Below are 72,089 nucleotides of genomic sequence, written 5' to 3'. Positions count from 1 at the left end.
CTTGTCCCGGCTACCTGGAGCCGCGTTCAAAATGAACATACTTTCCTCCGCGTGCGGGAAAGTCCGTTCATTTCAAAAGTCCGGCGGACTAGCACACACACGGCCAGATTGTCCGCCAAACTCGCAGTCCGGCAGACAATTTTTGAGCCAAAACTACTTTTGGGGAAAAAAAGCCAGCCGGGGCCCACACACGGGCGGATTGTCCGGCAGACTCTGGTCCGCCGGACCAATTCCGCCGGATAGTCTGATCGTGTGTACGTAGCAGTGGCCTCAGTCTTTTAAAGCATGCAGTCCTTTGAATATTTAAAGAAGTATGGTCAAAGTCTTTTAAATAATTAAAGGAGAAGCTGTTTGGTAGACTTGTGCACAATGGAAAATTTCGTTTAGTTTCGGTTCGTTGTCATTAGTAAAATACATCATTTCGTTCTGTTATATTCGTTATGTTATGTTAATGCATTTTCGGATAATTTGTAATTATTCATAGAGTGTCGAATTCATTTGTTCGTATTCATTGAAATTCGCTATTTATGTATGTATAGACATTCGTGATAATGATTCGTAGTTTGGAAAGTCGTTTGTTTATTGAATCTTTTAACACACACAATGACATCTCTTCTCCTTGGCTCAAATACAATACAACACCCTTCTAACTCAGTTCTCAGGAATGCACTTTGCCAGTAATCCATCCTCCAGCACAAAATTAATTAGCTGGTTGGACTATAAGATTTACTTTGAGCTGACCTTTTGTTTCATTGGATCTTTAAAGAATTACCGAATCATGTCGAAATTCATTCGAATTCATTCATTATATTTCTTTCGTATTCGTTGTAGTTCGTTATTTTTTTATTCAGACATCCGGATACAAAAGATGCAAAATTCGGCCGAATTTCGATTTGTTACTAAACGAATTGCACAAGCCTACTCTTTGGCCATACTTCTCCAGTGGGCAAGGAGTGCACTTAGTTCTTTACACTTGTGATCCAGATTTAGGCAACAGCGGGCTAAAGTCCACCGTCGACTGACATCGCAGAGCCCCTCCAGGCTCTGCTAGGATCCAAACAATAATGTTGGGATTCACCTACATGCCTGACCAGCAGCTGGCTCAGCCTCTCAGTATGCTGCTGAGAGGCTGAGCCAGCTGCTCGTGCCCCCTCCACAGTCTGGCACTCCAGTGAGTGCTAGAGGGGCAGAGCAGATATTGGTGATTGACAGTGCTCATAGCAAACCCAGAAACTTTAGGTGAGTATACATGTTTTGTTTTTGTTTTTTTTAATCCTGCACTTCTCTTTTAATCCTGCTTCAAATTTATAAAGAAAATCATGGCTGCATCCCAAAATCAAAATTCATGACATCACCATCACTTTTTCTAATAGGGTGCAGAATGAGATGATGCAAAAACATGGCTTATACTTATAGATGGTTAACAATCTCATTCTAAAGAAAAGCACTTTGAAGTTAAATTATTATCTGACTTTATGTGAGAAATGTGCTTGCGTTTTCCTGAAGAAGTGATAATGCGCCGCCACTTCACACCTTCAGAACTATTTGTTACTCTGTGTCCTTGTACTATGTTCTTAATAGATCTGAATTAGCTGTGCCATCCAAAGAGAGGATAGGGTAGTGAATTCAACATCTCACACAAAGAATTTCTTATGCAAGATAAGGCACAGCTTAAATCATCAATAGGATTAGCCACTTTCTTCAGGAAAATTACAGACAGTGTGGAAATAGGATTGAGGCAAAAGCAGAAATCTCTTTGGCATTACAGGATGTTTGAAACCAATATTTATCCTGCTACTGCATCTCTGTCTGCAATACAGTGTATTCTAGCATACTAATAGACCAGGAAAAGCACAGATTGAGTTCTTCTGCTGTGGTGTGTATGTACAGGCAATGTTTTCAGATGTATGTTACAGAATGCTAATGCAAAATGGCACTAATTAAGGAAGATAGTAAAATGATGTATATTATACTTGTTCATTTTATTGAAATATCACCTGAGATATTCTAAGAGGAGGTTGAGTCAAACTTATCAACATTTAAAGAAGCCATTCATATATATTTCAGATGCTGTGTTCTTTTACAAAGCATTGCCAACAATATAGAGCAGTGATATTCAGCTGGCAGCCTGGGGCACCAGCAAGACTCAATAAATATTTAGTTGGGATTTTTCCGCAGCCAGTTTCTGTATGGGAGATAAGGAACGTTAGCTAAGCATTAATTCAGTTATTATAACTGCACTTATTATTGTTATAATAATGTTCTTATCAAACTTTTAGTTAACAAACATTACTATTAGATAACTGTGGAATTCTTTCTTTTTTTTATATGAAAGAGTTATTTAAAAAGTCCATCTCCAGTCGAAAGTTTTTATTTAATTTTGGATAGAGTGGGGGGAAAAAAAATGTTTTTTAAATTAAGGCTTGTACCTTGTATAGTATAGGATTTCATGCCATCTGTGCCATCTGTGCCCAGTCTTCCCATGAAGAGTTAATCCAGCTCTGAGCAGTCCTCTTATCTTTTTTCAGTGAGATACAAATGGTCAGACAGAGAAATAGGAGTCAGTTTCTCCTCCTTGCTGTGAGTGACAGGTGATTTATATATCTCATGCAGGAGCCTGAGAGAGAGATTCTGTGTACTTCAGATCCCCTCCTCCTTTCTTCTCCAGCTCTCCCAGGATTGGCTCCTGGGTTTTGAATGGATGTTAGTGATCATGGGGCATAATCCACAAGACCAGCAGAAGTTCAGTGTAAGAAATATTGATGTCTGGCCAAGGGGAGTGTAGAGGTGGGTGGGGGATCTACTGACATCATGACTCCACCCACTGAGCTCCAGACAACAGACCCACCCACAGAATATGCAGTTTTTCGGGTCTCATAACAGACAGAGGGGAGACATTTGACAGGTAAGGATACATGCAGGATGTATGTATATCCTTATAAATAACCATTATGGCAGTAGTTTAGAAAGGATAAGAGTGAGTTTACAGCCAATTTAAAAACAGAGATAAAAACCTGACATGCCCCATCCAGACCCATTGCTGGCAGCCTGTAACATTTTATGAGAAGCTGACAACTTATGCGGCTGAACAGACCTGGATGTTTTAGGGCACCTGTGCCCTCTGCCCTCAGCTACATGCCAGATCCCATGTGCAGGTGCTAAAAGCTTAATGTGCATGGGTCCTCTCATGCAAAATACAACAAAAATCTATACTATAAGCATGTAGCATTTACTGTAAAGTTAGTCAATAATTTGGGCTGTATAAATCATAATCCGCTTGTGGGCCAGGGTCTAGGCAGTGCAACATTTACAAACTAGCAAAAGCTTTTCCATATTTTACTCTCCTCTTCTTTCCATCTTAAATTATGTTTGTCTAAGAGCACTGTAGGGGAAGGGGATGCAGAGGATGTTAGAAGTCAAATCAGATAAGACATATTCTACATATAAAGGAGACAGCAAGCTGTCTCTAGTAGTGCACTCTATAGCAATATTAATCCAAAGTAAAGATTTAAACAAAAAAAAAACATATTTCCTACATATGCAATGCATACACATTTCCCTTTGTTTTTTTTCCTTTAAATATACAGGAAAATTACTTTTGATGTGCCAGAAATATATTGTGCATTGATGACACTATCCCAGCACAGACATGCCCCACCCTAATGCCATGTACACACGATCGCACATTCCGACAACAAAATCCATGGAATTTTTTCCTACGGATGTTGGCTCAAACTTATCTTGCACACGGTCACACAATGTTGTCGGAAATTCTGAACGTCAAGAACAAGGTGACGTACGAAGAGCTGATAAAATTGTTCAATAGCCAGTGTGGCTCTTCTGCTTGATTCTGAGCATGTGTGGAACTTTGTGCATCGGAATTGTGTACACGCGATCATAATTTCCGACAGCAGATTTTGTTGACGGAAAATTTGAGATCCAGTTCTCAAATTTTGTTTGTCGGAAATTCTGACGAAAAATGTCCAATGGAGCCTACACAAGGTCATATTTTCCGACAATAAGCTCCCATCAAACTTTTTCCATCGGAAAATCCAAACCGTGTGTACGTGGCATAAGTACTGATAAGTACTGATGAACATCAGTTAAGAGCTTGTCTTAACTGCCTCCAGTTTCCTAACCTGAAAACTGATGGTAATTATTTTGGTATCTGTCACAGTCATAGAGACTGGCTCTTAATGTGGCAATAGTAAGAAATATCTGAACTTGTCACATGTGTTAATATTATTATTGAAACTGGTGGAAATACTTGCTTGAACTAGACACAGTAGTTGTTAAGAAAACTACCACCAGAAACATTTTGTAAATGGTTTACTGAATACTCCATAATGTAATTTTGAATATTGCTAAAAAGATGTATTCATTTCTTCTAGGTTTTTGGGAGTCCACTTTAGGATCTCTATCCATTCTATCCAATATTTTCAAACTGCCTGTGTTTACATGATGCCTGTGTAATCCCTCCTTTCAAACCTATTGGTGATCAGACTGATATGCCTGCCCACATCCCCTTGCTTTATTGGCTGGGGCCGCGGGACATGATTTATGTCACACAAGGATTCTGGGCATTGTAGGCCTCCTTTGTGGCTATTGTGCATGTGCAGTGGCCATGTTTTTCCACTCCCGGCTCGGCTACGTCATCATGCCGATGACATAGGGTGGCTTAAAAGCCAGCCGGAGCCAGCATTCATCCGCTGGTTCCAGGGGCGCTGCTACGGTCATTTTGCTATTCTAAGGACAGTACACAGGTTAGGGAGGTTTTGCTCCACACTTCCCTTCCTTATTGTACCTTCTATTGTAACCCAGTGAGTTTTTCTTTTACTGCAGGACATTTGTGGTTGGACTTTCCATGATGGTATTGCCTTCAGTTTAGGCACTCTTATCTCTGGCTGCCTTGTCTGTATTCACCTGCGCTATTAGTGTTCTACTGACACACACTTTACCTCTGTTTATCATCCTCCCTATTGCAGTATTTTGTTACTATTTGATACTTTATTTGTCAGTGTTATCATTGTCACTATATTTCCTGTTTTATTTTTTCAGTCATTATATCTTTATTTGTCGAATATTCTAGTCACTTTTTACTTCATTGAATCAATATTCATTTATTCAGTGCTCCTGCTTTAAATGAGTTTTTCTCATTGTTTGGGTAGGTACGGAGGACATGTTGGCCTATTCCTCCAGGGACATTGAGTGGCTTTTGAGCCAAATGTCTCTATGTTAATACAATTTTTAGTTTTTTTAGTTTTATTGGTCGCTTTTCGTCCCCATGCAGCCACACTACGGTGGTGTTGGGGTGCCACCCCTAAGGCGGATACCATGCTCTTCTTACCGCTGGATATACATCGGGGTAGGTATCGTGTCTTATGGGACCATGGGGTGTTTTTCATCTATGGATACTGTGGGAACTCAAGAGCAGATCTGTTTGATTCATGTCATTTCGCAATGCCTTGCAGCATGGCAATATTATTTTGTTTGACTAAAGTGGAAATGTCTATAATATGTTATGTTTCTTATTGTTTAACCTTTTTCTGTTTTCTAGAGCTCTTTACCAATCTATCAGTCATGTCCTATTCCCCTGAGGAAGCCAATGACTTGGCAAAATATGTAGGGATGAAGCTGGCCCTTTATGGAATGTGATTTGCTCCCTATTTTGTTTATATTATTTGTTCTATAATGTTCTTTATGTCAGAAAACATGAACCAGACCAAGACAGAAGTACAATTAAATCACACTTGTTTATTAATAAAAAATAAAAGGTAAATAGAGTAAGCGTAGTCAAAGCATAGCAAGAGTCCAGTAACCAGATTGAGTAGTCAGACAGTCCTGAGTTCAATAACCAGATCGGATAATCAGCAAGGCCAGAAGTCAGGGATCCAAGTGGAGCAACAGCAAGCAGGGTAGGGAGCCAGAAGGGATGTCAGCAAGCCAGTCTTTAAACAGAACCACAGGAGATGGTTTCTTGTGATGTGACCAAGGTGTACGCAGAGATGAGGTGAGCTGGACAGCTTTAAGTAGGCAGGTCAGACGAGCCAGCCCTGACAGTACCCCCTCCTCAATGACCCCTCTCCCTTGGGGGGGCCACCGGGCTTGAGGGAAAAATGTCTATGGAACTCGCGGAGGAGGACAGGGGCATGTACATCCGAGGATGAAACCCAGGAGCGTTCCTATGGACGATACCCCTTCCAATGCACCAGGTACTGTATGCACCCACAGAGTCAACAATGGACTGTACCTCATACTCCTCATGGTTCTCAACCTGAATGGGGTGAGGACATGGCACTGAAGTGGTAAGTTTCAAGACCAACGGTTTCAATAAGGAGACATGAAACACATTAGAGAAGCACATACTAGGAGGAAGGTCCAACGCATAAGCCACTGGGTTAATCCTGCGAAGGCTACAGAAAGGCCCAATAAACCGAGGTGCAAACTTCAGTGAGGGAACACGAAGTTGGAGTTTGCGAGATGACAGCCAGACCCTGTCCTCAACCTGGTAGGAATGCGCAGGCAGGCGTCTGCGGTCAGCATGGAGTCTGTACTTATCATTAGCATGACGCAAAGCCTCATGGACTTGTACCCAAGTGGAACACAGACTACGGAGCTGCTCCTCTAATGCAGGAATAGTCTGTGGAACAAACGAGTCAGGCAACATGGAAGGTTGGAAGCCATAATTCGCCAAAAATGGAGACAATCGGGAGGCAGAATTCAAGGCACTGTTGTGAGCAAACTCTTCCCATGGTAATAGGTCTGACCAGTTGTTATGGTGGTCAGAAATATAATAATGTAGGAATTGCTCCAAGGACTGATTGGCTCGCTCTGTGGCCCCTTTAGACTGCAGGTGATATGCAGAAGAGAAAGCAAGCTGGATTCCCAACTGTGCACAAAAGGCTCGCCAGAACCGGGAGACAAACTGACAGCCCCTGTCCCAAACAATCACCTTGGGTAGCCCATGTAAGCGTTAGATCTCCTGCGCAAAAATGGAAGCCAGTTCCTTAGAAGTAGGCAACTTCTTAAGTGGAATACAATGACACATCTTTGAGAATCGGTCAACCACCATAAGGATAACAGTGTTGCCATGGGAGTTGGGCAACTCCACAATGAAATCCATTGACAGGTGGGTCTAGGGCCTCTCTCCATTGGGTATGGGTTGTAGTAGACCCACTGAAAGGTGTCATGGAGTCTTACTCTGAGAACACACAGAACAGGCAGCTACGAAGGCAGTAACATCAGCCCGTAGACTAGGCCACCAGAACTGTTGGGAAATGGCCCAAATGAGTTGATTCTTCCCAGGATGGCCAGCTGCCTTGGGAGAATGATAAGTCTGGAGCACGGCAGTACGGAGACTCTCTGGGACAAAGCTGCGGTTACAAGGTTTCTCAGGAGGAGCATTGACCTGAGCAGCAAGAATTTTTTCACCCAAAGGAGAAGTAAGACTGGTGTGAACCGTAGCCAAGATACGATCAGGAGGAATCACAGGAACCTTTACAGACTCCGACTTGGAAGTGGAGGAAAATTGTCGTGACAAGGCATCAGCCCTTACATTCTTGGTACCGGAAAAGAATGAGACAATGTAATTAAAACTCGACAAGAAAAGAACCCATCGCACCCTTCTGGGAGAGAGGCGCTTAGCCTCAGACAAGAATGTAAGATTCTTATGGTCAGTAAGACTAAGAATCGGCACAGTGGTACCTACAAGGAGATGTCTCCATTCTCAGAGTTAGGCATGTTGAGACAGAAGGGCGCCAACTCCAGTCTCAGAAGCATCAACTTCGAGGATAAAAGGCAGCGTAGGATCAGGATGTGCCAACACAGGAGCAGAAACAAAGGCAGTCTTGAGAGTCTCAAAGGCCTTAATGGACTCCGGAGACCAACTCTGTGGATTACCGTCCTTTTCTGGTCATATCAGTCAGGGGCTTGACCAGAGACGAAAAGTTACGAATAAACATCCTATAGTAGTTGGCAAAGCCCAGAAAACGCTGCAGAGGACATAAACCTACAGGTCGAGGCCCATTGAAAAACCAGCAGTGGAAATGACATGGCCCAGGAATGTAACCTGTTCACGATGGAACTCACACTTCTCCAGTTTACAATAGAGATTGCTCTCTCTTAGTTTCTGAAGCACACGACAGACATCTGTGTGGTGGCTCGCCAGGGATTTTGAAAATATGAGGATATCATCGAGATAAACCACCACACATAACTGCAATAAATCTCGGAGGACATTGTTAATAAATTCCTGGAAAACTGCTGGGGTGTTACAAAGGTCAAAAGACATTACCAGGTACTCATAATGACCTGTTCTGGTATTAAACACAGTTTTCCATTCGTCACCCTCCTTAATGTGCACAAGATTGTATGCCCCTCTCAAGTCAAGCTTTGTGAAAACCGTTGCTCCCTTGAGGCGGTGAAATAACTCTGTAATCAATGTAATCGGGTATGCATTCTTAATCGTGACATGATTGAGACCCCTATAATCTATACAAGGTCTCAGTTCACTGCTCTTCTTCTTCACAAAGAAGAAACCAGCACCAGCAGGGGACGAGGATTTGCGGATGAAACCTCGAGAAAGTGCGTCTGCAACATACTCCTCCATGGCCTTATCCTCCAAGACTGACAAAGGGTAAACCCGGCCACAAGGAGGCATGGCACCAGGCTGAAGGTCCATTGCACAATCATAAGACTGGTGTGGAGGAAAACTACCGGCTTGACCTTTGTCAAAGACATCGCTGAAATTGCGGTACTCCTCCGGCAAGGAGGAGAGTGAAGAGGTGCACAGGACCTTGGATACCTTCAGGAACCATGTCTCACTGCATTGTGGTGACCAGGAGAGAACCTCAGCACAGAGCCAATCAAAAGAGGGGTTGTGCCTTAACCAAGGATAACCAATAACCAGCGGAAACCTGGTTGAAATAACCTGAAATTGGATTATCTCATGGTGAAGAGCCCCTACAGCCATGGACAACGGAACCGTCTCATTAGTCATGTGGGCAGGCTGTAAAGGTCTCCCATCAAGAGCCTCAATGGCAAGTGGAGTGTCCTGCAGCTGCAACAGAATCGAGTGCTGTGAAACAAATGCAGCATCAATGAACAGGCCTGCAGCCCCAGAGTAGATTAGAGCCAGTATCTCGATGGACGACTCAGCCCAAGAAAGGGTGACCGAAAACAGGGGCTTATCCTTCTGAATAACTGGGGATGAAACAACGGCACCTAAGGTCTGTCCATGACAGGACCTCAAGATTCGGGCGTTCCCTGGACGGATAGGACAAGACTTCAAAAAGTGACATGCCTGGCCACAATAAAGGAACAATCTCTCCCTCCTCCTAAAGACTCATCAGCAGAGAGACACGTGAAGCCCAGGTGCATGGGTTCATCTTCACTGACTGACTCGGTACCAGGGGGCATGGGAGGTGAGGGAGGCACGGGTGGGACTGCAAAGCTCGGAGGCAAACGTATAGGAGGCTTCCGCAAGTGCTCTTTCAAAGAAGATCTTTCTCTGTGTCTGAAGTCAATGAGTATAGCAAAAGAGATCCAACTCTCCAGGTCAGTGGGTATATCCCGGGCTGCTATCTCATCCTTGATGGAATCCGAGAGACCATGAGAAAAAGCAGCCACGTGTGCCTCATTGTTCCAAGCAACCTCTGCTGTCAGAGTACAGAATTCAATGGCCTAGTTGGCAACAGTTCTTGTACTCTGTTTGATGGACATGAGGCACCTGGCAGCAGAAGTGGAGCATGCGGGAACATCAAATACCCTTTTAAAGGAGGCCACAAAGTCAGGGTAACTCAAGACAACAGGTTTTTGCATCTCCCATAGAGGGTTTGCCCAGGCCAAGGCTCTCTCAGAAAGCAAAGATATCACGAGGGCAGCACAGTGGTGTAGTGGTTAGCACTCTCACCTAGCAGTAAGAATTGGTCGCTGGTTCGAATCCCAACCACGACACTACCTGCCTGGAGTTTGCATGTTTTCCCTGTGCCTGCGTGGGTTTCCTGCGGGTACTCCGGTTTCCTCCCACAAACCAAAGACATGCAGGTAGGTTAATTGGCTTCTGTCCAAAATTGGCCCCAGTATATGAATGGGGACCTTGGATTGTGGGCTCCTTGAGGGTAGGGGCTGATGTGAGCGTGCAATGTACAGGGATAGGGACAATTGTAGACACTCACTCAGGTTGAACTGGATGGACTGGTGTCTTTATTCAACCTTACAAACTATGAAACTATGAAATGAAACATACTTTGCTTATGTCTGTGGGAAACGCCTGGGGCAGCATCTCAAAGTATATTTCAACCTGGTTGAGAAACCCACTGCATTAAACTGGATCACCCCCAAATTGCTGGGGAAGCGGAGCGCAACCAAACATACCTCTGCTGCACAGAGAGTGGCGCAGCAGCAAGGACTGCCTATGACTCAGGAACCGGAGCAGCCACAGTGGGGATTCTAGGTGAGCCGTGTGACTCAGGAGCATTTGTAATGCCATGCCAAACTGATCCATGCGGTGATCTTGCTCATCCAATCTGGAAAAAATATTACCAACAAGTGGATTGACTGTATCTTCTGAATTCATGGCCTTCACCTACTGTCAGAAACCATGAACCAGACCGAGACAGAAGTACAATTAAATCACACTTGTTTATTAATAAAAATAAAAGGTAAATAGAGTAAGCATAGTCAAAGCATAGCCAGAGTCCAGTAACCCTATCGAGTAATCAGTCAGTCCAGAGTTCAATAACCCGACCGGGTAATCAGCCAGGCCAGAAGTCAGGATCCAAGTGGAGCAAAAGCAAGCAGGATAACGAGCCAGAAGGGATGTCAGCAAGCCAGTCTTTAAACAGGACCGCAAGAGATGTTTTTTTGTGATGTGACCAAGGCGAAGGCAGAGATGAAGTGAGCTAGACAGCTTTAAATAGGCAGGTCAGACGAGCAAGATCAGGAACAGCTGGGTGACTGTGGAGAGAGATGAGAGCTGGGAATTAGCTGACAGCTGAGCAGCCAGCCCAGAGAAGGAAGGACTAAGCCAGCCCTGACAGTTCTATAATGTATATTTTTGATTTGATGTAATAAAATTTATATTTTTTCTTAAAAAGTGCTCTCTATCTGAGTCGTTTGGCACCGCAATATTCCCTATGTCCTCCATTCCATATTCTTTGAACAAATCTATTGGGATGAGGTGCTTTATCTAAAATGGACCCCACTGTCACTTTTTTCAATTCACTTTAGGAATAGAAGAGCATTTCAAAAACTTGGTGAATTTGTGCATCATTTCTAAATATTTTAGGTTAAGAATAACACCAGATTGAACATCATTGCTCACAAAACAACTTCATCATAAATCTCATATTTATCTTATGATTTTAATATAAAACTGCATGCAGGTCACTGGACAGACCACTAGGGACAAAGGGGATGTGTATTTTTTTATACAGTACTGTAATCTGTAAGATTACAGTACTGTATGTGTTTTGTGTATTTTTACTTTTTTGAATTTGGCACCGATCTCTGCTCCCGTGCGTCATAACGTCTGGAATGGAGCTCGGCGGCACTCGGCACTGTGTGAATCGAGCGGAGGAGCTCGCACACACAGCAGGGGGACATCGCTGGATCCAGGGGACAAGGTAAGTAACCTCTCCCTGTATCCTCCCTGTATCCAGCGATGCGATCCCGAGTCTGGCTCGGGGTTACTACTCGTGGTACTGAAATTGCAGCCAGACTCGGCATTACCGCTAGGGAGGTTAAAGTGTCTATCACTTTAACATGCATTTTTTAAGTGTTTTTGATGCTTTTGTGATTTTTTTTAAGCTTTAACCTCCCTGGCGGTATGATTATATGGGATTTTAGGTGCTGAAAGTGGTACAATTATTTTGCATGGAAATTATATTGTAGGCTTGCAATTCTTAGGAATAACTCACTTAAATCTGTCTAGTAGACATCCCAGGTATGATAAAGTTTGAAAAACAAAATCATAAATGAATATATAAATAAATATATTAATTTACCAAATAATAATATAATAATAATAAAAATTATTCAATAATGTAATCAAATCAAAAACACTGGAATTTGCTCAATTGCATAATTGTCACTGTCATTACTTTTCAGTATTTGATGATGCATCTCCCCACAAATCACTATCGCTCAATTCTGCTGTGATTCTAATATATTATCTCTGTTTTCTAGCTAGTCTAAAACCACTTTTGATGTAAAGGGACGGCTTTGGTTGCTATGGACAATCTCCAGTTTCCAGGCAGAAAGAACAGTTTTTATAATATAAAATTGCATGCAGGACACTGCAGAAGTCACTAGGGACAAAATGGATGTGAAATAATTACATACAGCAATGTAATCTGTAAGATTACATTATACTGTATGTAATGTGTGTGTTTCACTTTTTGAATTTGGCGCCGTTCTCCTTCCCCATGCATCGCAACGCTTTCAGGGAATTTATCTTGGCTCCATGATAGATTGAGCGGAGGACGAGCCGCTCACACTGCAGGGAGACATCGCTGGATCCAGGGGACAAGGTAAGCATACTCATCCTGGATTCAGAGATGCAATCCTGAGTCTGGCTCGGGAATACTGCCAGGGGGGGGGGGGGGGATGCCCTTCTATTGTGCTTTCTGTTTTTTTTCCAATACATGAAATACAAAGCATTTCTAATTCTGGAGTACTCCTCTACCCCTGCCTGCAAATCTATGGAGGCTTTGGAGATGCAGTTAAGCATCAAGAAAACAACATGGGGTTTAATTTCTGAAGGAAAGCAAAGCAGTGCAGTCTCTACAATGTTTACAGGACTGCAAGGCACCCATTTTATTTAGTGATATCTGCTTTTATTGGCAGTTAGAGTGCTTCAAAAACTTAGGTCAAATGCTACATTTTGAAACAAGTGTAAACAAGGTCTAAGCCCCCCACTTATAGACATCTGTGGCTTTGTATAGAATTGCTTTTCTGTCTGAAGCACAATATACTTTCAGATCACTTTTCAGAAATAGATAGGCAGTGAGGAGGTGTTGTATCACCTCCTCACCACCTGTTTTAACACCCTAATTACTTAAAAACCAGGGTAGTTGCAGTGCAGTGGCAGGGGTAGACCCAGGGCGTGGGGAAGTGTTACTAACTAGTGTGGAGGGTCATACATACTACTGAGAGGGAGACTAAGCGGGGAGGATGGAATGATGGAATGTACTACTGAGAATGCAGTAATTACTTAGTGTGGGGAGGGTATGGGGAATGTACTACTGATACTACTGAGCAGGCGGGCTGCGGGTATTTGGGAATGTTCTACTGAATGAGGGTACTACTGAGTGGGGGTGAGGAATGTACTACTGAGTGGAAGGGGGGTTGAGCAGTATGGGGAATGCACTATTAAAGTGGGGATTGGGAGATGAAGGGTGGGAATGCACTATTGAGTGAGGAGCTGGGGAGTGAAAATGTATTACTGTGCGGGGGGTACTACTGGGTGGGGGTGGGGGGGAATGTTCTACTGAGCAGGAGCAGTGGGGAACTACTGAGCAAGGAAGATACATTACTGACAGGTGGGGGGGGGGGGGTAATGTGCCACTGAGCAGACTGGAACTTCTAAGGGAGAATGTACTACTACCATCAAAATAAATCTCTATCTTTCTCAAAAAATGATAAACATTTCATTTGGGTACAGTGTTGCATGACCGTGCAATTGTCATTCAAAGTGCAACAGCACTGAAGGCTGAAAATTGGCCTGGTTAGGAAGCCGTTGAAAGTGCCCAATAGATAAGTGGTTAAAGAGATTTAGCATTTTTAGTTTTTTACATTAAGCCTTATATAAAGACCGACTCCCCACACAATAGTTTTTTTAATGGGATTAGTATGTGCCCCCTGGCAGTGCCCAACTCCTTGTGGCATTTGCTTGACAATTCGGGACATAGACACCCATAAAAATCTGAAAGGGGTTCTACCCTTAGGCAAAACAAAAGTAAATATTTTGACTGGATTTTGGCTTTATGTCTTTCTCATTCAAACATTCAATAATATTAATAAAAGTAATAATTATCTTTATAATACAATGTTTTAACCCTCACCAAGTATCTGCATCATATCAGAGGCTGTTAAAAAGAAAAAAAAAAAAAAACATAGGCAGTAGCACAGCATTAAAAGGCTTTAGATAAGAATATAGGTCCTTTGCCAAATAAAAGAAAGTAAAGTAATGCAGATTTTAATTTTATTTTAACTGCGTTGGTAATATGTTGTGTTTTAAAAGAAGAATAAAATGCATTTTGGTTCAAGTTTTTATTTGTCCTTCATTTAATGTTTGGTATTATACGGACCTATGGAAGAGTGCTGCATTTTATTTTCTGGTGGCTTGTTTGGCTTTAATCTTTTATTTCTACAAAGAAGCAGTACTGTTAGCTTGATTGCACCGTTCTAACCTTATATAATACAGAAGTGACCCTTGACGTATAAACACAATCTGAGGGTGCCCTCCAATTCCACAATTCTTGCAAAAAAGCTTGGATGTCACCAAAGGGTTATACAGTATATAAGCAGTTACTTTGGGGATAATCAGAATTTCAGTTGTAGTCATTAACACAGAGCCATTCCTGATTTCTAATGTTATTTATATCTTGAACAAAGTGCAAGGAAAATGCTGCCTGGGCATTCGCTTCCAAGGATTATTTACCTGTCTTGAAGCACAAATATAAGGTTTTCTATATGGGGACCTATCATACAGAATGCAGAGGAAGCTGCAAATATAAATGTTTAATATACACAGATCATAGTCTTGGTCATCAAGTAATTTATTTGTGGAGTATTTTAAAGGAATTCTGATACAAATGTGCCTAAAGGTGCCTACAAACAGGGCATTTAGGAATGGGTAAATACTGAACCGTGAAAACCACAAATTACTGCTCTTGTGTAAATCTTGAATAAAAAATCTGCAAACACACCAGTGAGATATTTATCACCAAAGTACACATGTTAACACAAAGTCTTGTGCTAAATAAAATTATGTATAGTCAGTGTATATTAATCAAATATAAATCCAATGTGAAAAACAATCCACAAAGACAATAGTCAAGATCGAAGATGGATGTTATCTCCTTCCCTTCACCAATTACCAACACCCTAAAAAGATGTCCTCTTACCAGAGTTCATGGACCCCCTAAATACAGGTGGGTCAAACAGGCTTTTGGGAACTTGAACCAGAAAGCACAAGCTCAGGGAAGGGGACTGGGAGTGCTAAAACAAGGGAGGTATCCAAAATGGAGAAAAATAGATCTTTCTCCTTAACCACTTTCAGACCGGACCAATTTGCTGGTCAAAGACCAGACCACTTTTTGCGATTCGGCACTGCGTCGCTTTAACTGACAATTGCGCGGTCGTGCGACGTGGCTCCCAAACAAAATTAACGTCCTTTTTTTCCCACAAATAGAGCTTTCTTTTGGTGGTATTTGATCACCCCTGCGGTTTTTATTTTTTGCGCTATAAACAAAAATAGAGCGACAATTTTGAAAAAAACGCATTATTTTTTACTTTTTGTTATAATAAATATCCCCCAAAAATATATAAAAAAACATTTTTTGACCGGACTCACGGGGGTCCCGACCAGCGCGGGAGCGCGCCGCCGGCGCCGCGCTCCCGATGGCAGGGCGGCATCGAATATTGGACGTACCTGTACGCCAATATGCCTGCCCGTGCCATTCTGTCGACGTACATCGTCGTGCGCTGGTCGGGAAGTGGTTAAAAGTTATACTCATTGGAGTTTAAATATTGATTGAGATGTTAATGTATTTTTAGATCATTCCTAATTTTTTGCTTTTTAATATTTTTATATTTGTTATATTTACATTGTATTATTTAGATTTGTATCATGGTGATGTACATCTAGCCTCATTTCAATTTTGGTGCATACGCCAGTTTTTTACATATATAGTTAATTTTATTTTATCACCAGAACTGTGATCATTTGCTTCGTGGGGTCCAGACCTGTGCCATTCCCTGAATGGGAATGAGGATGGGATATGTGGAAAGTATCTTTGATTCCAGGTTCAAGTTTAATTGAATACTTCATTGGAAAAGAGGCTTGGCTGTTTATTACAGATGATATTATGAAGGATTGTGAAATAGAGGCTTGGATGAGCCGTTAGACATTGAGATTGAAAACAAAGCTTGGCTTCAGAATGGTGTATATATAAAAGATGATGTGACATTGCCCCCATGCACCAGTAGAAGTCTTATGATGATGAAATGTGTAGGGAGGGGTGGCTTTGTTACATTGCCGCATTACCCAGAAGTGGAGGTGGACACCATTGATTGATCTGGAGTTGTTTATTGAGACATGCACTTTTTTTTTTACTTGTGTGAGAAATACTCACTTTTAAATAAAAGTTGTGCTTTCTGGTTTAAGTACTGCTAGAGGGACCTGGTTCCCAAAAGTCCAGTTGACCCACCTGTATTTAGGGGGTCCACAAACTCAAAATCTTATTAGGGTGTTGGTGAGTGGCCTCTTTGGTGAAGGGAAGGAGATAACATTCATCTTCAATCTTTTGGCTGTTGGAACCATACATCTTTCACTATTTTCTTTGTGAACTATTTTTTGCATTGGATTTATATGTGATTATTATTTTACACTGACTATACAGGATTTTATTTAGTGCAACACTGTATTTAAATACTGTACTGTGCTACCATTTAAAATAAACAGATAAATACACATACATATACTGTGTTTTATTTGCCAAAGGCAGTTACATCAGCACATACTAATCAGATACTAGTCAGATTTAAACTTTTGCATGGAGTCAAAACCAACAGTTATTTTTCTGCACATGGAACATTTTTAACCACTTGCCGCCCGCCCTATTACAAATTGACGGCGGCAAAGTGGTTTCATAATCCTAACCGGACGTCATATGACGTGATTAGGATTATGACCCGGGGGCGCGCATCGCGGCGATCGTTGTTGCGGGGTGTCAGTCTGACACCCGGCAACTACGATCTCGGTAAAGAGTCTCCGACGGAGACTCTTTACCATGTGATCAGCCGTGTCCAATCACGGCTGATCACAGTGTAAATGGGAAGAGCCGGTGATCGGCTTTCCCTCACTCGCGTCTGTCAGACGCGAGTAGAGGAGAGCCGATCGGCTGCTCCTCTGACAGGGGGGGTCTGTGCTGATCGATTATCAGCACAGCCCCCCCGAGGATGCCCACACTGGACCACCAGGGACACCACTAGACCACCAGGGAAAAGGTAATAAAAATCCATAATCCTCCCTAGACCACCAGGGTGCCAGTCAGCACAATGGGTGCCAATCAGTGCCCATAATGGATGCCAATCAGTGGCCACAATGGGCATCACTGATTGGCATGCATTATTGTTTGGCACTGATTGGCATCCATTACTATAACACCGATGCCGCCTATGAGTGCCCACCTGTGCCGCCTATGAGTGCCCACCTGTGCCGCCTGAGTGCCCACCTGTGCCGCCTGAGTGCCCACCTGTGCCGCCTATGAGTGCCCACCTGTGCCGCCTATGAGTGCCCACCTGTGCCGCCTATCTATGCCCACCTGTGCCGCCTATCTATGCCCACCTGTGCCGCCTATCCATGCCCATCCATGCCGCCCATCCGCGCCGCCCATCCGTGCCAGCTATCAGTGCCAATTTGTGCCACCTATCAGTGTCCGTCCGTGTCGCCCATCCGTGTCGCCCATCCGTGTCGCCCATCAGTGCCGCCTATCAGTGCCACTTCATTGGTGCCACATTGGTGCCCATCAGTGCCACCTTATCAGTGCCCATCAGTGTAGCCCCATCAGTGCCCATCAGTGAAGGAGAAAACGTACTTATTTACAAAGTTTTGAAACTGAAACAAAAAAAAACATTTTTTTTTTCAAAATTTTCGGTATTTTTTTATTTGTAGCGCAAAAAATAAAAACCGTAGAGGTGATCAAATACCACCAAAAGAAAGCTCTATTTGTGGGAAAAAAATTATAAAAATTTCATTTGGGTACAGTGTAGCATGACCGTGCAATTGTCATTCAAAGTGCGACAGCGCTGAAAGCTCAAAATTGGTCTGGGCAGGAAGGTGTTTAAGTGCCCTGTATTGAAGTGGTTAAAAAGACAAAGCAGAGGTATACAGAAGCTTATTTTTAAACGGATAAGTGCAGAGTTCCATGAATAAATTACAAGTACCATCTTCAAGTACCATCTATCTAGACTCATAAGTGAAGCACTCTGTAATAAAATCCTCTCCCTAATTTATATAATCTAAACAAAACAATATGTATCTAAAAATTCAATCTGTGCAAAAAATGTGCAATATAATAAAAACATTAGAAAGTGAAAAACACCTGATTTGATGGACCCCACTAACAACAGTAGGTCAAACTCACTTTTTAGTATAAAGATGTATCAGAGCTCTTCATACTGGCCACTGTTCATACGTGTCATTTATCTTTTCAATATAGATGTCATAGAAAAGAAAAGGCCAGACAGGGCAGACTGAAAACCACTACTGTATTTTATTAAAAAAGGTACACTCACATGACAGAAAGGGTAAAAAGGCTTTTTTCATTATATGAAAAAAACCTCACCAAGATGGCATCCTAGCTCCACCCTACATAATAACATCATGCCTACCTGACACGCATTGCCCAATCGGCTTCTTAAAAGCCTTGACCCCTAATTTTGCCCAGACATATAGTTTAACCACTTCAGCCCTGGAAGATTTGGCTGCTCAATGACCAGGCGATTTTTTGCGATACGGCACTGCGTTGCTTTAACTGACAATTGTGCGGTCATATGAGACTGTACCCAAACAAAATTGACATCCTTTTTTTTCCCATAAATAGTGCTTTCTTTTGGAGGTATTTGATCTCCTCTGCAGTTTTTATTTTTTGCGCTATAAGCAAAAGAATAGCGACAATTTAGAAAAAAACACATTGGGAGTTATTTACTAAAGGCAAATCCACTTTGCACTACAAATGCAAACTACAAGTGCAAAGTGAAGTTGCACTGAAAGTGCACTTGGAAGTGCAGTTGCTCTAGATCTGAGGGGGGCATGCAATGGATGATAAATCAGCAGAGCTTCCCCTCATTTCAGACCTATCGTTCAGATTTACACCGACTGCACTTCCAAGTGCACTTTGCACTTGTAGTTTTCACTTGTAGTCAAAACGATTAAGATAGTTAAAAAATTCTTGAAACTTGCACTTGGTCACAAAAGGGTGACTGCTGCACAAAAAAAGTAGCTGAATACTAGACCCTACAAATTCTGTAAAAATATTAAAAGTCTCCAACAAAACTAATGTGAATATAAAAATCACATAATAATCCTCAATATCTTATCATATCAGATATCCACTACTGTATACACATACAGATATTCAAAATTATTGTAAAAAAACACATGTAATAAAGTGCAAATATAGTGCAGAAATCATATAATATGCATTTCATACAGAGCGCAAAATGCAAAAATCAACAAGATTATATATTATACTAAATTTTATACAGAAAAAATAAACTAAAACCAAAAATGAAAAATGAAAGTCCAAACAAATTTCATCTAGGTGCAAGAAAGAGGTTCACTTGTGCTAAAGGCAGCTGTAAGTGAATTACTTCAGTGTCACATTAGTATCACCACCAAGCGTGTAAAGACAGACAGGCTGCCTAACAGACCGTAAGATCCCAGAAGGGGGATCAAAAACGCTTAGGAATATTCTCCTTATAGAGAGCCACAGCTTGCTCCTGAACAGTTCCTAGATATGCTAGTGTATTCCACCTTCCGACTCCCACAAATATGTGCATATCAAGAATAAGGAGGAGAGCTCATAGTTCTATAGTGCTTTACAATTTCTTGAATAAAGAGTATTGCATCTACAGAGTGAGTTTGATATAAAGGCAAACATAATTTCAAATAGACACGACTGATGTGACTGTGGATTGGTCTGTGCATGCTGACATTACACTGCTAGCTGCGGCCAATGCGTTTCCCCTTAGAAGGCATCATCTGGGATTGGAGGCTCTATACACTTTAAAGCGGAGCTCCACCCTAAAGTGGAACTTCCACTCATTGGAACCCTCTCCTCCTCCGGTGCCATAATTGGCCCCTTTTAGGGGGGAGGGGGTGCAGATACGTGTATAATACAGGTATCTGCACCCACTTCTGGGCATAGATAGCCACAGATTCTGCTGGGAAACACATGGATCCCAGAGACAGCAGGGACCATCTTTATTGAGCAGCGCAACTCGCGCATTCGCAGTAGGGAACCGGGAAGTGAAGCCGCAAGGCTTCACTTCCTGATTCCCATACCGAAGATGGCAGCGGCAGCACCCGAGAGCCGATCGAGAGATCGGCTGTGGGTGCCGACATCGCGGGCACGCTGGGCGGGTAAGTGTCCATATTTTAAAAGTAAACAGCTGCAGTATTTGTAGCTGCTGACTTTTAAAAACAAAAAAATGCCGGAACTCCCGCTTTAAGATACATTTTTCTATCCGGCTCCCGTGATCGCTTGTGACAGAGTGAGAACCAGGATTTGTGTGTGTAAACAGACAGATCCTCTCAGGGGAGAGGAGACAGATCATGTGGTCATACTATGTATGAACACCGATCTCTCTCTGCTCCTAGACAGTCCCATCCCCCCTACAGTTAATTTCCATTAAATTCCACTTTTGTAAGGATGAACAGCAAGATTGCTTTTTCTAAATAACAAGTGACATTTATGACTGTATCTTGGGGGTTTTTATATTTGTATGTAATTCAATCTGTTATGACTAGGGACTCCCAGGTCACTGATTTTTGATGATATAGAAAAAGGGAGACTTAGAGGCTATTTTGTGTTGTGCTTCATTGTGTCTTGGGTTGTCAAGTAATCTATCACTCATGGAAAAATATTTAGGCAGAGAATTAGCATTTAAAAATAATTTTATGTTTAAGGCCTCATTCACACCATATAGGCATAAAAACAGATGGAAAAATGTGCAGATTTGACTTGCATTGCATATTCTGGACTTGTTATCACCATGTGCAGAGATGTGTGTTTTTCTAACATAGGTCTCTGCAAGGACACAAAGATAACAGTTGTTTTCTATGTGCCCTATTCACACACTGCTGTTAAATGAGTTTTTTTTTTTCTGAGCAGAAATATGCAACATTAATGATCTGCAATGGCACAAAGGAAACAATTGTGATATTGGTTTTGTGTGAATATTTTTTTCTGTGTAGAAAACTGAAAACATGTTGCAGATTTCAGCAGAGAATAAATACACACATAATGCCAGCATTTTGGTGTGAACAGGGCACATAGAGAACATTTGTTTTAATTGTGCAATTGCATAGACAGGTGCAGAAGCAGGGGCAGACTGAAAACTCATGGGGCCCCCGGGCAATAGGCAATAGGAGATTATGGGGCCACACAGTACACACACACATACAGTATACACACACAGACACAGTATACACACAGAATACACATACACACACTAAAAAGGTACTGGAGAGGTGGGGCAGCTATACATTTTTGAAAAACACAGATTTTTACATATTGTCCCAGGTTTTATTGAGGCTGGCAACCCTGATGGGGCCCCCCAGTGGCATGGGGCCCTAGAGCAGTGCTCGAGTGCCCCAATGGTCAGTCCGCCCCTGTGCAGAAGCACTCACATCTTAGCACATGGTGTGTATTATGGGTAAACCTTATTGGACCCAACTCTTTTAAAAAGAAATATGTCAGTTATAAAAAAGTACAACAGACCTGGCTGCAGTGAGGATATAAGAATGTAAACTCCTCTAGGTCAAAAATTGATGTGAATTGTTCATTGTTATATGTACAACAATATGAAATATATCAATATGAAATTGTGTATAACAGTGTGTGCATTTGATGAGACTTTAGAGTGTAAAATCCTCTGATGCAGAGCAATGTCAATGGCATAATGTTCTATGGACAATACTACAAAATTTGTCAGAGCTATATGCATTGTCATAACTATGGGTGATGGGGCAAAACTGTAATAGGCCTTCTTGTTTCTCTAATTTCCATCTCACAGGCAATACCTTTAGGGCTTATTCACACCATTGTGTTGGACAAGACAAATTGCCCTAATTTCAGTTCCGCCAGTTCTCACCAATGCAGCACATTGGTTTTCACTTGTCTAAAGCGGAACATGCTGCATTTAAATGTATCAAGTAAAAATGAAAAAATGTGGATTGTACTATGAAAAAAAAAATTCACAGTGTAGAAATTTTTTTAAATAATGCATGCACCCTTAGCACACACTAAACTCTATGCAAGTGGTGATATTTCAGCTTTATTGATACAGAATAATAATTTTCATAATAATTATAAAGAGGTTGCCAAACCTGAAAAGAAACAAAGCTGCTACGGATATCCAGTCCAGGGAACTAGAGGTGTCTATTCATACTCACAACAGCCCCCAAAGCTTTTTTCATGGCCAAATACAAAGCCAATCTGACATGACATCTGATTAATGGATCTTTATTGTACAGTAATTTAACTCTCATGTGCTGCAAATAGTAGATCCCTATACAGATAAAAAGACACACAGTGTTCTTTACAGAATTACTACACGTGTTAATATTTTTTTGAGTACCCTTATTTTGTAAAGGTTTCCAAAGCTGATTTTTATGAATTGTCTAGCAGTTACAGGAAAATCGGATGGCTTTGTTATTGTATTTGAATATATTTGCAGACTATGACATAGTTCACATCACATTGCAAGTTGTTTCAATGTTGTAATGTCTACATATTGTTCACAGAATATAGTTAAACACAACTTTGTTAATATATCTTTCACCACACTGTGAAAAATGTTAAAAGATATGGTCAATTTAGCATGTTTGCTGACTGTGTGAATTTAATTAGCAAGGATGAGCAAGTGGAATGTATATTTTCAAAGCATTATTGATAAAATTGTAGGAGGTTCAAGTTAAAAAAAAAAAAAAAACTGCAACAGAAAACTGTCAATTACTGTTAGCCCTCGGCATAAGGAAGGTAGAGATAAAAAAATATACATGTATTGGTTTTGTCTAAAAAAATGTAAGTACTAATTTCCTAAACAACTTAAGACATGAGATGATGTTATATGGATGCTAATGGTAAGATAGATATTTATTGCTCCCATAGTGCACTCTCCTGCTCTAGCTATTCATTGCTTTTATCAGTGTATTTTATTAGTTAGCTCCATTACTAGGAAGAAAACCTTGCTAATTAGATAGGTACATTTCTTTAACAGTAATCAATATATGAAGGCAAGTTATTAAATGTGACATTTCCCAGAGCATTCAGTTTCCCTGATTAATATATCCTTGGGCATCCCTTTACTTCCAAGTAATATGTCTGAAAGAGACAAGCAGCCTTTTTAAACATGAAAAGAATGTTAGGATGAGACATTTAAAAACCATAATGAGATTAATTGTACAGTATATAGAAGCTTACATTTTCTCTCATATATAGTGTGTAATACACATTTTCATTTAGCGTAGTAAAGCATATAAAGAGTACACATACACACGACCGGACTTTCCAGCAGACTAGGTCCGAAAGGATTAGTCCGTCAGACAATCAGATCGTGTGTGGGTTAGTCCGATCGTTTTTAACCACCTCAATACAGTGCACTTACACCCCCTTCCTGTCCAGACCAATTTTCAGCTTTCAGCGCTCTCACAGTTTGAATGACAATTACTCAGTCATGCAACACTGTACCCATATAAAACTTGTGTCCTTTTTTCCACACAAATAGAGCTTTATTTTAGTGGTATTTAATCACTAGTGGGTTTTTTCTTTTTTGTGCTATAAATAAAAAAAATACGTAAATTTTGTGAAAAAAATGCCTTTTTCTTTGTTTCTGTCATAAAATTTTGCTAATTAGCAATTTTTCTTCATACATTTTGGCCAAAATTTATACTGCTACATATCTTTGGTAAAAATAACCCAGATTAGTGTATATTATTTGGTCTTCGTGAATGTTATAGAGTCTACAATCTATGGTGCCAATCACTGAAAATGTATCACATCTGATCAGGCCTTCAGTACATCAGGTGTATCTCATTTCTTGAGACACTAACAAGTCAGGAAAGTACAAATACCTCCAAATGACCCCTTTTTAGAAAGTAAACATTCCAAGGTACTAAATAAGTAGCATGGTGAGTTTTTTTAAGTTGTCATTTTTTCCCACAATTATTTGCAAAATGAAGATTTTTTTTTCTTTTTTTTTACAAAATTGTCATATTATCAGGTTATTTCTCACACACGGCATATGCATACAACAAATTACACCCCAAAATACATTCTGCTACTCTCCCGAGTCACATGTGTGAGACTTTTACACAGCCTGGCAACATACAGAGCACCAACATTGAAGTAGCACCTTCGGGCGTTCTACGATCAAAAATGACACATCTCATTTCACAACCACCTATTACACTTTTGAAGGCCCTGAAGTACAAGGACAATGGAATTGCCCATACAATTACCCCATTTTGGAAAGCAAACTCTTCAACGTATAATCTATGAGGCATAATGAGTCTTTTGAAAGGTTCTTTTTTTTCCAGAAGTTTTTGGAAAATGTGGAAAAAATTAAAACGCTTTTTTTTACACAAATTTGTCAATTTATAAGATATTTCTAACACATAGCATGTATATAGCAAAAATTACACCTTAAAACACATTCTGTTACTCTTCCTGAGTATGGCGATACCACATTTGTAGGACTTTTACACAGCCTGGTCACATAGAGAGGCCGAACATTGAAGTAGAACCTTCAGGCGTTCTACAAGCAGAAATTACACATCTCATTTCATTCCTACCCATCACACTTTTGAAGGTCCTTGAGCACCAGGACTGTGAAATTACCCACAAAATTACCCCATTTTGGAAAGCAAACACCCCAACGTATATTCTATGAGGCATGGGCTGCAAATAGGTACTCGGGTACTCTGATGGGCTGCAGATAGGTACTCTGATGGCCTGGTAACAGGTACTCGGGTACTCTGATGGCCTGGTGACAGGTACTCTGATGGCCTGGTGATTGGTATTCGGGTACTCTGAAGGGCGGTGATAGGTACTCAGGTACTCATATGGACTGTGACAGGTACTCAGGTACTCAAATGGACTGACAGGTACTCAGATGAAATGTGACAGGTATTCAGGTACTCATATGGACTTTGACAGGTACTCAGATGAACTGTGACAGGTACTCGGGTACTCAGATGGACTGTGACAGGTACTCGAGTACTCTGATGGGCTGTGACAGGTACTTAGGTACTCTGATGGGCTGTGACAGGTACTCGGGTACTCTGATGGACTGTGACAGGTACTCTGATGGACTGTGACAGATACTCTGATGGACTGTTGTGATTAAAATGGTATTTCTATATACCTGACAAAGACCAGCTAGGTATAACTACCAATTACCACACTTACGAAATCCGCTCAGCACTGCAGCACTAAGGAGACAGCATTTTTCTGAACACAAGAAGAAATTAGTCAAAGTTGGTGTTCAGAGCTTATATGGTTTAATTATGGGCGGATCTACTACTTTTATGCGCTATTATTAGCCAAACATTGCATAAAACATGGGTGTGGTTAATACAGAGGTGTACATTACATATCATTACATATCATTAATTATGTCATTTGCTTTCATGAGTCACAGTCATGAGTCCTGTGGCCCAGATATATTGAGACACAATTTCTTTATTTAGACAATACAGAATAAAACTGCTTATGCAACCTATATTTTCTTATATGTATGCTTTATAGGAAAACCGCTACAGTCTGTAAATAGAGAGTTTAAACTAACTAACAGGTTAACCCAATCTTATATGAACTTATAAAGATGGAGTCACTCCGGTTCAGCCATATCACAACAACAGGTCCTCTTTATTGGGGGGGCAATCAGTGTGTGTTGGTTTACACTGTAAGCGGTAACGAGATGTTACCGCAATCTCCTCCTCACACATGATCGGTGTGTGAGGAGGACAACCCGGTAACATCTCGTTACCGCGGTTTGTTTACATTTAGTGATCAGCTTAGGAACGATCACAGCCGATGACATGGGTAAACAGCTGGCCAATGGCTATTTACCAGCGTTGGTGACGAGCAGTGTTCCCGGGAACACGTCGCCACCGAAGTGCATGCGCAGGGCGCTCACGCGCCGTGCACAGTGGGGGTGTAACATCTGTGATCGCCCGTGACTTCATCACGGCCGATCATGTGGTAAGTAGCCATAGCCAATGGCTGTTCACCCCCCTCAGTGGCGAGCGGTGTCTCCGTGATACGCCGCCACCGAAGGAACAGGGATGCGCGTGCACGATCGTGCGCATTCCCTGTTTAAATGGTAGGACGTCATATGATGGCCTCCCGCCACAAGAGCCGCGCTGCCTGGGCGTCATTTGACAGCCGGTGGTCGGCAAGCAGTTAAAAAAAAAATAAGACGGACCTAGAAATAGAACATGTTTCAAATCTATCCAACTGACTCAATTCCGACGGACTAAAATTGGGAAAAACATTCGTCTGTGTGCTGATTAAACGGACCAAATACGACACAAGGGAAGCTATTGGCTACTGGCTATTGAACTTCCTTGTATAGTCCCATTTACGTCATCACATTCAAAACGAATGGACTTTCAAACGAACTTAGTCCGTTCATGTGTGGCCAAGTCCCATTGTTCGGAAAGTCTGTCGGAACTCTGCCGAAAGTCCGTCGGGAAGACCATCAGACCTAGTCTGCTGGAAAGTCCAGTCGTGTGTACGCGGCATAAAAGGAGTTGATTTAATAAAACCGGAGTGTGAAAAATCTGGTGCAGCTCTGCTTTAGAAACCAATTAGCTTACAGGTTTTATTGTCAAAGCTTAACTGGTTCCCGTCCGACTCCCGTATTTTTACGGGGGCAGAATGGCAACACTGCGTGAAACCCCACCAATTCACGTGCACAAGACCCTGTTCTGTCATGGGGAGAGGAGACATGGTGTTTTTTCCTACTAAGTAGGGAAAGTAGGAAATGTCTCCTCCCCTAGTCAGTCCTATTCCCTCACAGTTAGAGAAAACTGAGGGAACACACATTTAACACCTTGATTGCCCCCTAGTGTTAACCCCTTCCTTGCTAGTGACATGTATACATTAATCAGAGCATATTTATAGCACTGATCGCTGTATAAATGTCAGTGGTCCCAAAAATGTGTCAAAAATGTCACAGTACTGCTAAAAATCATAGATCACCACTGTTACTACTACTAATAATAATAATGCCATAAAAATGTCATAAATCTTTCCTATAGTTTGTAGATGCTATAACTTTTGCGCAAACCAATCAATATATGCTTATTGCGATTTTTTACCAAAAATATGTAGAAGAATACATATCGGTCTAAAACAAAGAAAATTTGATTTTTTCTTTAAAAAAATAGGATTTTTTTGTACTCACCGTAAAATCCTTTTCTCTGTAATTCACTGACCGACACAGCTCCACCCTTAGCCATTGGGTTGTTATGCCCTATTACTAGAAGATACTAGGCATTAGTTCCTTGGGCAACAACCCTCCAGCCTGCCATGCAGCCATCAGTACGTCAACAAGCAGTATAACGTAAAGATAAAAAGGAGGGTGTGGTGTCGGTTGGCTAATTACAGAGAAAAGGATTTTATGGAGAGTACAAAATATCCTATTTTCTCTTACATTCACCAACCGACACAGCTCCTCTCTTAGCCATTGGGACGTCCCCAAGCAGTGCCAAACGAGGGGTGGGAAAACAGCATAGAAAACTTCATCCACCATGGCAAGTGGGAACTAGTGAAATTTTACCCACAAAAAACAACAGTGCGTGGAGATATCAACCACAAAACCAGGGTACCCTCAACAGGAGTGACTACCCACAACCGCACCAAAAACTGCGGAATGTAATGCAACAGCGCATTAACTTAACGGTACTGCGTTTTTGTAAAGGGGGACACCTGCCCCTTCAAAGTGTAGGCTTGTACTATAATCTGTCTGATCTACCTGGAAATGGTGGCCGACAAGACCACCATGCCTTTCTTGGGACCAGCCACCAAAACAAACAGCGAGTCTGACCTCCGAAAGGGAGCAGTGGTAGACAAATACACCTTCAGAACCCAAACCATGTCCAGAGCATGAAGGGCCACCTCCGTAGGGTGTTTTGGCTTAGGACAGAGAGATAGTAATACAATGTCCTCATTAATATGAAAAGCTGAGACCACTTTTGGTAGAAAAGACAGTTGCGGCCGCAACACCACTTTCTGGGAAAGAGTCAACAAGGGAATCTCCCCGATATTTTCAAACAACAGTTTTTGAAGCTCCAATAACACTAGGTTTAAATTCCATGGGGGTAACGGTGCATGCACCGGAGGGACTACATGTCGTACCCCCTGAACGAAGGTACTCCCTAATGAGAGAGATGCCAGGGGTCCCTGAAAAAAGACAGCCAAGGCTGAAATTTGCCCCTCAATGGTGCTTAACGCCAATTTCTGGTCTACTCCTTGCTGAAGAAACAGCAGGATCCTGGATATAGAAAAGGAGCGCAGATGCCATACTTTCTCCTCACACATGGAGATGTAGGCCTTCCAGGTATGATGGTATATCTTCTGGGAAGAAGATTTGCGTGCCCTTAACATAGTTGGGATCACCGAGTCCGACAGATCCCGGTTCTTCAACACCTGGCTCTCAATAGCCATGCCGTTAAAGCCAGCGATAGTAAAGCTGGATGGAGACAGAAGGTCCTCTCGCAATGGCAGTCGCCAGGGAGTCACCAGGTCTGCATACCAAGGACGCTGAGGCCAATCTGGGGAAACCAATATTACTGGGATCCCCTCGGCTTTCACTCTGCGAGTTTCAGTGGAGGAAAGGCGTAGATCAGCTGGTACTGATCCCACGGAGCCACCAGCACGTCTGATGCGTCTGCCCATGGATCTCTTGTCCTGGACACGAATCTTGGCACCTTCCGATTGATACGGGAGGCCAGAAGATCTATGTCTGGTGTGCCCCACTTCAGGCACAGTAGCCTGAATATCTCCGGATGCAACGCCCATTCTCCTGGGTCCAGCATCTGGAGACTCATATAGTCCACCTGCCAGTTCTCCAATCCCGGAATGTAAATGGGCGACAGGGTTGGTACGTGTAGCTCTGTCCACCGAACTATGTGAGTGACCTCCCATGCAGCGGCTGAGCTTCTTGTTCCCCCTTGGTGATTGACGTATGCTACAGGCATTGTCTGACTGGATCCTAATCGGACGCCCCTGAATTCTCATCGACCATCGCCTGATCGCTCTCAACTCGAGCAGATTGATCGGCAACTTGGGTTCTTCCATCGACCAGAGGCCCTGAGCCGACTGAACCCCCATCACTCCACCCCAGCTGGATAGGCTGGCGTCCGTTGTGATCACTGTCCACTTCAGAGGCAGGAACGATTTTCCGGACTGAATCACCGGGAACCTCAGCCACCAGATCAGTGAGTCTCTGACTGACTGGCTCACCTGGATCTGACGATCCAGGGACAATGAGATTTGTCGCATTTTGACAAAATCTCCTTCTGCAGGACTCTGGTGTGGAACTGGGCATAAGGTACTGCCTCGAAGGAGGCTACTATGAGACCCAGGACTCCCATGCAAAAGCGGAGAGACGGCCACTTGCGGTTCATAAGCAGTTTTACCGTGGATCTTAGAGCGTGCAATTTGTCTGAAGGGAGAAAATTTCTCGCTTCCATGGAGTCCAGCAGCAAGCCTATGTAATCCAGATGCTGGATCAGTACAATTACCGACTTCTTTAGGTTCAACAGCCATCCAAATTCTTGCAGGGTGTGCATGGTGATTGCCACATCCTCCTCTAACTCTGAGGCGGAAGGTGCCCTCAGGAGGAGATTGTCTAGGTATCTCACGATCACGATCCCACTTTGCCACAACAATGCCAAAATTGGAGCCAATACCTTGGTAAAGACTCGGGGGGGCTGATGCCAGACCAAAAGGAAGAGCCATAAACTGGTAGTGGGCTTCCCCGACTGCAAACAGCAGAAACTTTTGATGACGAAGGCATATCGGTATGTGCAGGTACACATCCTGGATGTCCAAGGGTGCCAGGGAGTCCCCTTGAGGGAGTGCAGCAACTACTGAGCGAACTGATTCCATTCTGAACCTCTGCACTTTTACAAAGTGATTGAGGGCTTTTAGTCCAAGATTGGACGTACCCCTTCCTTCTTGGGAACTACAAACAGATTTGAGTAAAATCCCTGGAAAAGTTTTGATTCCAGAATCGGTACAACCACCCCGCGATTCAGCAGGGCCCTTACTGCACCCATGAGGGGTACGGGTATGCTGGCGGGGAAGAATCTGTTTGGAGGCCAAGAGAGAAACTCTATCTTGTAGCCTGTGGAAATCAGATCACAGACGCATTGGTCGGATAACCGAGAGGACCCCCCCCACCCATGCCATACGGTAGCACTTTTATTCACAGGCTTGGTAGGCTTGTGGTTCCAGGGACGTTTTTGTCCGTCCGTGGACGTCTGTTGGGCTGGGGATGTTTCACCGAAGTGGCTTGTGAGCGGAAAAAGAAGGCCCTTGCCTACGGCATGACTCCTTAGCCTTCCTGGCCTGTGAGAGTAGGGTACTCTTACCACCAGTGCCATTTTTAAGGTCGAATATATTTTTATTGTATGCCAGACAGTGTAAAATAACATACTTGTAAACAGGCAACTGCATTATTATTTATGTCGCCATTAACATCAAATAAGGCACATCGATATAAACAAGAAAATGGGGGGGGGGGGGGGTGGTAGGAGGCAGTGGATACAGCAAGGGGAAAAAAAGGGGGGGGAGGGAGAGGAAGAAAGAACGAAGATAGAAAGAGAGAAAGGGTGGAGGAGAAAAGGGGAAAGCACAGCAATTGCATTTATCGGAAAGATTATGTGCAGGATATGCACCATTGTTGTTGGCATGTGTTACCTCAGAAATGCCAAACTCAGAGGCAGAAGCAATCAAGTTTCACCTTCCAGTGTCACTAGTGGTCCATGTAACGTCACCGCCCCCTGCTCAATCTTGGCGGGAAGTTTGCTTAGGAGATCTTAAGATTATTAAGAAACAATTCCGTCTGAGAATGGTGTCGCCAGATGGACCACAACATGGTGAACCTATCATAAGTATCGTCCGCCTTCGCCTGCAATTCCTCCATGAGCATTGTATCATTAAGGATATCCACCCACGTAGAAATAGGGGGGGTGGAGTCCTTCTTCCATCATAAGGAGATGGTATGACGAGCTGCTGAGAGAAAGAATCTCAGAAGACTACTCTTCTGTGACCGGATCGTCCCAGGGAGAATGGATAAAAGTGCAGACAGAGGCGAAGGAGGCAACGAAGTCTGATACACATCATTATAAATCTCGAAGATCTTATCCCAAAAAGGACGAATCCTATCACATTCCCACCAAATATGGATGTATGATCCCTGTGCTCCGTGACATCGCCAACATACGTCAGTGGTTGATGGGAACGTCCTGTGTACCGAGACCGGAACCCTGTACCACCTCGATAGCAGTTTGTAGTTCTTCTCTTGGGAAAACCCTGACCTGGAGGATTGATGCGTGTGGGTAAAGGAGGTAGACCACTGTGTCGGGGAGATCTCTAGATGCAGGTCTCTAGACCATTTACTCGTGTATGCAGGAAGAGCATCATATAATTGGGTTTGGATATCTTTATAGATTAACGATAGAGTGTGTCTCGGGGTTTGAGCTAGGTTGCAGAGGTCCTCAAATAACGTGAGTGGTCTGTGTGTTTTACCTGAGAGGTGAAGGTCTCTGCAAAGCTGGTTTAGCGAAATTGTAGTTACCAGTGCCATTTTTAATAATGTCATCCAAAGAGGCTCCAAAGAGCCAGTCGCCAAGGAAGGGAAGATCCGTCAGGGCTTTTTTGGATGCCTGGTCCACGACCAGCATTTTAGCCAAATCAGGCGCCTCAACACCACAACTGACACTGAAGCCCGGGATAACAGAGGGAGAGTATCCAGATGTACTTAAGGCCTTGCACTAGTTGGTCTGCTAGTTTCGCACAGACAGGAGAAGCCTGTTGCTATCCCAATTTGCGGTGCAAACGTTTTTCCAACTCAGTTAGTGTCTGCGACACAAGTGCGGATGCCAGTACTGGTTGCTGACCCCACAACCGTAATCAAAGAACTAGCCACTGCCTCGGCCTTCCTGTCCATGGGATCCTTGAATGCAGGAGTCCCCTCAACCGGGATCGGTTTATTTAACCTGGATACTGGGGGGTCCCCAACCGTTTTTTGAGAAGGCTCTCCTCAAAAGGGTAACGCACCACCATGTATTTGGGGACCAAAAAGGTCCGTTGTGGGCGACCCCATTCCTTGTAAATAAACTTGTCAAAATAAGTCAGATACAGGAACACCTTAGGTGAACGTGCTGGCTTGCGGGACCCAAAAGGGACCGGTACATCAGGATTTGCTGGCTCCTGAATCTTCAGGGTATCACGCACAGCTGTGATAAGTGCTCCAACAAAAGCTTTGTCACGCACAGACCCGGATGGTGACTAATCCTCACTGTCCGAACGGTCCTGGTCAGCGTCGTCTGACAAGACAGAGCAGGGATCACCAACCTCAGAAGGACCCAAGTCTGCATCAGAGCTCTCCCCAGAGGATGGGGGGCAGGGGCCGCTTTAGTGCACCTTTATTCCCACACACCACCTCCATCTTGGCAATGAACGATTTGAGGGCCGCCGTCAGGTTGTCCATGGGCACTGCGCAATCTGCAGGTGATCCGGTTGCAATTGCCTGGATTTTGGGGGAAGAAACACCAGTTTCTGAAGCCATGCGGACCCTACCCTGTCTGTCACCTGAAGGGGACTTAGGACAGTGATAGTTCCACCCTCCTTAGTGCCGCTGGCTGAGGGGCTCTTTCCTGCTGGACTCACCACCCTGAGGAGTTCTGCGCTATCCAACAAGTAGTGCCTGTAGTCCCTGTGGGCTCTCAGGTGCAGAGTAAATGATGCTGTGTCGGTGACAGCAGCTGCAAATAGCGCCAAAACCGCTCTGAAGTGTGCTCAGGCTTCAATAAAATAGCCGCCCAGCGTCCAGTACAAAGACATAAAACACAGGGAAAAGGGCTGTGAGAGCTCAGGAGCACATGCTGCCACTAGAGAACACTGAAAAAACATGTTCAGGCTTTAAGAAAATGGCAGCCAGTGTCCTGCATAGGAGATGCTGCCCTTGCCCACACCTAAAATGGCCTCCGAAGCAGCTCCATGAGGTGCAGGGAGAAAACGATGGCAGTGAACACAGCGCTGTACAGGACATCACAGACACTTTCCAGGGGCATGAAGAATGGAACCCAGGATACCACTAGCCAGCGCAGCCACATAACCCAGGTGAGAGCCCCCCAGAGAGCCCCTGCATAGACACACACACCGCTCAGCAGCCACATGCAGCATCCCCCCAGAGAGGGGGAGGGAAGATAGGGACAGGGTAGAGAAGAGAGGGAGGTGAGGGACCCCCGAATTGACCTCCCAGGGAATGCCCAGCTGCTCAGCCCCTCCTAGGCAGGGGGCGCTGTACTTGCCAGTCCTGAAGAGCTGGGAGACAATTCATCACAGACCGACTCACTGATCAGTACAGGGTGGCTGCTGGCCCAGCATACTGTGATGCAGACATCAGGAGCCCGGTCATATGTATGCCCCGGAGCATAAAAGCTCACCGGCCACCTCTGGAGCTGAGGTTTCGTCGTGGCCTGCCGAGAGTGTAGCTGTGGCCTGCACGCGCTCGATGACCAGACTGGGGAGACTACAAGGATAAGGGTATCCAGCCTGTCACCCAGCCGGCTGTTGATGGTAGATCATAGGATCATTCATCCTGCACAAAAAGTCACGCTTCTGCATAAAAAAGCACGGACCGGGTTCCTAGGTCCTTCTCCTTCACAAGGCAAAATAAAACTGATGGCTGCATGGCAAGCTGGAGGGTTGTTGCCCAAGGAACCGCCCCCCTGGGTGGAACTAAGAGTTCTGAGTGATGTATTACAACTAATGCCTAGTATCTCCTAGTAATAGTGCATAACAACCCAATGGCTAAGAGAGGAGCTGTGTCGGTTGGTGAATATAAGAGAAAATGGGGATATTTATTATAGCAAAAGGCAAAAATATTGTTTTTTTTGTTTTTTTTTAAATTGTCGCTCTTTTTTTGTTTTTAGCGCAAAAAATAAAAACCACAGAGGTGACCAAATACCACCAAAAGAAAGTTCTATTTGTGGACAAATTTTGTTTGGGTATGCATGACCGTGCAATTGTCAGTTAAAGCAACACAGTGCCAAATTGTAAAAAGTGTTCTGGTCAGGAAGGGGGTAAAATCTTCCGGGGCTGAAGTGGTTAATTGAACAAACTGAAGTTAGAAGCTGATTAGCTACCATGCGCAGCTGCACTAGATTTTGCACTCTCTTAGTAAATCAATTCAAAAGTGAAACTATTTCTAAAAACCCGGTATATGTAGGGGCTCCTGCGCTGTATATAGAAATGGAATGATGATTATTCTAACTAGCTGGATGCTGCGAACACTTTATGAGTTTCACTCTTATATAAAATAAAATAGCTAAAAAAATGAGTGCTGCGCCCCCACAAATAAAGTGAAACAAGGGGGAAACAAGAAATATCCCGAAAAAATGTAAAGTAATGTAAGTCTGTCTAACTGTTTTAATTCTTCATAAAATCGCCAACTTTCAAGTACACTATGGCTGGTTTTATATCTACAATTTGAGCACCTGTGCTGATCTCATCTATGGAGTAGTTACATGCAGGGCTGGACTTACCATTGGGCTTGACTGGACTCAAGCCCATGGGCCCCGCCCAATAGGGGGCCCCGCAGGCCCCCCGAGATACACAGCTGAGTGTACTTGGCTTGACTCCGCTCACAGTCACACCCAGTCCAACCCTATGATGGGCATAACACAGGGCTTGAGCATGACTGTGAGTGGAGTCGAGTAGACTTAGCTACTCTCGGCTCCGCTCGGGACTGTGAGAGGACCCAAGAGCCGCCAAGAGGACCTGAGAGCCGCCGAGATACACAGAACTCTGTATCTCAGCGGGGCCATTTTTACACTTCAAGACTACAATAACAAGGCTGCAAATGACACTGGACAAGGCTGCAGATGGACACTGATAAGGCTGCATTGATGGGCATTTAAATGTAAGTTTTTTCCTTAAACTTCTCTCTAAACTTGGGGTGCGTGTTATACGCCAATAAATACGGTAATGTATAGAAGGTAGGGCCCGAAAGTGACTCAAGCCCAGGGGCCCCCACCACCCTAAGTCCTGCCCTGGTTACATGGACGGTGGTGACGCTATAGGGGTTTGAAGTCCTCTTCCTGATTTCCAGTGTTTTCCCTAAAGGGCTACATATATGCTGTATACCTTACAGCAGTGAGGTAATTGCCTGGGGTGCCTAGTGAACACGTGGACATCACTGAAGTGGAGAGAGAGTTTTGCACTGTGAATGCATCACTTCACTTTATTGTTGTATTGTTTGTGATATTTTCACTGCAATACCCACTATTGGATTATTTTGATTTTTTTTGATTAATTCCGTTTGCTATATGCACTTCAGCACTTTAATTTGTTTGATCACTGGCTCTAGATCACACCACGAGTGATATTTTGTTGTTTGTATATCAATTTTTTTTTCTAGTGATTTATTTATATTTATATTATATTTATTTGATTTTAGATACAGGCACTTGAACACCTTATTCTGGGATTAGTCCCCTTTTTTTGGTTACACCATTACAATAAGGTAAATTTTTTTGGGACATTTCTTGTTTCCCCATTGTTTCACTTTATTTGTGGGAGCGCAGCACTAATTTTATTACCTATTTCTAAAAACCCATCAACAATTTTAACACATTTAAAACGGGTGAACAAGTATTGGTCAGGTACTAGATGCAGACACATCCATTATCTGCCCACCCTCTACCCCTAATTCTCAGAAGAATACCTATTTGACATATCCCCAAATACAAATTAATATAACCAAAAGCCACATCTGACTGGACTTAAGTATAGCTAGCCTGACAGATTTGGCCATACACTGTCCATATAACCCTGTGTAGGAAATTGCAAACTTGGGTACACGAATCAAACCAAATTAATCTCTATAGTGACTTTAATCTGGCTATTGCACAACAGAATATTTACACTGCCTATTCAGTTCTGATTTGACTGGGAGGCTTCACTGTATTTTAGACTTATCATATGTGATCACCTTGAAGCTAATCACTGGGTTAACCCCACCCCATCTAACTAATAAGTAGATGAAAGTGATATTAAAGGAAAGTTTTTTTTTTTTTAAAGTAACAAACATGTCATAATTTACCCACTCTGTGCAATGGTTTTACACAGAGCAGCCCCGATCATCACCTTCTTGGGTCCCCTACCAGTGCTCCTGACCCCTCTCTTCTGCCAAATGCCCCCAGAGAAAACTGTTTAATATGGGGGCACCCAAGTAGGCTTGATCCCAAGCCGCTGCTCTTTGTGTCCATTTACACATGGAGCCATGGCTTGACCCATCCCCTCTCTCTCCTTATTGGTTCACTGTTTGTGATTAACAGCAGAGGAAGCCAATAGCTCCTGCTGCTGTCTCAGCAAATGAGGAGGGAGGGTCCCTGAAGAGCTGAGACTCTTGTGCACTTTGCAGTATGGTCTTTTATACAGCTTTAGTAGGCACCAGCTGCATGGCGGGAGACATGGTGCAGGTTGCCGGTGGCTGTGATGTCCACTGGCCACGTGCGATCGCAAGTACGAGAGCCAAAATCGGGGTGTGTGTGTGTAAACACACACACATCCCTGTTCTATTAGGAGAGGAGAGACAGATTGTGTGTTCCTACTAAGTAGGAACAGCGATCTGGCTCCTCTTCTTGTAAGTCCCATCCCCTCACAGTTAGAAACGCCTAGCAGGGAACACATTTAACCCCTTGATCTCCCCCTGGTGTGAACCCTTTCCCTGCCAGTGACATTTACACAGTAATCAGTGCATTTTTATAGCAGTGATCACTGATCACTGTATGAATGTCAATGGTCCCAAAAATCTGTCAAAAGTGTTCGATCTGTCCACCACAATGTGGCAGTCCCACTAAAAATCACAGATCACCGCCATTACTAGTAAAAAAAATGCCATAAATCTATTCCCTATTTTGTAGAAGCTATAACTTTTGTGCAAGCCAATCAATATACGCTTATTGTGATTTTTACCAAAAATATGTACAAGAATATATATTGGCCTAAACTGAGGAAGAGTTTTTTTTATTATATTTTTGGGAGGGTATTTACTATAGCAAAAAGTAAAAAAAAAGATTTTTTTTCAAAATTGATGCTCTTTTTCGGTTTATAGCGCAAAAAATAAAAATTGCAGAGGTGATCAAATACCACCAAAAGCTCTTTGTTGGGAGGGTATTTGTTGGGAGGAAAAAATGTAAATTTTGTTTCGGTACACAGTCGCATGACCGCGCAATTGTCAGTTAAAGCGACACAGTGCCATATCACAAAAAATGACCTAGTCATTAAGGGGGAAATTCTTTCAGTGATTAAGTGGTTAAGTTGAAAGAAAAAAACAAAATGACTCAATTGTTCTTACCTAAATTTGCAGTCATAAAAAGTGTGGGAGGGAGCAAAACCCCTTGGCAGGTATAGATACATGTGTGTTTTGGGGGATTTATCTAGAGATGGGCTTTAACCAAGAAAGGCATTTTTTGTTTTTGAAGTTGTCCATATAAATTATTGGACTATTATTGGACTATCACATAGGAGAGGTCTGTTACCAACTTTAAAGTGAACCTGTGGCAGATTATGCACACTACATTTTTACACATTTTACACATTCTGAATAAACAGTAGAGCTTTAAAACAAACACAATTCATTAATCTCTGGCAAAATCCAAGTGTAAATGCAAAGGTGATGAAAAGAAACATTTGGCACCATTAACTTAAATGAAGGTTATGATGTACAGAGTATGCATCTGAGTTTGAATTTAAACTGAATGATGATTGCATCATATGTGGCCCCATGTCACAGAGATATGGAGAGAGATATGCTGCCAGCTTAACAGATGCCAGACAGGGACATAAACAACCCTCTCCTCTAAGAATTTGAATGGAGTGTGAGGGATATTATGTAGAGTGATAATGTTAATAAGGGGACAGGAGTAAGCAGAAAGATAAAAGAAAAAGACAATACAAGGAAAAGAATGGTCAGAGTCAGAGAAAGGGATAGGGGAAGAATGGAGGCAGATAGGTGGGGACTGAATGTGGTTGTCCTCTTTGAAAACCAAGGGTTTGGCTATTGGAAATTATAACTTCAATGTGTCAAGCTAGGTTGAGTCAGTAGAAAGTAGTTAAGAGGTGAAATTAAAGGAATTTTTCAAAATGTCCAACCATATTTATTGCCCTAGAGGCAGGAAAATCCAATCTCTGTTTAACATTAGAGTCAATCATGGGAGAAGAGAGGGCATTATGGCGAACAGATTATCCAAGCAAATGTGTTCAAATTGAGAAAGAAGGTTTATGGTGGAGGGTTGAGGGATAAGAGACCTAAACCAATGCTTTTTTTGCATGTAGCAAAATATCTTTTTAGAGTGGATTTGGTGTTGGTCTATCAAAGTCTCCCAAGATATAAGATGAAAGGAGTGAACCAGATAATGTATAGCAGTGAAAGTATTGTCAGACCACAAATGGAAGGATATGGGATTACTCAAAGAGGGTAGCGGGCAGAGCTTTGATCAGTAGAAAGTTGCAAAGAATCACATGCTCCTAAAGTGGAAGAAAATTCTAACTGTACTATATCTATTCCTAAAAATGTTTCCTTCCCCTCCCCCTATCTATTCTGCCTAACCTGTGTAAAATGTCTGTATACTTACCAATTTTCTATCTGCTCTAAACCAGTCACATAATCCTGCAGCTCTAAATTTGGAGTCTATGACATTACTCATAGGCTCTCATGGCCCAGTCAGTCATTATTGGTGTTCCCTCCTCTCCCCTGAAGCAGCTGCCCACTGACACAGGGAAGTTGAAGGATTATGTGACTTATGGCATTTTTTTTTACTAGTAATAGCTGTGATCAGTGATTTTTATCGGGACTGTGACATTGCAGTGGACAGATCGTACAGCAATCAGAGCTAAAAATAGCCACTGATTACTGTATAAATGTCATTGGCAGGGAACACTAGGGGGCAATCAAGGGGTTAAATGTGTGTTCCCTAGGTGTGTTCTAATTGTGAGAGGATTGACCTGACTGGGGGAGGAGACACATCATTGTTCCTACTTAGTAGGAACACACAATATGTTTCTCCTCCCCTGACAGGACACAGATTTCTGTGTTTACAATCATGGGTGTCTGGCGCGATCGTGCCAGCTGACTACACGCATTGGGTCCCCCACCATGCAGCAAGAATGTGCGCCCTTGCTATGGCTTGTAAAGGAACCGCAGTATATGTGGCGATTTGCGCAGCAGAGCCATTCTGCCACCGTATATATACAAGAGACATTCCGGAAGCGGTTAAAAATAGGTATACACATCCTTTTATACAGGACAGGCAGGACAGGTAAGAGGGCATGGGAACATTTTTAGGAATAAGTATAGTTAAGCTGGATACACACTATGTAACTTTTGTTATTCGATTTCCTTTAGATTTACCTTCAACTATGTAATAGACATATCCATTCATTATCGTTTAAATGCATTTGAATTTCAGGGATTTTCGTGTTCTGTGTTTTAATAAAATGATAATGAACACACAGAATCCGAAATCTGAAAGATCCAAAATAAAAAACATGCTTTATTTTTGTATCCATTATATTTTCATATTGTTGTGACAACAGTTTGATATAGATTATAGATAGAAGATTCGCCATGAAGGTGACAATAGCGATATGTGTCTATCAAACCTGCAGTTGAATGTGCCTAACCTACTTCTATTAGTACAAGATTATTCAACATAGAGAGAAAATATTTGACATTATAGAGACAATAGTAAAGAGAAGTTAGTGGTCGCTGCTGGGATGGGCAGGAGAAGTAAAATTTTTATGATGATGAATATTATTGGCTGATTGTAATCAAAGAGGAGGAGCAGTAAAATAGCTAGAACTAAGTACACACGTACAGCCAACTTACTTCCACTTACGATTGCTATCAGAGAGAGACACACACTGAATAATTTCAGATGGTCAATCTTAGCAGATCAGTTTGTTTGTTAACAGAGAACCTGAATTATTAAGCAATAAGCACAGTAACAGAACAGATAGTGAAGCAAGTTATAGTTCAACTTAGCCATATTATCTGCTATTAATCTGCTATTGTGTTAGTGTTGAACTTGATACTGACACTAGTGTTGTTAGTGTTGTGATATGCCTCAGAGGCTGTCCATGTTTTTTTTTTTGGGGGGGGGGGGGGGGTTATTATTTATTAGAGATTCTATATACAGTAGATTCTATAGAACATAACCTAATTTGTTACCTGCATGCAGGTAGTTTTGCCAACTCTGGCATATTTGTTATTTTTGTTCTATTTCTTGTGATCTATTTTTCATTTGATTTTACATCATTACCTGTTTGCAGGTCTGATCATTATCACCAGTCCATTTTCTGTTAGAACTAAATATACAGCATGTACGGAAAAGTGAAGGCAGGTAGAGTTGTTGGTTGCAGTCGTGGTCGTGGTGGACACCTTGCTAAAAAAAGTGGCAAGGTCTCTGCTACTAGCTCTCCCTTAGGTACTGCTGACACTTCTGCCACCACAAACATCTCGTCCACACCTGCGAGTGTCACCACCACTGCCACCAGCAAAGCTAGTTCCACCACCACCAGTTCTATTCGTTTTCCTGCCAGACTAGCGACATCTGCTGCCACTTCCACTGCCAGTGCAGCTCCTTTTACAGGTGTCATGGCTTCTTATTTTTATGGAATAGGCAATAAAACTAGTATTAAACAAGTGGAGATGCCTTTACACTCACCACCACCAATGACACTGCCAGTGCCACTGCCCAGCCCCCCAAAGAAGCAATTGTGGGAGACAGCAGCAGAGACTGAGAGTAAGACTTTTTCCCCAAGAGAAAAGTTCTACTGAGGTAGATGACTGTATGCAACACGTTTCAGCAATAACTGGTTTTGAAGGTGATGATGATTTTAAATGTGATGCTCCTCTTTCCCTAACAACTGCAGACAAATTATACACTCTTACCCCACAAGATTGTCAGAGCTGGGCTCAGCCTTTACTTCTCTGAGCTGGCCGCTCAGCTGTCGGCTAATTGCCAGCTCCTATCTCTCTACAGTTACTCAGCTGTTGATGATATCCTGCTCGTCAGTCCTGCCTACCGTCCAGTCCAGAGGTTTTCTCCCTTTGCCTTGACCAACATCATATTCTCCTGCATTCCTGTTTAAAGACGTGCTTTGCTGACATCCCTTCTGGCTCCAGATCCTACATGCTGCTCTACTACATTGATCCCTGACTTCTGGCTTGGCTGACTATTCATTCTGGTTACTGACCTTTGGCTATGGTTTGAAAACGTTTGTTCTTTTTACTTTTATTATTAAACAAGTGTGACTTAACTGTACTTCTGTGTTGGTCTGATCTCATGGTTTCTGACAAAAACTTACAATATGACCTAGAGAAAGTGCAAGAGGGATATTCTGTGAGGAGTAGGACAGGCAGCAGTTCACTTTTTTCATCTGCTGCTGACTCCCCTTCTTCCTCTTTTATTATGGAGGAAGAATCCTGTGATGATAACACCGACCTCCCCAGCCCCCCTGCCATTAGCACTAGTTCACCAAGTGTAACTGTAGTGACAACAGCTTCCACCACTGGTGTGCTACCTGCTGCAGCTACTTCAGCCCTAAATACTAGAGATAAACAGGATCAAGGGGCTGCAACGCGCGGCAGCGTTTGGAAATATTTTCACGGATTGTAAGGCGGGTTCTTTGGAAAGTGCAAACTGTGTGGGAAGCAAGTGAGTAGGGGGAAAAAGTTGGGACATTTAACCAAATACTGGTATGAACATACTTTGAAAATTACCACCACTCTACTTTACTGCGGGCAGAGGCAGAAAAAAAAAGGTGGTTACGCAGGACGCAGCATTGTTATGGACTATGCTGTACTGATGGTACCTCCTCAACCACACCACTTACTCAGAGCACACCCAATAGTGAGGGTTCAAGTAAGACAAAGCGTCCACGTGCAGTAGTTTCACTGCAGACCCAATCAGGCTCCTCATCTTCCCAAGGAGGTCATCATCCTAGCTCCGTTGGCTTTAGTTCCAAGGACTTGTCAAAACAGTAGGCCAACAAGATCACCTGCCTCATTGGCCAATTCATTGCTGTTGGATTGATTGTTCCAGCACTATGCTAATATACTAATATATATTCGTTTCTGGGGGCGTGGCCTGCAGCGGAGCCGGATGGTCGCATAGATCCAGAGCTCCGGCGCTTCAGGGAATAAGCGGCTAATAGCGGACCATCCAAAAACCGATTCTGCTCCGAAAACCGGCGATCCGGCTCGGGCAACCGACGAGAACATGCATGGCAAACGGCGGAACCCAAGGCGTCCGCAACGTTTAACGGACTTCTTCCACATGAAAGCCATGGAGGGTAAGAAAGATGGCGCCGAGGCCTACTCCATCTCCGCAGCGGCGAAACACAACACTAAGAAAGGGAATCTGCCTAAAATAACATATTCACCCGATTTCCGGCCCTCCTCTCCGCCATCCCCAGCAACCCAAAGCCCAGTTAAGTCCAGGCCCAGGCTGGATGGCAATGGATTGCATAAGTTGGACAACCCAGGCCCCGAATCCGGGGATGACACGAGAGACATGCCGGAATCTATCAAATCCTTCCCTATGCAGAACTAGCCTGTGATAGACACTGTGTTAAAGGACATGCTGTTGTCTCTCAGGAGTACCATACAATCGGATATGGCAACCTGCATGCACAAATATAATTGAGATATACATGAGTTGGGTGACAGGGTAGATCACATAGAGGTGAAAATGGGTGAATACGCTGATACGATCAACGATCTGGTCGATGTGTATGAGGAAAAGGACAGTGATGCTGCATGGGTCATGGCAAAATTAGCTGACTTGGAAGACAGGTCGAGGAGAAACAACCTGGAAATCAGAGGTATTCCCGAATCAGTGCAACAATCTGACCTGAGCTCCTATGCTACAATGCTCTTTAAAACCCTCATTCCTGAGCTCACTGATCTCAACATTACCATTGATAGAATCTACCGGCTGCCCAAGCCATCCCATCTGTCTGACCATATACCAAGGGATGTACTCCTCCGCCTACACTTCTTTCATGTTAAAGAAAACCTCATGATGTACATGAGAAAGCAGGATACTATCCCCCCACAATATCAGAACTTGCAATTCTTTGTAGATTTGTCCCAATACACCTTACAGAAAAGGAGGGACCTGAATACAGTTACCAAAGTTCTCCGGAACCACAAAGTAGCATATAAATGGGGGTACCCCACGAAGTTCACAGTGACACGAGACAATCGCACGTATGTGATTTCTTCATTAGAAGAGGGTATAGCTCTCCTGCGAGAGTGGGACATTCTCCCTCAAGAAACGTATACTCCCCCAGCCACCAGCACACCAGACAAGTGGACAGGGAATGGAAAGAAGTCACTGGAAGAAACGCTCGCTCTCATGTGTGAACATGTCGGATGGTCATGAGTTACTTTAAATCCCTGAAGCGTAGGGCCGTGACTTGTAGGGTCGGACTAAACCCCCAGAAATAGCAGCAACTTCCTGCTGATCTCAGGTAACCTGCTTATGCCTAAGTTGAGCACCCTGTTTGGTGCTCGGTTGCATCGGTATTTCATTGAGTTTTTTTTTTTATGTTTTATTTTTTCATTTTTATCCTTTTTTTTGTTTTTCCATTTGCTGTTTTTGCTTTTCTTCTTCTTTTTTCTTAATATGCTCCGTCTTCTTTCCACAAGATGGCTATCAACGCCGGAAGCAGGAATTTTCAGGCTCCTTCATGGGACTAAAATGACAAAGACTCGGGACTACCGGCATCTCCCCCATTTCATTCCTTCAGGAGCGTCCTCCGTTTCTCTGATCGGCAATGTGAGTACACCCTTAGTGTTATCGGGCATGGGACATTTGTCACTGGTGTGCCCTCACTTTCCTCCAGCTGAACACAACACCACCTCAGGTCTTCATCATGCTACACCTTAGCAAGTAGGTCCTTAGTCATATGGCATTGAACATCCTCACTATCAACACTAGAGGGCTTAACTATCCCGCAAAGCGGAAATCCCTGTGGAGGGAAGCCTTACTCCATAACAGCGACATTGTTTGTGCACAGAAGACGCACTTTAGCTCCTTGGCTCCCCCTAAATGCTCACACAGAAGCTATCCCTTTGTCTTTACTGCCAACGCTGATTCCAAGACCAGAGGAGTTCTCATTGCTATTAGGGATACGGTGGCGTTTAAAGTACACCAGGAAGTTAAAGATCCAAAAGGTAGATTTCTAATTCTTGTCTGTGACATGAACTCTTCCACCTACACAATCGCTACTGTATACTCCCCTAATGTGCACCAAGTCCGCTACTTCAACAAATTTATGAGCAAAATCCGGAAGATCCAAAAAGGCTTGTTGGTAATATGCGGTGACTATACCCAAGCCAGGGAAGACTCCAGATACTCCCACTCCAATTTCAGGCCGATTTCGCTCCTCAACACGGATGTGAAGCTATACGCTAAGCTGATAGCTATGCGCTTAGTCAAAATAATCCCCACAATTGTTCATTCGGATCAAACGGGATTTACCATGGGCAGGCAGACGTCGGATGCCACTCATAGAATGATCAATATCATCCACATGGCCGAGAGGCAAAAAAGACCTTCTCTGCTTCTGACTTTAGGCCTTTGATCGTATACACTGGCTTTACATGACGAGGGTCCTAGAGGCCTTCAGCTTTGGCGGTAGTATATTTACAACTATTTTGGCATTATACTCTAATCCCTCGGCTAGAGTGAGCGCATCCGGGGTACTGTCTACACCTTTCTCAATTTCCAACGGCACTAGGCAGGGATGCCCATTATCCCCGTTGATATTTAACCTATTAATGGAACCCCTAGCTATATATCCCTGGCTGCAATTTCTGACATTTAGCTCTATTCAACTGGGTATCCTACTACAAGGTTAACGAAAGCAAGTCCCACATTCGCCTAGAGAAAACATACCCTTATTCTTGGAACACCAATGGGATACAATATCTAGGCACTACACTAAGGGCTAAGACCGAACAACTGGTTGAGGTGAACTACACAACATTTCTCCATCACTTGGGGCCCAAACTGCAATCTCTATCTAAAGTAGAACTAACATGGTCCGGCAGATTGGCGGCCCTTAAAATGTCAATTCTCCCTCAATTTATATATTTGTTTCGCACTCTCCCCATTCCAGTCCCAAATGCCTACTTTACTGAAGCTCAATCCATGATAAACAACTTTCTGTGGCAAGGATAGAAAGCTAGGTGCGCATTTCACAAACTCATCAAGTCCAGAATGGTAGGGGAATAGGACATATCGCTCTACTATTTGGCAGCTTGCCTAGCCCAAATCAGACAGTGGTTTTTAGGGTAAAGCCAACACTAGATGGCTCGAGTTAGAAATCTACCAATGCCCATACAAGAATCCTCTGGATCTACTGTTAGCAGCTAGATTCATGCCCATAATGCCTCCTAACATTTCTCCACCTATGGTAGCAGCCATAGAGGCTTGGAAAGTCCTTCTGCACACCCCACTAGACGATGCTCCTTCAAAGTCTATCCCATTACCTCTATCTAGTTTGCAACTCTTAATTCCGAATCTGAAAATGAAACACTGGTTAACCAAAGGTATTACTCCTGTTACTGAATTAAAAAAATGGGCCAGCCAAGAAAACCTTTAGAGCACTACAACTAGAATTCGGATTAAAGCCAGATGACATATTTACCTACAATCAAATCTCCCACTTACTTTCAACACTCCCCAACCCATCCACTTCTCTACCATGGAGGGTCTATCTCTATTTTAATAACCCTACTACATCTATTAAGGGAATCTCATTACTGTACAGTTTTCTACAACAGAAAACAAGATTTGCTAAAACCCCTTCCATGCGATCGTGGGAGTTAGACTTGTCAAAGTCGTACACCAACGATCAATGGTGTATAGCCATATCTTCCACCTACAAGACCACCAGAAGCACCAACTTGTGGGAACTTTACCAGAAGTTGTTGCTCATGTGGTATCTTACACCCTCGAGGATTGCCTGCTTTGCCCTACAAACCTCACCAGTGTGCTGGAGGAACTGTGGCCATAGAGGCACACTCATCCATATCTTTTGGGAATGCCCAATAATACAACCCCTATGGACTTCTATATTTAAAACAATAATAGCGATTACAAGCACCATTGTGCACCCAAGCCCAGGTCTAGCTATTCTATCTCTAGGTATAGACAAATTGCCTCCTCGATTAAGGAAAATTATAACCCATATTCTATTAAGTGTAAGACTGGAGATAGCTAGAGGATGGAGGGCATCAGTAGCACTGCCAGTCTCAGTGATTCTCCAGACAACACACTTGCATATATCATACAAATTGATGTTTGCCTCTTCTCTGGGCAAATACAGGGAGGCCTACCAAGAATGGGAATTGTGGTTGAATTGGTATAAAGGAAATAAAGTTTAATTACGAATTCACAATCTGTAGTTAACTAGTCAGTGTGCATTGCTGGGAACCCGGGAGTGGGAGACTTCGCGGCACGATTCAAAGGGGGGGCGCATTCCCCTCACTTGGGGTGCAGTTAGTTCCCAGTTGGGGCGCCCGGGTGGGGGGGGGCGCATGCTCCCTACCCAAAGGAATCGTTCCCACTCCCTGGTGATAACCCAGGGGTTACCATATATATATACACTCAGATCATTATTGTTTTTCATTTCACACAGCTGACTAGCATTTATAAGTGCAATAGCAGGATAGAGGAATAATGTAACATAACTATTTAATGTCTCAATAACTTGAATCTATGATGTCTTATGACTAAGCTGAGTACTATGTTTTGGCTGCATTCATGTTGTTAAAATTTCTGTTGTTATTCTTGTGGAAAATTTCAATAAAAACCTATTGTTATAAATATATTCATTTCTCATTGTGGACCATATCTTGGTATAGTAAGCTTTGATTTGCATTGCTTACTTCTTCCATTCAGGTCGTTATTTCAGGCATTGCTGTTTATCAGTGCTTTCTGTTGTCCGTTCTGACCAGCCGACTGTTTTCAAACCATGTTTCATCTACGCACTCGTCGTAGAGTTTGTGCTTTGCAGGGGCTTCGTGTTGGGGTTCTTACTTTGACACAAGCCCGGTCCATGAACAGGGTGGGTAGGCGTTTGTGGACCAAGAATTGGTTGCGCCAGCGTGACCAGTTCTCGCACATGCCTTTGCTCCGTGAGATCCGGGAGAATAATCCTGATGATTATCTCTGGATGACGGACCCCGTTTTTCACCGTCTGCTGGCTTTGCTGTCCCCTTATATCACCAGGCAGGATACCTGCATGCGGCAAGCCATCACTCCGGAGCAGAGGCTCATCGCCACGTTGCGCTACTTGGCGACAGGGAGAAGCCTTCAGGACCTAAAGTTCTCCACAGACATATCCCCCCAGGCTCTGGGGATCATTTTTCCAGAGACCTGTTCTGCCATCATTCAGGTCCTGCAGAAGGACTATATGAAGGTAAGTTTTCTCCTTTACCATCAAATTCTATGTATTTCATGCAGGGCTGGTGCTGGACTATTTTGCACCCTAGGCAAGACCAGCTACTTGCGCCCCCCCCCCCCCACTCAAAAAAAAAACTACTATCTTAAAAAACAGTAGAAAATATTAAGACATCTAAATATAAAACTGCTACATTTCTTTCAGCCCAATCCAGCAAAAAAAAAAAAGAAGAAGAAAACAGCCCAATCAAGCAAAGAGACAGCTAAATCCAGCAAAGATACATCCCCATATAACAAAGACGGTCAAATCCAGCAAAGAGACAGCCCTATCCAAAGAGAGATCTAAATCCAGCAAAAAGACATCAGTCTGACAGGTGATGGTGGGGGGGGCAGTGTGACAGGTGGTGGTGGGGCCAGTGCGACAGGTGACGGTGGGGGGGACCAGTGTGACAGGTGACAGTGGGGGGCCAGTGTGACAGGTGATGGTGGGGGGCAAGTGTGACAGGTGATGGTGGGGGGGGCAGTGTGACAGGTGATGGTGGGGGGGCCAGTGTGACAGGTGGTGGTTAGGGCCAGTGTGACAGGTGATGGTGGGGGGGCCAGTGTGACAGGTGGTGGTGGGGGGGCCAGTGTGACAGGTGATGGTGGGGGGGCCAGTTTGACAGGTGGTGGTGGGGGGCCAGTGTAACAGGTGATGGTGGGGGGCCAGTATAACAAGGGGTGGTGGGGGGCAGTGTGACAGGTGATGGTGGGGGGGCAGTGTGACAGGTGATGGTGGGGGGGCAGTGTGACAGGGGGTGGTGGGGGGGCAGTGTGACAGGTGGTGGCGGGGGGACAGTGTGATGGGTGGTGGTGGGGGGCAGTGTGATGGGTGGTGGTGGGGGGGCAGTGTGATGGGTGGTGGTGGGGGGGCAGTGTGATGGGTGATGGTGGGGGGCCAGTGTGACGGGTGATGGTGGGGGGGCAGTGTGACAGGTGATGGTGGGGGGGGCAGTTGACAGGTGATGGTGGAGGGGCAGTGTGACAGGTGATGGTGGGGGGGCAGTGTGACAGGTGGTGGTGGGGGGGCCAGTGTGACAGGTGATGGCGGGGGGGGCAGTGTGACAGGTGATGGTGGGGGGCCAGTGTGACAGGTAGTGGTGGGGGGCCAGTGTGACAGTTGATGGTGGGGGGCCAGTGTAACAGGTGGTGGTTGGGGCACTGTGACAGGTGATGGTGGGGAGCAGTGTGACAGGTCATGGTGGGGGGCAGTGTGACAGGTGATGGTAGGGGGGGCAGTTTGACAGGTGGTGGTGGGGGGGCCGCCCGTGCTAGTGTGCTGTCATTGTGCGCGCCCTGTGCATGCTGGACTATGGAGAACGAGGCACTGACAAGCTCCCAGTGCAAAGTAGGGAAACCAGCGGTCCTGGCTGCACCCCAGGCGGCAGTGCGCCCTAGGTGGTTGCCTAGTCCGCCTAGTGGTAGCACCGGCCCTGATTTCATGATTGCTAATGTATTGCATTTCTTTCCTCCTTCCCTAATTACCATCATTGCAATATACTCTAATTCATATGCTCTGCCCCTTTGTCCTCATGCATATTTGCCTCGCTAACTTCCCCATCCCCACCATGCTCTTCTTGGCCCATAAAACTATAGTCTAGTCACTTACCAATGTCTTGTCAGCTCCATAGTATTGCTTTCCCCTAAACACCCCCTAAAATGTCTACAAATGTTATGTGTGTGCTTCAATTCATGCAGAGTGACTTTATTTTTTGGTTGTGCCAAACTCATTAGGAACCCCCCTCCCCCAACTGCTAGGTCAGCTGATAGCAATCCTCTATCTGCTTACTTTACCAAACCCAATACCCACTCTACCTACCTTTTTGATGGTCACATTTATGGACGAGTTCACCAAAGCATGTAGTGCACGGGCCTGCCTCAATACTTTCAAATGCTATCATTTTTTTTCCCCTATTATTATCTTGATATGTAATAGCAGAATGTCAAAATGTGCTTCCATTTTTTTCAATTTTGGTATTATGACACTTCTTACCTGTCCGGTAGGCTGCCAATAGTGTAAGTAAGGAGGGGCTTCCCCAAGTATCACACATTATTTAGGCATTCAGCTTTCAATCAAGTGGAGATGGTTGCCTGTCCAAAACATCCCCCCCCCTCATTTTTAGCAAGGGCCCATCAGATGGGGGGGTGGGGGGGGGTGATGATTCTGATAAGGGGACCTTATACTTTAGGCTTTAAATACTCAGTTCCCAAAATGTTATACTGATCTTGGCCAAAAATGTTGGTGTCTAATCTGCTTGCAATGTTGATTTTGCAAAATTACTAATTTTTGGTATTGTTTCACTCCACAGTTTCCTTCAACGCCACAGGAATGGCAGACTATGGCCTCCCACTTTGCCAGTCGTTGGGACTTTCCCAATTGTGGAGGTGAAATTGATGGGAAACATGTCCGCATCGTCCCACCACCCAACTTGGGGTCGTACTATTTTAACTACAAGGGGTTTATTAGTATCGTGATGTTGGCAGTGGTGTCTGCGACCTATGACTTCTTGTATGTGGACGTGGGGCAAAATGGCCGGATGTCAGATGGAGTGTTCGCACGGACTGGGTTCTACTGGCGTCTCCAGAGTGGCAGTCTGGGCTTGCCACTCCCAGAAGAGAATCAAGAAAGACTCCCGTTCGTCTTCGTCGCAGATGAGGCGTTTGCCCTGGCAAACCATCTGATGCGGCCTTTCCCGATGAGGACCCTCACCCCAGACCAGAGGCTTTTTAATTTCCGGCTGGCCAGTATTCCAAAAGTGTTCTCCACCACTCTTCTGGCTTTGGCCTTTTTTTAACGCCTATCCACATGGCGGAATATAAACTAAATCACATGCTGGCCTGCTGTGTTCTGCACAATTTCTTAAAAAGACATTCAGCAAACTATGCGGTCTCAGTTGTCCAAGAAGCAGACTTGCTGGAAAATGAGAACCTCACGGGCCTTGAAGCTGCTCATCCTGGCTTGCCCCCCCAAAGCGCCCATGAAATACGAACCCAATACATGGAGTACTTTGTGGGTAGGGGGGCCATTGATATGCCAGACAATGTCTGAGCGGAATTTTTTAAATACATTTTCCTTTGAAACTCCAATAATCTTTGTTTTCATTTACTGCTTGGCTTGGTTTTAGGTGTCTCCTAGGTAAATTTATGTTTTGTGTTGTTGTGCCTTTTTCTCCAACAGTGCAAACCCAAGTTCTGAGCGAGATGAGGGGACAGTCTCTTCTTCAGATAATCTTATTATATTGTGGGTCTGCTACACACACACCTTGTTTTTGTTAACTAATGTATGTAGTGCATTACTGACCAAAATCTTGCTCATTTTCAGCACCATGGCAAAATATGTGGGGTCAGGAAAATGGCATGATTGTGAAAATTAACACATCACTGTGGGTGTTATTTACTAAAGGCACATCCACTATGCACCACAAGTGCACTGCAAAAGTGAACCTGAAACAGCACTTGGAGTGCAAAGTAAAGTTGCCTTTAGTAAATAACACCCATTGTCACCGAAAACAACAATTTTACTCCAAATACTGCTTTTGCGCATTGAAAAAGGAAGCCACACATTTTTGATAATTTAACTTTTTAATCAAAGCACATTCACATATGCGTTTAGAAAAGGGTTTTACAACAAACCAACATATTGGGTGTATCAAAAACATTATTTAAGGTAATTTTTTTGTAACTTGGTGTTTTTGTGTAAACAGGCATGTATCAAAGCATAACATACAGAACACAGGAACTTACAACGTTCAACTTTGAAAAGTGAAGACAATATCAGACATGAGTATGTACAAACTGGGCTGATATTGCCTTCATCACATGGGGTGTCACCCCTGGAAAAGCCAAATTTGGAAGATGCACACAGTGTGTCAACATGTGCTATCTCCCATCATGGGGGATCAATGTACATGTTTTGGGGTTGCAACCCCTTCATCTCAGCCACTTTCCACAAAACACGTACATTGATCCTCCATGATGGGAGATAGCGCATGTTGACACACTGTGTGCATCTTTCAAATTTGGATTTATGTAAAAGACAAAAGTTGTTGTTTAAAAGCAAAAAAATAAAACCCTAGCTAGTTTGGGGTGTTTCACACTTTCCCCAAAACATCAATGATGTTCTTCATTTTATTTTTAACATCATTGATGTTTTACTGTATATTTTCTAAATCCCGATTGCACACCATTATCTCCCCAATCAAGATCTGGGCACTTTCACTGGTAAAATTTGATTCTTCTTCCACATCACCTACAAAAAAAGTAAAAAAAAACACACCATGTATTATAAATATGCCGACATACATTGATGAGCTTACCGGAAGCTGTGGTCTCCGACACTCACCTGTTGTGGTGACAATTTGTCCAACTTCAATGATCTCTCCTTCCTCCTCCTCCTGCTCCTCTGCTTCTGGTGTTGGAATTTTGCCTTCTTTTTGAGGGGTGGGGTCCCTGGTGTCCTCAGACTTCCCGAGTCTTCTCTCCCCTATGAGAATGTAAAAAAGGAATAATTAGCTCACAGAGGGCAGAAATAGGAATATGAAACATTGCTTGGAAGTGTTGTACAATTGTGTTTTTTGGCCGAGTTCAAAGGTGAGAACATTATTGTGGACACTTTCTAAAGCTGGAATACTTACCTGCAGAACAATGTTTCTTACGAACGAATGAAACCATGAACTTGAAAGTGGCCATTTTAAACTGCACAACATGAAATCAAAGCACATGGAGTAGTATGCAATCAAGAATAATCATATGAACACACGACAACTACTTACTTTTTTGAAGAACACGCTTGATCCTTCTGTACTGAACGTGCTCCCTCAGTTTCAGGTCTGACCAGCGTTTTCTCAGTTGATCCTTGGATCGTCGTACCCCAAAATTCTGCAGAAGACTCTTCACAACTTTAGTCATGATCTTGGCCTTTCTGATATTTGGTTTTGGGTAAGGTCCATACTCCCCATCATAGTCGGTCCTCTTCAATATGTCCACCATCTCCAACATCTCTCCAAAAGACATATTTGAGGCCTTAAATCTTCTCTTCCTGGATCGGGACGTTTCAGGCTCCGGGCTTTCCTGACCCTCCTCCTCGTTAGTGGAACCTGCGTTGTCTCCGCCATGTGCTCTCCCCACTGCACCGAAAGCGAAGGGGCGGGGAATAGTCTGGAAAGAACATCAGGGGTGGGCGGAGTTTCACGCATGCGCACTGTATATAAAACGCAACATGTGTGTCGTATGTACAATCTGTGAACAGAGGGAGAAGCTGACGCGACGATCGTGCAAACGAAGGTAAAATTTTGAACTTGGTACATCACTAAACTAGACTGCTTCTAGATTGAGGCCTGCATTAGTGGAGTTTAGCCTGACATTAGGTTTTGTCTTGTGTTGTGTCTTGCAGACATTATGGATGGTTTCAATGATCATAGTTTCCTCCCTCTATTCATCGATAAATACAGGGAGCTGCCCTGCCTGTAGCAAGCGACGCACCCTCATTATAGTAACAGACTAAAGAGGCAGGCAGCAATGGAGAAACTGGTTGAGTTTGTGAAGCCGGTGGTCCCCAGGGCAGACATCAACTATTTAAAAGTGAAAATCGGTGGCCTGAAGAGTACATATCTGAAGGAGAGGAAGAAGGTGCTGAAGTCCATGCAATCTGGAGCTTCAGCAGATGACATTTATGTCCCCAGGCTGGGGTATTATAACAGGATGCATTTTCTGTCAGACCAGGCTGAGGTCAGAGAATCCCTCTCTACTCTTCCTTCCACGCGTCCTATGCTCCATTCCACACCCGCTGAGTCTTCCGACGCCCAACCTGGGCCTTCCACTCAGGAAGAACTGGGGGAGCCCAGCTTGAGCCAGGTATAGTATTGTTGTACATATTTTGGGAGTAAAAATGAATGATGTTAACTTGATTTGTGCTCACTAATTGCTGATTTTAGAAAGTGTTTCACGTATCAATAGACAGTAGTGGCCAAAACCTTTGGGACAAGAAAGAAAAATGCTGCGCTCAGAATGATAGTCTTTTCTATTAGTTAACAATTTGCAACAGTCTTGATGTGAAAATTGTGTGTGTTTGTTGAACCGAAAACTAAAACGATGTCCCTTTTTCATACAAAGGAAGACATCAGCCAGGTGGAGGGTGTGGAATGCAGCAGCCAGGAGGTGGCTGGGGAAAGTGGCAGCCAGGAGGAGGCAGGGGTAAGCGGCAGCCAGGTGGTGGGTGGGTGGAGGAGCCTGACAGAATGTCAGGTCCCTCCCCTCCACCTTCCACGCAAAAGGGCGAGAAAGGGGGGGAATGTGGAGAAGTCGGCTCTGAGGCTTATCGGGGAGGCTTCTGCAGCCCTCCAAGCCACCCCCACCTATCAAGAGGCCTTTGCCACCTTGGCTGTGTGCAAACTGGAGAAAATGGAGGAGGGGCAACAGCTCTTGTGTGAGGAGATAATTATACACACCCTCAACAAGGGCCTGTTTAGCCAAATCACACAAACGACACACTTGTGTGATTTGGCCCATGCCCCTCCTCCTCCTCCTCCTTCTGCCACACCTCCAGCACCACAGCCACAGCCTGGAAGGAAGCGTGGAAGGAAGACCAGAGTGTGATGTCCTGGGTTCAGTCTGATTTGACAGAAGATGCAGCCTCTTGTAGTACCACAGTCTGGGAACATAGATGTCATCTGCTGCTGTTCCGGGTTTCTTGGACTTCAGGACCAGACTTCTCTCCCTCAGATATGTACTCCTCAGGCCACCAATTTTTGTGTTTAAATAGTTGAAGTGTGCCCTGGGGGCCAAAGGCTTCGCTAATCTCCCCAGTTTCTCCATCGCTGCCTCCCTCTTTATCTGTTACTGACACCTAAATAAAGGTTTTTTTTGTTTGAAGAAATACTTGCGTATGTGTTTTATTTAAAAAAGGCCAGCTTATTTGTGAGCAGGCAGGTACATTTCAAAACTACAAAGTGAAATGAATAACAAGGGGCACCAACACTAAACAACCTCCTGTAGATTAAAAAAGAAAAAGAAAATACAAAAAAGATAATAATGGTGTTGTGGTAAGTTGACACACAAAACACACCCCAAAAAAGGCAAAGATGAGCAAACTGTCAAAAAAGGAGATGTTTATTAAAAAAAAAATCCACAAAATTCCCACCAAAAAATAAATAAATAATGTGTAGATGTGACGATTTAAAATATTGTATTGCTGAAATGAGTAAAAGAGACTGAATAAATATGTTCGGGAGAAGTGTGTGTGAATATGAGCATCAAAAGAAGTTAATTCTTGCAGCATTGTAAAGAACAAGAGAATGTGCTTCATGAAAGAATTTTTAATATTGCAGCGTGACGAATGTGCTATATCGATTACGAGCAGTCGTTTTACCTGAGCGAGCGCTTCCGTGTCCGAATTTGATTGTGAGCATGCGTGGCACCTTGTAGGCTACACATGATCGGAGTATGTCCGATTGGAGCATTTTGTCGGAAAATTTTACCGGCAAGTTGGAAAAATTGGTCCGTCGGATATTCCGACAGAAACAGTCTGATGCAGACCACACACAGTCGGAATATCCGACAAAACGGTCCGATAGGAAACATTCTGACGGAACCTCCGACCATGTGTACAAGGGCTAAGAGGTCAAACTTCATCAGGAAGCAGGTCTGCAGTGCAAGCTCAGCAGGGTTATCAAGCTTTCTTGCTCCACACAGAAGTCCATGATGATAAACATAGCTCTGCCAACATATTGCGGGCAATTAGATCGATGTTGGCCAACTGGTTTGGAGAGCAGGCAGTAACCAATGTTTCTGTTGGGTTTATAGTGACAGATGTTCAAACATGGTGAAAATGCGGGGGGCGCATGCGCGGCGCGGTGAGGAGAGGACGCATGGAGTGAGAGCTCCGTGAGCCGGTGAGATAAAGATCACTCCCCGAGGGGATTTCAGCCCGCAAACCCGATCCTTTGCAGCCTATACCCCTTGGGGACTCAGAGGTGCATGCCGACACACAAAGCCCGCCGTGGGAAAGCTACACAGAAGTCCCTAACAACGTACCTTCTCCGGACGAGGGAACAGAGCGGGATGTCGCAAAATGGCGCCCAGCCTCCGCACGCTCCAGCAGCCACGCCAGGCCCAAGTCCCCCTCCAGCGTCTTCCACACCATCAAGTGAGTACGCTGTGCACCTCACTAAAGCAGAGCTGGATGCTAGCCTCTCTGCAATGTATGAAAAACTAGCCAATAAGTTCCAAGTGGAACTTCACAAGTCCACCAATATGCTGACCCAGGAACTGGCAGCGCTGGGGGGAGAACGGACTTATTGGAGGCTAAGCACGATGAACTGCACCTGGCATATTCAGACCTGCGCAGGGATTATGACTCCATTTCTGACACTGTCACTCAGTTACAGTCTAATCTCATAATAACCTCAGGGTGAGAGGGGTCCCGGAGCAGACCACAGATTTGCTTCCAGCAATAAAGAGGCTGTTTGTGTCCCTTTTACCGGACTCCCCGGAAAGCGCGTTTGCCTGTGATAGGATACATAGGGCTTTGCGGCCCAAACCCCCTGATGACAAGCCGCCCAGAGACATTGTATTGTGTCTTAACCACTTCCCACCCGGCCACTGCATATAAACGGCCAGGTGGGAGCTCTCTACTCCTGACAGGACGTTCCTGAACGTCATGTCAAAGAAGCGGGATCGCGCGGGCGCGCTCCCGCGCAGCTGCGCGATCCCGGTGCGCGCGTGTCCCCCGCACACGCCGCATCTCGGATCGGCAGGAGAGCAATGTCATTTGCCCTCCTGATCCGCACGATGGCTGTGTCTAATCACAGCCATCGTAAGGTAAACAAAGGGGGATGGGCGGCAGATAACCGGTGATCGCGCCGCCACGTGCCCGCGCAGCGGCGCGATCCCGATCTGCCTGAGACCCCCGGAGACCGGAGAGAAAAATACAACAGGAGGGCCATGTGATTGGCCCTCCTGATCACATGACGACTATGTCCAATCACAGTCGTCATGTAATGTAAATAGAGAGCAGTTGTAACTGCTCTCATCTCTTCCTCTCCTCACACAGAACCTGTCAGTGAGGAGAGGAAGAGAAATCTTTGCTTCAGCCGGGAAGATCAGTGAGTTTTCTAGCTGTTTGTCTGCTGTTTACCCACTGATCTCCCAGCTAGTGTCCCCCAAAACACAGTGTCCCCCAAAACACAGTGTCCCCAAAAACACAGTGTCCCCAAAAACACACAGTGTCCCCAAAAACACAGTGTCCCCAAAAACACCTGGCACATCGGCCCGCCATCTGACACATCAGCCACCCGCCATCACCGGGCGCACCTGCCCGCCATCACCAGGCGCATCTGACCCGCCATCACCAGGCGCATCTGACCCGCCATCACCAGGCGCATCTGACCCGCCATCACCAGGCGCATCTGCCCGCCATCACCAGGCGCATCTGCCCGCCATCACCAGGCGCATCTGCCCGCCATCACCAGGCGCATCTGCCCCGCCATCACCAGGCGCATCTGCCCCGCCATCACCAGGCGCATCTGCCCCGCCATCACCAGGCGCATCTGACCCGCCATCACCAGGCGCATCTGACCCGCCATCACCAGGCGCATCTGCCCCGCCATCACCAGGCGCATCTGCCCGCCATCACCAGGCGCATCTGCCCGCCATCACCAGGCGCATCTGCCCGCCATCACCAGGCGCATCTGCCCCGCCATCACCAGGCGCATCTGCCCGCCATCACCAGGCGCATCTGACCCGCCATCACCAGGCGCATCTGACCCGCCATCACCAGGCGCATCTGCCCCGCCATCACCAGGCGCATCTGCCCCGCCATCACCAGGCGCATCTGACGCCCGCCATCACCAGGCGCATCTGCCCGCCATCACCAGGCGCATCTGACGCCCGCCATCACCAGGCGCATCTGACGCCCGCCATCATCAGGCCCATCTGACGCCCGCCATCATCAGGCCCATCTGACGCCCGCCATCATCAGGCCCATCTGACGCCCGCCATCATCAGGCCCATCTGACGCCCGCCATCATCAGGCTCATCTGACGCCCGCCATCATCAGGCCCATCTGACGCCCGCCATCATCAGGCCCATCTGACGCCCGCCATCATCAGGCCCATCTGACGCCCGCCATCAGGCCCATCTGACGCCCGCCATCAGGCACATCTGACGCCCGCCATCTGACATCTTCCGCCCGCCATCTGACATCTGCCCGTCAACATGACTAAAAGGTCGTACAGCGCAGAGGAGGCTTTCCAGATGCTCCAGAGTATGTCGGACGAGAGTAGCGGGGAACTCTCTCCGTCAGACTCGGATAGCGATTATGAGCCAGTGGAAAGCAGTGGCTCCGAGATGGAAACCGAGGAAGATAGAATCCTAACAAGGAGAAACAGGAGAAATGAGCAGGCGCAGACATCAAACAGCAGCGCACCACTCCAGGATGATATGCAGGCATCCACCAGCAGCGCAGCACTCCGGGATAGGCAGGCATCCACCAGCAGTTCTGCAACCTTCCTTGAAGATAGGCCAGATACTAGCAACGGAGCATCCCATCAATGAGGCAGTGCCCATACTAGCCTTCCAGATGTTCTGCTGTATCCAACATGGCTGCCCGATACGTCAGTAGAACCTGTTATTCCCCTTTCTACATCCCAGCCAGGCCCTCAGATACAGACGGAAAATGTAACCCCACTTTATTATTTTCATTTATTTTTTACCAATGATCTCCTAACTGACATTGTGGAGCAATGTAATCTATATGCCAGCCAACATATAGCCAACAATCCCAGTTCCTCCTATGCCCGTCCTTTTTTTTGGAAACCCCTCACCGTGGAAGAATTTAAAATTTTCCTTGGCCTAACCCTCAACATGGGGCTAACAAAAAAAAATGAAGTCCATTCCTACTGGTCTACCCAACCTATCCACCACATGCCGGTCTATTCATCAATTATGTCCAGAAACCGTTATGAGATGATCATGAGATTTTTACATTTCAATAACAATGCCCAATGCCTCCCTCGAAATCATCCCAGTTATGATAAATTATTCAAAATTCGGCCCCTAATCAATTTTTTTTCCGCCAGTTTCAAACAGATGTTTACCCCTGATAAAAATATTTGTGTGGATGAATCCCTATTACACTTCACTGGGCGACTTGGAATACAACAATACATGCCCAGTAAAAGAGCCAGACGTGGGGTAAAATTTTATAAGGCGTGTGACAGGGCCACGGGTTACACATATGACTTCATAATTTATGAGGGAAAAGACAGACAGCTAAACCCCCCTGGATGCCCTACCTACATGGGAACAAGTGGCAAAATTGTCTGGCAGCTGATCCAACCATTGCTTGGGAAAGGTTACCACCTATATGTAGACAATTTCTACACAAGTCTCCCACTTTTCCGCCATCTATACCTAAAGCAGACTGTGGCCTGTGGGACAGCACGGACCAACCGCAAAGGTTTCCCACAGGTGTTGGTCACCAAGAAATTAAAACAGGGTGAAATGGCCAGTATGCGGACTGACGAGGTACTAGCGGTGAAGTGGAGAGATAAAAAAAGAGATGTCTACATCCTTTCCACAATACACAATGACACCTTGGTGGAACTGCAAAGAAGAAAAGGCCCCATCCAGAAGCCAAAATGTATCCACGAGTATAACTTATACATGGGGGGGGTGGATATGAATGACCAGATGATGCAGCCCTACTTGGCCACCAGGAGATCACTGTTTTGGTACAAGAAAGTCGCCGTTTATTTGATGCAATTGGCCATGTTCAATTCTTATATTATTTTTTCTAAGGCCGCGTACACACGCGCGGACTGTTCGCCCAACCTTGTCCGCTGAACAGTGTTTGGGCGGACAGTCCGCTCGTGTGTGGGGCTTCAGCGGACAGTTTCAGCGGACAGTTGGCCGAACAAGGTCTTACGGAAATTCCGAAAAACTGTCCGCTGAAACCTTGTTTCAGCGGACTGTTCGCTCGTGTGTAGGCTTGTTCGGCCAACTAAGTCTCGCGCATGCTCAGAAAGGGTTTCCACGTCGGAAGGTTGCATTGCAGTGTATAGGACGTCGTATTTTTCGTCCCGTCGTACGTGCCGTTCACGTCATCGCGCACGGTTTCAGCAAACTGTTCGTCCGTCGTGTGTGGCCATGTCCGTCCATGCTAAGTTTGAGCGGACTGTTCGCTCAAACTGTTGGACGGACAAAGTTGGGCCAACAGTCCGCGCGTGTGTACGCGGCCTAAGAGCACCCAAAGTTCCCTGACCTATCTAAGATTCCAAGAAGATGTCATCACAGCCCTTGTCTATCCCCATGGCCAACCCACTCAACTAATTCGCTCTGATGCAGTAGCCAGACTCCATGAAAGGCACTTTCCCGACATCCTCCCTCCTACCCAAACAGGTCGCAAACCCCAAAAAAGATGCCGTGTGTGTACAAGTAGAGGAATTCGCCGTGACACCCGATACTACTGTCCAGACTGTCCCTCCCAGCCAGGCCTCTGCATTGGAACTTGCTATCGAAGCTATCATACTTCACTAAACTATTAGTAAAGTGAAGATGATTTCTTTCCAGTATCCACTTTCTGCCATTTCTGTGTATGACCCGGACTGTTAAATGACTATGCCTCTGCCAAACATATTTCTGCCTTCAACGTGAATTGACCTCGGCCTGTTAAATGACCATGCTTTTTGCCTGCCTCCTGAACTGATCATTTGCCCTGCCACTGTACAGCACAGGGGTCTCACATGTGAGGGGCTCCAGAAAAAGTTTTCCGAGTGGAGAAAACCTTTTTCTCCAGGTTTTTCGTTTTCTCGGATTAGGGTCTGGAGACTCGGAGGCTTCGTAGAGATTTGGGTGGGAAGAAGCCTCTACCCCTGTCCTCGGGTCTTACCTGACCAAGGCCCAATGTACAAAGTGCCGCCTGCTGCCATCTGAACTGGCCCTGCCTTTGCCTGCCACCTAAACTGGCCATGCCTGTGCCTGCCACCTGAACTGGACATGCCTATGCCTGAACTGCCTGCTAAACCTTGGACTGTACTGAACCATGTTCATAATTTTCCATATCTGTCTGCTGCCTGGACAATTCCTGGACATTTCCTTTGGCTGTCTAGAAAATGCTTTGACTGCTCTGGAACGGTGTCCCTGTCTGCTAAAACCACAGGTGAGCCTTTTTTTTTACCCTTTGCTCAGCAGAATGTATTTTGGTGTGTAATTCTTGGTGTGTACATGCTATATGTTAGAAGCCTGAAGGTGGTACTTGTATGTTGGGCTTCTGTATGCGGCCAGGCTGTGGAAAAGTCTGACACATGGGGTATCGCCATACTCAGGACGAGTAGCAGAATGTATTTTGGGGTGTCATTTTGGCTATGTACATGTTATGTGTTAGAAAGATCTTCTAAATTGACAACTTTGTGAAAAAAAAATAGGTTTTTATTTTCTTTCCACATTTTCCAAAAACTTGTGGAAAGAAATGATATGTTCAAAAGACTCATTATGCCTCACAGAATATACATTGGGTTGTTTTCTTTCCAAAATGGGGTCACTTTGTGGGTAATTCCATTGTCCTGGTGCTCCAGGGCCTTCAAAAATGTAATAGGTACTCAGGAAATGAAATGTGTAATTTATGCCTTTAGAACGCCTGATGGTGCTATATGGATGTTGGGCCTCTGTATGTTGCTAGGCTGTGGAAAAGTCTGACACATGGGGTATCGCCATACTCAGGACGAGTAGCAGAATGTATTTTGGGGTGTCATTTTGGCTATGTACATGTTATGTGTTAGAAAGATCTTCTAAATTGACAACTTTGTGAAAAAAAAATAGGTTTTTATTTTCTTTCCACATTTTCCAAAAAATTGTGGAAAGAAATTACACGTTCAAAAGACTCATTATGCCTCATAGAATATACATTAGGTTGTTTTCTTTCCAAAATGGGGTCACTTTGTGGGTAATTCCATTGTCCTGGTGCTCCAGGGCCTTCAAAAATGTAATAGGTACTCAGGAAATGAAATGTGTAATGTATGCCTTTAGAACGCCTGATGGTGCTATATGGATGTTGGGCCTCTGTATGTTGCTAGGCTGTGGAAAAGTCTGACACATGGGGTATCGCCATACTCAGGACGAGTAGCAGAATGAATTTTGGGGTGTCATTTTGGCTATGTACATGTTATGTGTTAGAAAGATCTTCTAAATTGACAACTTTGTGAAAAAAATAGGTTTTCATTTTCTTTCCACGTTTTCCAAAAACTTGTGGAAAGAAATTATATGTTCAAAAGACTCATTATGCCTCACAGAATATACATTGGGTTGTTTTCTTTCCAAAATGGGGTCACTTTGTGGGTAATTCCATTGTCCTGGTGCTCCAGGGCCTTCAAAAATGTAATAGGTACTCAGGAAATGAAATGTGTTTCATGTGTTGAAATGTGTTAATTTATGCCTTTAGAACGCCTGATGGTGCTACATGGATGTTGGGCCTCTGTATGTGGCCAGGCTGTGGAAAAGTCTGACACATGGGGTATCTCCATACTCAGGACGAATAGCAGAATGTATTTTGGGGTGTAATTGCAATTATGCCTGCACCATGTGTGAGAAATAACTTGTAAATATGATAATTTCGTGAAAAAAAAAATATATATATATATTTCTTAATTTTCCAAAGCATTGTGGGGAAAAAATTGCAACTTCAAAAAATTCACTACGCCTCTTACCAATTACCGCAGACTGTCTTCTTTCCAAAAAGGGGTCATTTGGGGGGTTATTGTACTGTCCTGACATTTTAGGGCCTCAAGAACTGAGATAGGCCATCAGTGCATTAGGATTGATACATTTTCAATTATGCATAGCATGGCTTGTAGGCTCTATAACTTTCACACAAACCAATGATCATACACTTATCAGGATTTTTTTTACCAAAGACATGTAGTAGAATACATTTTGGCCTAAATTTTCGCCAAAATTAGATTTTTTTGGTTTCTTTTAAAAGAGAAAGTAGAAAATTTTGTTTTTTTTTCAAAAAATTCGCTCTTTTTTCGCTTATATTACAAAAAATAATAAATGAAGTGGTGAATAAATACCACCAAAAGAAAGCTCTATTTGTGTGAACAAAATGATAAAAAATTCATTTGGTTACAGTGTAGCATGACTGAGTAATTGTCATTCAAAGTAAGAGAGCACTGAAAGCTGAAAATTGGTCTGGGAAGGAAGGGGGTTTAAGTGTCCTGTATTGAGGTGGTTAAGGACTTTCTTATTAAGGAGGAAATCCTGCGTGCATCCCGCAATACCCCTAACATTCAACTGGATGGAGTCCAAATCTTCCCTGATTTATCCCCAGCTACCTTGGAAAAGCGGAGGAACCTCAAGGAAGTTACCTCTGCCCTGCAAACGGCGAGAATCAGATATCGCTGGGGATTTCCTTTTAAATTGCAGGTCCCTCACAACGGAACAACCCACACGGTCACCACGCTACAAGGTGGAAAGGAATTGCTTATCAAACTCGGTCTTTTGGCTCCCGAACACCCGCAGAGGCTTCCATCCACCCCTCGCCCTTCGCCCATTTGGGCTACTCCATCGCCTCAGAGGGACCGCAGGCGACAGCGTCAAGAGCTCCGTGACCTACAAATGTGATCATCATTGAAGATCTCCTTGAGGGGCAAGCTGCCTCTTCCTTACTTCTTTGTGGTCCTTCCAGGAATATGATCGAGACTCCCACTATTTTATGAATATATTTTCTTTTTTATATATCTAAATTACTTTTTTCATATGGTTTTACGCTGTCGGCGTCATCAGCGCCTTTACTGTTCTCACTGCTCCCGCTTAAGTGTCCCCCTGCTCTACATTATCAGTGACTGGTTGCCCCAGTCTCTACCGTTTTCAGGACTCGGGTCCCGGATTTTGGGCCCTGGGTTCTGGGACTGCACTGCTTCCTAGTTTGACAGTGCTTCATTCATAGAGCATTGGACTTTAGAGTCCGTTTGACTTATGACTGTTTGTTTTTCTGTCGGGGGTACCAACAAGTTGTGTTTTGGTTCCGGTATACCCCCGAAGCCATGTTATTTTACTACTGATCTGTTTTCTTTCCTCTTTAGTTTTATTATTTGTTTATTTTGTTTATTACCACAAGCGAATATATGGTATGATTTGTATTGGGTGCCCTGCCACTCTGGGGTGTATTGCTCTGTGCCCCTAACTTGCTTTTTATCGCCTGTACACTTTATGGGATATGTGCATAACTCTGTGGGGGGGACTTTGTTTGCATGTTCTCCCCCTGGAGGCCTTACTACCCTGGGACTTAGTCCATATTTATCTAATGGCTCTTACCACATGCTAGCGTTTATCGACATTTTATCATGGGACTCAAAATAGTTTCACATAATGTGGAGGGCTTTAATGCTCCCCACAAACGCAGGAAAGCATTTCGACATTATAGACATGTCGGTGGAGATATATTGTTTCTTCAAGAAACGCACTTTTCAGAAACGAACCACCCAAGATTTTTTGACCGCCATTATAGGCAACATTATTTTACCACATTTAGTTCAAAATCCAGAGGGGTTGCTATTTTCTTCAGAAACTCGGTACAGTTTGAGGTTAAACACTTATATAAGGATCCCTCTAGTAGGTTTATCATCCTTCAGGGTTTGCTGAATGGGAAGGAGATCACATTGGCTAATGTATATGCTCCCAATGCCTCGCAGGCTTCTTTTTTTGCTTCTTTTTTTCAGATTTTGGACAGGTACCTTTCTCCCCATCTATTGCTCGGTGGTGACTTCAACTTGGTGGCGCATTCTAAACTGGACAGAAGCCGAGTGGTGAGTACTGCTAATGCCTTTCCGAGATCCCTTGTCCGTCTGCTCAGTTCCCATCAACTACTTGACACATGGCGAGCCCACAATGTGGGAGCCAGAGACTATACGTTCTACTCCCACCCCCATGACAGCTATTCCAGACTAGACTATATTTTCAGTACCCCAGTTCTGTTAGCTAATTCATCTAATGCTTGCATTCTCCCATGCCCCTGGTCGGATCACCAAGTGGTGACGTTCTCTGTGGCTTACATAGGTATCGCACCGGCCCATGCCTCCTGGCGCCTTAACGACTCCATGCTCTCTGACCCGGCCCTGGTGAAAGAGATTGCCGATCACATTGACGAATACTTTTTATTAAACGCCACTGATGACATCTCCCCTTCTACTTTGTGGGCCGCCCATAAAGTGGTTATCAGGGGTCGTCTGATTTCTTTGGCAGCCACACAGAAAAGACAGAGACTACATGATATCTCCAGACTCACTGAGGAATTGGCGAAACTATATCACGCGCATGGCCTCTCACATTCCCCAGACAAGTTTGCATTGATCTTGACGAAACGAGCGGAACTTGACACACTTCTCTCTGAGCAGACGGAGAAGGCGCTAAGATGGTCAAGGGCCAAATTCTTATTGCACAGTAACTCGGCTTCTGCGATGTTTGCCAGGAAGTTGAACGCCACTATGAGACCGCCTCACACATATAAACTCAGAAATGGTAAGGGAGAAATGATTACCCATCCTACTGAAGTCTTGGGACTGTTTTCTAAATTTTACCGTGACTTGTTGGCGGCTCCGACTCCCATGCCTGGTCCTTCCGCTAAGGATTGGCTGGATATCCTTCCCCTCCCCTCGCTTACGGTGGAGCAAACTTTGTCTTTGAATGCCCCTTGCAACGTAGAGGAGCTCCAGACAATAATTTCTTCACTGAAGCCCTCCAGGGCCCCAGGACCGGACGGATTCACTTCCACATATTATAAAAAATTCTCACCCCAACTACTCCCCTATTTAGTGAAAATTTTAATTATGTTTTAAAAGGCCACACTTTCCCTGAGGACATGCTTCTCGCGAACATGTCCTTAATTCCCAAACCGAATAAAGATCACTCCCTCCCCCAAAATTATAGACCAATTTCTGTTATTAATAACGATTTGAAATTATTCGGCCGCCTACTAGCAAATAGACTTTCTAATATTATCCCCAATCTGATTTCCCCTGACCAGACGGGCTTTATCCCCTCTCGCCAAATTACAGACAATATCCGTTTAACCACCAATATTATTCAGGACGCCAATCTATTCTCCAAAAAAGTATTACTGTTAAGCTTGGATATTCACAAGGCTTTTGATAGCGTTACCTGGCCATACCTTGAATCCGTCCTGTCCAGATTTGGGTTTGGGGGGGCTTTTGTGCATGGCTTTAGGGCTCTGTACCATCGCCCCCACAACCGAATTAAACTCCCGGGGTGCTCCTCTGAATATTTTCCGCTTAGGAGGGGGACCAGGCAGGGATGCCCTCTTTCCCCCCTGCTCTTCGCCCTGGCGGTGGAGCCGCTGGCCAGGGCGATATGTCTGCATCCGGACATTAAGGGATATACTAAGGGTGAACAGGTTTTTACTTTGAGTATGTACGCTGACGATGTACTTTTATTTTTATCTGATCCTGTAGTCTCACTGCCAAACCTGATCCCACTGTTGAACTCCTTCCATGGCTTGTCTGGCCTAGGTGTCAACCTTGCTAAATGTGCGGCCCTTCCAATCAATATCCCCGATGATACTCTTGCAGGCATACAGGCGAGCTTTGGATTCACATTATGCAGCGATTCATTACCATACTTGGGTATTAAGTTGGCCACCTCCCTCCCAAAACTATATTATGCAAATTATCCCAAAGCCTTTACATACATTAAACAGTTATTGCGGACTTGGGACAGGTATCAGATTTATTTTTTGGGCAGGATTCAGGCTATCAAAATGTCTATCCTTCCGAAACTTTTTTTTTTTTTTAGAGCCCTTCCCTTATATGTCTCCCGTAATACGATCGATGGTATCCAGAAGGAGATCAATCGGTTCGTTTGGCGGAACAAAAAACCTAGATTGCACAAGACGCTTCTTTTCAGGCCAGCAGACTGTGGGGGTCTGGGGCTCCCCCATCTGTGGTTATACTACCTTGCGGCTAGGCTGGTGCAGTTGGCTCAGTGGCATTATCCCCCGGTTATGGTTCCATGGATCCAATTTGAGCGATCCTCGGTGAGTCCATTTTACCTCCCGGGCCTCTTGTGGATTGATGGGGTTCGCCCCAAACAATTAGCCACATTGAATGGAATCACTCCAACTTTGGTCTCTATACAAAAAAAGATATGCCCTGTGTCCATCTTGCCCCGGCCTGGCCTCTTTTATGGGTAACCCCAGATTCCCACCAGCATTTTCATCACCTGAGAGCTTTGAAGGCTGGTCTCAGAGGGACCTTGTTACCTTAGAGGCACTATCCCAGGAACCCCCTTTAGCTCTTTTGCTTATCTTCAGGAACAGTTTGGGTTGCCCAGGGGGGACTTTTATAAATATCTACAGGTTCGCCACTTCTACACCTCTCATTACCTGACAGGGAGACTTCCCCCTCTTAACGCCTTTGAAAGGGTCTGCAGGTCCTCGTGCAGGGATCGGGGCACCATCTCTTGGTTGTACCGGTCTCTCGGTGAGGTGCAGCTCCCGGCTAAATCTCATGCCATGTTAGGTTGGGAGAGGGAGGTTGGTTTTGAAATATCCCCAGAGGAGTGGGTGGATATGATTACAAATATGCGAAAATGTACGAAATCTCTGGCAGTCAGGGAAACTGCTTTAAAACTACACACAAGATGGTATTACACCCCCTCTAGATTACACAAATTTAGCCCACTGGTCCCGGGGAGTTGCTTTCGTGGATGTCCAGAGGCTGGTACTTTCACCCATATCTTTTGGAGCTGTGGAGTACTCCAGCCCATTTGGCAGCAGGTGGCTGAAAAATTGCTCCAGGTTACGGGAGCTAGTATTGATATCACATGCCGGATGGGCCTCTTATTCGCCGACATCCCGGAACTAGCTCCCCTGGCCCAGAAATTAGCCCATACACTTATTAGTGCTGTTCAATGGACAGTAGCATTACACTGGCGATCCCCAGTAGTCCCCTGGGAACAAGTTTTGCAACGCATGGAGTTGATCAAACTCATGGAGCGTTTACACCACACTTTGATGGATTCCATGCATATTTTTGATAGCAAATGGGCCGCGTGGTCGTCTCTTCAATGGATGGCCCCCAGACCGGACGGTTTGGTTGGGCACACTGCCTAATGGCAGGGTCTGTGAACCTGACTGGTAGCACTCACTTGTGGTAGAGTTTTTGTTATCTTTTTTTTTTTTTTTCTTCTCTTCCTACTTCTCTCTCTCTTTTGTTTTTTTTCTCAATGATGTACCTCTGCCCACCATGCTTTTTTTTATATCACCAGGATGAGTTTAGCATTTCAGCTTTTTTTTATGCATTCATAGCTTTACTGAAGTGTCTTTGTATGCTATTCTCTATGTAAACATTTGTACACATTGGCCCTTTTCTTGTACATGTCTTTATCTTTTCTAATAAAAATGTTTGTAAACAAAAAAAACATGGTGAAAATGCTCCAACATGGATCTTTTGTTGGTGTGCGCTGTTCTGCACACATACTGCATTTAGTGGTCAAGGGTACAATCCCAGTGGAGAAAATCAACTAGTTTGCTCAAATCTTGGACCTTTGCAGGAAGATTGTAGGGCATTTACACAGCAGTGTAGGGGCTAGACAACTGTTGAGGGAAGAGCAAGAACAATCAGGGCTCTCCACAAATAGCCTGAAACAAGATGTCACCACCTGGTGGAACTATTCCCTGGAAATCCACAATCTATCATCCCACCATAGCATTGGGATTGATTCCACACTGGGACGTGATGACTGGTGTATAATTGGGCAGCTCGTTTCTGTCTTAAAACCCTTTTGGGAAGTGCTGGGAAACTTGAGTCAGAACAATGCCAGCCTAGGACAGTTCATACCCTTGTTCACCTATCTCATAGAAAACAGGGAGCCTCTTTATGGCAGCCCACTTCATGCCAATGTAGCCATTGGCATGAAAGCTACAAGACATCTTAAAAGATCGGCTAAATGACAGTGTCCGCAAAAGTCTTGAACTCATGCTGGCTTCTCTGGTTGAGCCAGGATGAAAAGTAAACTGGCACTCAATCACAACAGCCTCTCCTACTGGAAAGAGAAAACTGATTGAAAGGATCTGTCATTTGTAGCAACATAGATGTATGCCAAATGATGCCGGTTTGGAAGATTCACCTGTCATGTCTCCTATTCCAAGGCCTCGCACCATCCCTCAAAAACAACCGAGTGCAGCATGTGTATTTTGTGTAGAGGCACTTGACAATCTGGTGGGTGGAAATCAAGCAGTGGTTGCTAGCCTGCAACCTATACCCTGTGAACTGTTGAGGACTGTATCGTTAACCCCTGCTGTAACTATCTGGTGTGTATTTTGGGTAGAGGCACTTGACAATCTGGTGGGTGGAAATCAAGCAGTGGTTGCTAGCCTGCAACCTATACCCTGTGAACTGTTGAGGACTGTATCGTTAACCCCTGCTGTAACTATCTGGTGTGTATTCTGGTGGGGGCAAACTGGACGGTGTGACTGGCCACAATATACAATGGGATTACCCTTTACACATTGAAATAGTGTAAAGAGAAATCTCTTACATTTTCTCAGTTCAGCCTGATGGTTAAATGTAGAAAATCTTCAATTGTAAGGCCTCTAGTAAATGAAAACAATAAATGGACTAGTACATTTAGATAAACATCACATAATGAGCCTAACAAGGAAAGCAAAACTCAAGAAAACAATTTGTTGAACAAAAAAATGTTTGTAAAAATAAATTAAGAAAGCTGATTCTCTCCCATCCTGGTGAGCAGTAGCTGTAGGGACCTATTGATCCCAGCCATCTGGTCACCAAGGTAGGACCTACAAGCCTCCAGTTGCCTTCCAAGCCTACGTTGGACCCTCTTCAAAGCCACATTGTGACAGCGCTGCTGGCAATTGTGGAGGGTCACAGAGCAAAATATCTTCCTGGTTAGAGCATATTGTCGCACTTAGACCTTCACAATGTGCCACAGATACACATTCACATGTGGCTCTGGAGGGGGGATGTGCACTGGAGCGGGTGGAGAATCCTCACCAGGACACACTGAGGAAAAGGCACCAATGGGTGGGCCCAGGTGGGGGAGAACCTGCATCAGAGAAACTGCTGGGGAGGAGAGATAATAAGTCAAACCAGATGCGGACAGGTCCAGGGCTTTGTCCAATGCACGGAGGTGAAGGATGAAAACTTCACCTGTGAAGAAAAGAAAAAACATTACATAATAAAATAGACATAGCTGCATCACCCTAACATTATATAAAGGCAATTATCTCCCAGCCCTTGTAGAAATCATGTAACATTTTGAGATGTTTTCACTTCTACATACTGGTTTTCCATTTTTGATATTCAGTGGGATGCACCTAATCAATTTGTGTGAAGGACATAGTGGTGTCTGTGTCGATTCACTGTTTCATCCCAAGTTTGCAGAGCTGCTCAGAAAGGTGTAGTAATTTACTGTACTCTGACTGGGGAGGAGCTGAGTGTCCACCCCAGCCAGAGTACAAAGGGATTCCCCTCTACACATCGAGCAGTGTAAAGGGGAATCTCCCAAAGATTTTATACGCTCAGTGGTGCAGCCAGCTGGAGAAAATCTTAAGGTGTAATGAACGCATAAGTGCTGACCACTAACTAATCTACCTCATCCAGACTGACTGACCAACGCAACTCTGCAAAATCAGTTGCACTTGCAAGTAGAAACATATCAGCTATACCATCTATTACCGTTACACTCACCAAAGATAAGCCATTCAAGCCATCCCATTAGGGGTGATTTAATAAAAAGTTGTTTATTAAAATATAGCAAGCTACTTTTTGGAGTTGATCAGTTTAAATGGCCACTGAATAAGCCCCACTCCTGTTCTAGGCTAGGTAGGTTACTCACTCCTGGTCTAGGCTAGGTGGTATAACAGAGAATTTACAATTACTGATCCTCAGATCTCCCGGCAGTCGGTGCTTAATCTGCTCCCCTCTTCTACTGCACTGGTCCCTCCCTGAGCCATCAAGACCTATGCAAGTCTTAATAACTTCAGAAACCTAGACCATTTAAGTGAAGGAGAGAGAAGGTGAAGGGTAATGTGTCTGACCACCGAGGGATCCAAGGATCAGTATGTCTAAAACTTCTAAAACAATAGTCAAAAAGGAGCAGTTAACCACTTCCCGACCAGCGCACGACGATGTACGTCGACAGAATGGCACGGGCAGGCATATTGGCGTACATGTACGTCCAATCTTCGTTGCCGCCGTGCCATCGGGAGCGCGCCGCCGGCGGCGCGCTCCCGCGCTGGTCGGGACCCCCGTGAGTCCGGTCGCGGGACCCGCGGACTCTATCGCCGCGGGCATCCCCGCGATCGTCTCACGGAGCGGCCGAATGGAGGAAATGCTGTATAAACAACATTTTTCCATTCTGCCTAGCAACTAGTGACGCTGATCTCTGCTCCATGTGATTGGAGCAGAGATCAGTGTACACTAAATGAAAGCCCAACCCCCCCACAGTTAGTAACACACCCCTAGGAACACTTAACCCCTACACTGCCACCCACTGGTTAACCCTTTCACTGCCAGTGTCATTTACACAGGAATCACTGCATTTATATAGCAGTGATTACTGTATAAATGACAATGGTCCCAAAAATGTGTCAAAAATGTCCGATGGGTCCCCCACAATGTCGCAGTCACAATAAAAATCGCAGATCGCCGCCATTACTAGTAAAAAAAAATAATAAAAAATTATTAATAAAAATGCTATAAAACTATCCCTATTTTGTAAACGCTATAACTTTTGCGCAAACCAATCAATAATCGCTTATTGCGATTTTTTTTACCAAAAATATGTAGAAGAATACGTATCGGCCTAAACTGAGGGAAAAAAATGTTTTTTTATATATTTTTGGGGGATATTTATTATTACAAAAAGTAAAAAATTATGCGTTTTTTTCAAAATTATCGCTCTATTTTTGTTTATAGCGCAAAAAATAAAAACCGCAGGGGTGATCAAATACCACCAAAAGAAAGCTCTATTTGTGGGAAAAAAAGGACGTTAATTTTGTTTGGGAGACACGTCGCACGACCGCGCAATTGTCAGTTAAAGCGACGCAGTGCCGAATCGCAAAAAGTGGTCTGGTCTTTGACCAGCAAATTGGTCCGGTCTGAAAGTGGTTAAAGAAGAACTCCAGGATACATGTAAACTATATAAATAAATAGCCTTGCCAATGTGCAACACAACACACTCTGGAGGCTGAACTATAGCCTAAAGATGCAACTTTTTGTAGATATTTGCCTGAAAAGATCTACAAAGTCACAAAGTCATTTAGAATTTTTTTCTTTATATG

Source organism: Lithobates pipiens, unplaced genomic scaffold (assembly GCF_037356315.1).
Source record: "Lithobates pipiens isolate NorthernLeopardFrog02 unplaced genomic scaffold, aLitPip1_a1.2 Scaffold_25, whole genome shotgun sequence".
Taxonomy (NCBI): domain Eukaryota; kingdom Metazoa; phylum Chordata; class Amphibia; order Anura; family Ranidae; genus Lithobates; species Lithobates pipiens.
Note: the sequence above shows the minus strand (reverse complement) of the source record.